This window comes from Oncorhynchus tshawytscha, linkage group LG31, assembly GCF_018296145.1.
Source record: "Oncorhynchus tshawytscha isolate Ot180627B linkage group LG31, Otsh_v2.0, whole genome shotgun sequence".
Lineage (NCBI taxonomy): Eukaryota > Metazoa > Chordata > Actinopteri > Salmoniformes > Salmonidae > Oncorhynchus > Oncorhynchus tshawytscha.
In genome coordinates this window covers 14,719,572-14,791,660 of record NC_056459.1, presented here as the reverse complement: position 1 = coordinate 14,791,660, position 72,089 = coordinate 14,719,572, and the positions used below count along the sequence as shown (strand labels likewise).

General features: G+C 42.7%; 4 protein-coding genes across 10 annotated transcripts in view; 2 read left to right on the top strand and 2 right to left on the bottom strand.

The window, feature by feature from the left end:
• Positions 1-6,832, top strand: part of LOC112229655 (probable GPI-anchored adhesin-like protein PGA18) — a 22,247-nt gene extending 15,415 nt beyond the window's left edge. The window contains exons 4-6 of one of the 2 annotated variants that reach the window (XM_042310465.1): positions 4,537-4,637; positions 4,828-5,486; positions 5,645-6,832. In XM_042310465.1, coding sequence (XP_042166399.1) covers positions 4,537-4,637; positions 4,828-5,457 — 731 coding nt within the window. In that variant the 3' untranslated portion in view covers positions 5,458-5,486; positions 5,645-6,832. Of the gene's footprint in view, positions 1-4,536; positions 4,638-4,822; positions 5,487-5,644 lie in introns of both variants that reach the window. The other variant, XM_042310466.1, reaches the window with a different exon arrangement.
• Positions 6,833-21,925: 15,093 nt separating this feature from the next.
• Positions 21,926-27,969, bottom strand: LOC112229658 (trophoblast glycoprotein). Its single transcript, XM_024395605.2, has 2 exons — positions 24,648-27,969; positions 21,926-23,996 (listed from the first exon to the last, which is right to left on the bottom strand). The coding sequence occupies exons 1-2, from the start codon at positions 24,908-24,910 to the stop codon at positions 23,117-23,119; spliced, it is 1,143 nt and encodes a 380-aa protein (XP_024251373.1). The 5' UTR covers positions 24,911-27,969; the 3' UTR covers positions 21,926-23,116.
• A 1,341-nt stretch (positions 27,970-29,310) lies between these two features.
• Positions 29,311-48,670, bottom strand: LOC112229657 (transmembrane protein 222). Of its 2 annotated transcripts, none has more exons than XM_042310116.1 (6): positions 48,458-48,670; positions 46,732-46,816; positions 36,985-37,016; positions 35,229-35,325; positions 34,922-35,052; positions 29,311-33,672 (listed from the first exon to the last, which is right to left on the bottom strand). In XM_042310116.1, the coding sequence occupies exons 1-6, from the start codon at positions 48,574-48,576 to the stop codon at positions 33,585-33,587; spliced, it is 552 nt and encodes a 183-aa protein (XP_042166050.1). In that variant the 5' UTR covers positions 48,577-48,670; the 3' UTR covers positions 29,311-33,584. The 2 variants fall into 2 exon arrangements, with proteins under 2 accessions (XP_042166050.1, XP_024251372.2); XM_024395604.2 differs by lacking the exon at positions 48,458-48,670 and adding an exon at positions 42,597-42,817.
• Positions 48,671-64,694: 16,024 nt separating this feature from the next.
• The window catches only part of LOC112229660 (membrane progestin receptor alpha-B), an 8,160-nt gene continuing 765 nt past the window's right edge, over positions 64,695-72,089 (top strand). The window contains exons 1-3 of one of the 5 annotated variants that reach the window (XM_024395608.2): positions 64,695-65,472; positions 69,857-70,107; positions 70,227-71,150. In XM_024395608.2, coding sequence (XP_024251376.1) covers positions 69,920-70,107; positions 70,227-71,145 — 1,107 coding nt within the window. In that variant the 5' untranslated portion in view covers positions 64,695-65,472; positions 69,857-69,919 and the 3' untranslated portion in view covers positions 71,146-71,150. Of the gene's footprint in view, positions 65,473-68,603; positions 68,671-69,268; positions 69,336-69,856; positions 70,108-70,226; positions 71,462-72,089 lie in introns of those variants that run through there. The other 4 variants (XM_024395609.2, XM_042310239.1, XM_042310241.1 and 1 more) reach the window with 4 other exon arrangements.

The following is a 72,089-nucleotide window of genomic DNA, read 5'->3' as shown; positions in this document are numbered from 1 at the left end:
GGAAACCTTATCAGACCATTACATGAGAAATAGTCCTTGATTTGTACAGATACAATTTTTTTCAAATAATTGACTGGACACAGGCAGGAAGCTTATATGATGACTATTAGGACCAGTGAATGCAGCTTTTTTTATCCTTAGGTAGTGTAATAACCTTGGACTCTTTCCAGACTTCTAGGGAACACCCCATATATCAAACACTTATTAAACATTTTAGAGACTAGGGTAGATATTTGGTTAGCTGTAACTCTAAGCAATTTGGCGTGAAGATTATCTGTACCAGGTGAATTGTCATCCGAAAGAGACAACAGCATCCTTTCTACTTCTTCCCTTTCTACTTGGTGAAATTTGAACATGCATTGCCTGATACAATCTTTTATAAGGGTATATGACATGGAGCCATCAGTTGGAATCATAGCATTCCTCAACTTGTCCACTTTGCCTGTAAATATTCATTAAAGTCATTTGCGATGTCGTGTGGTTTTGTAATAAACATACCCTCTGATTCAACAAAAGAGACAGACGTTTCAAATTCCTACCCATAATAGCGTTCAACGTTTCCCCCAGTTTTTTCCCATCACCCTTTACTTCATACATTTTGTGTTGATAGAATCACTTCTTTCCTTTGTTTAGCTTGGTAACCAGATTTCTTCATTTACAATCATTTTGCTTATCAAACAGAGTACCATATTTATCTGCTGCTTTTTAAAAATCATTCAATTTCTCAGCTCATCATCAATCCATGGGCACTGATTGACTTCACAGTGCATTTTCTTTTAAAGGGGCATGCTTATCAGCTATACTCATAAATCATTTAATAAACTAACCTAGTGACATTTCAGGATCATCCTTAATGCACCTTCTGTAGATTATTTTAGGGCCAGCCTTTGGTATTTTAGTTTTCCTAGAGTGCAACCAATTTATGATCACTACAACCTAGTACCACTGATACAGCTTTAGAACAATATTCTGCCATGTTGGTAAAAATGTGGTGGATACAAGTTGATGATGTGATACCGGACCTATTAGTGACGTTCTGGTTAGTAATGTCATAACTTGCGCCAGGTTACATACTGTTGAACATGTTATTACTCCAACTTCGTGAAAGCGACAAACTGACACGTTTTCATTTTCGTCACAAACAACTATATCGAAGGAGTCCCTTTGAGTTCACGGCCAGCACATGCGCAGTTCGGCGCGAGACGACCTTTACACCCGATGACATGTTTCTACACGTGAATTTAGCTAGACAAAGCCACCATGACATCACCTAAAAGTGTGAGGTTTGCGCTGCTGGTGCTGGCACATGCGCAGATCAAATACACCGCTGCAGTCGACGTGGCCTGAAAGCAATATTAGATTGTACGATTTGCTTCAATTCTGTAATCACAATGTAGTCAAATTCGTATAAAGATTTTAAATTGGTGTACATCGCACAATGTGACGTGATAATCATAACGGACGTAATCCTAGTGCTGACTGATTAGCCGAAATGTAGGTTATTTTTCGGTTAATTGACACATCTGTTCAATTGTTTTTTCTGTGAGCTCAATGTGCATACCAGATCAAGCCCGAACTGTGCGATGTAGTAGGGCGTTTCCAACAGGCCAATATTAAACACAGTTTAGCGCAAAAAAACGTAATTAACTACCATGATCATAATCCATTTTGCGCCTACTTGTCGGTTCTGTGTTTCTTTCAAGCCTGCTACATTAGGTTAGTGTAGGAAAGAGAATGGGAGGGAGAGCAGAGACAAGCATGCGTGATCGTGAGGGACAGACAGCAGTTGCTTTGCGAGGTATCTCCCTGAAAATACATGATCTATAGGCCTTATTTACTTTGAAGAACTACGAAAATGGTGATATTGTCAGACAGCATAGGCAGCAGCTCTACAGAGATGATGATTTGGTATTAAATAATAAAGTAATAAAATAAAGCAAATGTAACATACACAACAACTGAAATATTTTATAAAGTAATGTAATGTGAATAAATGATGGTTAATAAGTGATAAGCAGTCACTACCGTCAAGGGACTTTTATGAATTGTTTTATTCTGTGTTATTACAGCATTCAACCCACATAATGCATAGTGCATTTAATGTGGGCCAATTGTGCGCCGTCTCCCAATCACAGCCAGATACACAGATACATCCTATTGCACTGAGATTCAGTGCCTTATATATGTGTGTGTGTGTATATATATATATATAATTATCTATTATGTTAATTTATTTTTGAGTACAGACTAGCTAAAAAAGTGAAAAGAATTAAAGATAATTTTCTGGTAAAAAAAAAAAGTGAAGGTCCAAAATCATAAGTTTGCACACCCTATTTTAAATTGCTCCATGGAATAACTTTGCAGCTGTTTCTGATTAATAAACAATGCCATGCTGGTGGTTTGTAACATTCAAATCAAATCCAGAATTTCTGCTGGTGTGGGCATTTAAGTACTACAGCACGCACAGACTAAAAATGCAATTGCTGCCAGCTAGCAAATTTAGGCCCGCTTGCGCTTTGACTTGGGCTGTGTTTAGACAGGCAGCCCCAATCACATTTTCTTTTAATAAACTAATTGGTCTTTTGACCAATCTGATCAGCTCTGAGAAAGATCTGATGTGAAAAGATCCAATGTGATTGGTGGAAAGGCCGACTAGTGGTGGGAAAAAAATCTAAATTGGGCTGCTTGTTGAAACACATCCTTTCTGCCTTATGTAGTTGGTATATCAGGTGGGTGTATGTTTGGCTGTGTTTAGACACACAGTCCAATTCTGATTTTTTTCCCCACTAATTGGTCTTTTGACCATCAGATCAGCTCTGAAAAATAGTTCTGAAAAAGACCAACTAGCGTGGGAAAAAAATCTTAATTGGGTTGCCTGTATGAAAATGCAGTCGTCATCACTGTTTGCTTGATTGATCATGTTCAGCTGCATGTCATTGTGATGTCATAACGATAGCCCTCTTGTTTGGATGAATTTCTTAACTCTCTGATTGGGAAGATCTCAATTGCTTACTCTTCGAGTCCTCTCTCCTTGTCTCCTTCTCAAAACCCATTGGATGAGAATGCCAGAGGTCCCGCCCCTCTGATCTGCTTCTTCAATGGGTTTTGAGAAGGAGGTGAGGAGAGAGGACGCGAGGAGTAAGCAATTCTCCCCTTAACTTCTTCCTTCCTCCATCCTTGATTGATTTAAAATCTGTTCTCTCAACAAAGACATAAAGCTGAACGTGATCAATCAATGAGCCAGTGATTGAATGGCAATTGCAGGTTCAGGCAATAAATATACTCCCAGCTAGTATGGCAACTAAGCAAGGCAGTAAATCACAGTGGGCTTAAGTGGTCAACTTGGCAACTATAGTGGTGGCTTGTCTGTTGGTACTTAGATATGGCTTTTGGAATTAATTTGTGGTAAGAGTCTTTGAACAATGTGTTGTTGATCTACTACATGGGTCCTGCTTGACCTTTTGATGTTGTTAAATTTCACTTGTGTTGCACAGGCACTGAATTTCTTTTCTTTACAGGATCGTGTTGCTTTGCTCCATATTCTCAGAACATTTAAGATCTGCTTGTGCTCCACATGGTAAGGCATAAACAATACATTGTGTTTTGTTGAAGACCAGCCTTAAAATTGCGGCGACTCATAATTCCCTTAATCTGTTTAGATGCCCAGAGATTAAGAGGCTACATGTATTCTGGCTCTTCCCAAGTGGAAGATGAACAGAAACAACCAGGTGATGGCTATCCTCAGGATCCAATCAAACCAACTTTTAGTACTTCAGGATCTGTCCAGAGTGATGCTACTCCCAGAGAGACTGGCCCCAACACCCATAACCAGGAACTATCCCACAGAGGCTCTGCTTCAAACTCTATCCAGCCTGCCCCAAGAATGTTAGGCCTCTCTGGCTCTATAGGCAGTAGAACCTCTGTCAGCCACAACAAGCGTCACACCCGTGCCAGTATAACCTCAGGCCAAAGTGTCACCAACCCTAGTGCAGTGAAGATGGTTTCAAGTTGGGACGCAAAGGGAATCCAGCCCAAAACCTTTCCATTACAGCCTCATTCAAGCAACTCTGGATCTGTTCAGAATTTCCTGGGAAGCCATTTATTCAAAGCAACCCCCCAGAATTCTGTGGCACAAAGCGGAATCTACCAGTCCGTAAGGGAAATGGCTTCCACCCCTTACCTTCAAGCTCCCTCACGTGGTTCTTCAGGAACTTCATTTAGACCAGGTCCTCTGCATTTTGGGTCTACTGAAGGTGGGAGTGCAACAAATGCGTACAAGCCCAGCTTCTCTCAATATGTCAAGCCATACCAGAGTAGATATGCCTCCGCCAGTAGTGGTTCAACTTCTAGTCAATATGCCCAGAGTATAGATGTTGCCTCCAAAAGCAGCAGTATCCCTATACTTAGCCTGGGGTCTAGCTCCAGTCTCTTTACCCCGAGTTCTACGCTTAGTAAAAACTCCTATGGAACCTACAAGCCTGGCTCTACCCTTGGTGCAACACCACGCTAACCAGAGCATGTTTACCTCTAACCAGGGTGGCAGTGCTTCAATCTACAGCCAGAATGTCTTTGCCGCAAACCAGAAGCCAGGTAGCACTACACCTGCCGACAGCAAACACAGACAAGTCTCTGGTCAGGTGGGGGACTACCAGCCTAGTTATGTTGCCAGTAGTGGGCCAATTTCCATCCTTTCCAGTTCTAACCAGGGTGGCAGTGCTTCAATCTACAGCCAGAATGTCCTTGCCGCAAACCAGAAGCCAGGTAGCACTACACCTGCCGACAGCAAACACACCTGCCGACAGCAACCACAGACAAGTCTCTGGTCAGGTGGGGGACTACCAGCCTAGTTATGTTGCCAGTAGTGGGCCAATTTCCATCCTTTCCAGTTCTAACCAGGGTGGCAGTGCTTCAATCTACAGCCAGAATGTCTTTGCCGCCAACCAGAAGCTAGGTAGCACTACACCTGCCGACAGCAACCACAGACAAGTCTCTGGTCAGGTGGGGGACTACCAGCCTAGTTATGTTGTCAGTAGTGGGCCAATCTCCATCCTTTCCAGTTCTAACCAGGGTGGCAGTGCTTCAACCTATGTCCAGAAACCAAGCACCTCTAAACCTGCCCCCAGGCAAAGCTATCAGCGCAGCTATACTCCCAATGCTGTGAAGTCAATCCCTAGCTATACCGGAGGACCTACCCAGAGCAGGACCAGCAGTACCACCACACCTCAAAGCGTTGTTCTGGTCTACATCTACAACATCCCAGCACGCTACGGTGGCACTCATATCCGTCGGCTCAAAGACCGTATTCATAGTGGGCGCAGTGCCTCCACTAGCCACTCCAAAACCAGCTCAAGTGTTAACAAGCTACAGCAAAACCACACTCCACCTGCCAAACAGGAGGGTCCCAGCACTCCCTACGTCCAAGTCTCACACTCTACTAGATGGGAGGCCAGAACATGACTAAGTGAGAGCTGTAACCACCAGTTGAGGTGATTGGTGTTTATTTTTATGCTACTTAGCCTGTTAGGTTTACACGGGCAGCTTATTGATCTTTTGTTACTCTGCTCTTGAAAATTGGGGGTAGTAATCAGAATTGGGCAGCCTGTCTTCATGTTTGCTTGTTAATAATCTACTGTTTGTCTTCTAGGTGCTGAGACCATGAAGTGATGCCAGGCGCTGTACTTCAATGGTTTTAATAAATAACATTGAATCTTATCCAAGTTCAGTCTCACTGTATCCATTAAGTTGTTTTTACTGACATGTCTGCTTGGTCCAGCAGGACTTTTTGAATGCTGGCATTTGTTAAGATGTTGCATGACTGGACCTCTACAATGAGTCTGAAGCTGTGTTGGGCTTAACATTTGATGCTTCATTCACCCCCTGCAGCTGGGGAGACCCAGAGCACACTTCAGGTTCTAATGCAACTTGACTTAGTTTGTGTACATCACAACCATCAGTGGATTATATTTTTTTTCTCCAGAAATTCAATCATATTTATTTGATCCCTGATACGTTGTCTTTTTTGTTAATGACCATGACATTTCTGCTCTTGATGTCCCCTTATGAGCCCTACATTTTGCCTTAACCTACCATAAGCATGACAAATGTATTATGACTAGGAGTCTCAGATGGGCAACTCCTGGCCCTAATTATGAGATGACAGTAATAGAATGGCAGTGTTATTGAGGTATTTGCATGTGTTTTATAACCGAGTCTTGGTTTGTCGCACCTGGAATTTCACTTTGCAAACCTACCCTGAATGTCACTAACTTTTTTTTTTTTTGTTTTGTTCCTGCTTGACCAATTTGACTCAAGATAACTAGGTAGTATATTACATGTAATTACCCTTGCCACCAGAAATGTAGGACGCTTCTCTAACACATCTGTCTGAAGGGTGTCAATCTGTTAATGATCGGCTCATTAATGTCCGGTCCTGATTGAGCAAGAGGAGCTTGTTTGTCATCAGGCCTTGTATCCATGAGGTTGTCTGTCCCACTTTCACCCTCTTCTAATCAGACACATTGCTAAACAACCTAGGTTCAGATAGTATACAGTCAATCCAAGTCTTCCTCTTTGCTTGGTTGACTGTGCCTGTCTCAGTGGAACCAATAGAATAATCCCAAGAGTACAAACCCATATCTGGCAGTCCAGCCAGGCTCGAGCGCAAAGTATTTGGAAGAGATCAAACTATTTGATCACAGGTCTGACTAGCTGTGGAGTCAAGATTCAGAATGTTTGCTTACATTTGAGATGTTAGGTTATTGATGACCTGTTTGACATTTACAGTGAGGTGTATGACGAGCCAGGAGGGGAACAACGATTTACCCCCGTCTGTCACAGTTAAATGGAAAGAGAGCGACACCTCGTATGCATTGACCAGCCATGTGTGGTGGTTCAGATAAAAGCTATGCTATTTCCTGCCAGAGGAAGTAGCGGCGGAACAGAGAACTCTTTTAGGAGCTGTTTCGTTTCCTCTCTTTTTCCATCATGACTGGGAACATTCATAAAGAGAAAAAACATGTGGAAGAAAAAATAAAGGGAAATGTCTTCCTTCCACTGGCATCAGCAGAAACTATCTTTCTGACAGGACATTTAGATTGTAGATTTGCATGAAGAGAAAGGTTTCATAAATCATACTGAAAATGAGATCTATTAATCAAGAGGACGTAGGTCGCTGTTCTCTCTAATGAGATGATGACACTGTCAGGCCATTGAACAATCTGCTTCACCCATGATGTTTCATCATAATAGGCATACTGTACAACGTACATCTTGCGCTCTCTTTCCATCTATCTCTCGCTCTCTGGCTCTATGCCAAGTAGTAGAAGTGATAGTAGCATTAGTAGTGATAGTAGCAGTTGTAGAATTGGTAGCAGTAGTGGTGATAATAGTAGTAGTAGGGATTGTAATGATAGTAGCAGTAGTGGTAGTAGTAGTGATATTTGCGATAGGTAGGCTTCATTGAATTGTTCGAGGTTGACAGATGTACAGTATATGCCTACATCACTGACTGTCCCTGTCTGTTACGTGTTTTAATGTCAGTAGTAGAATTCAGAGAGAGGTGCGACCGTCAGCACAACACCAGGCAGGTTGTGTCTCCTCTCATCTCCTCTCTGGAAGAATTTACCCTTTGACCTTCAGAACGTACTTCTCCTCCCAGCCAATCAGGTGCTTCAGATCCCTGTCGGGCGCGCCAGGCCCCCTCTTGCTTCGGCATCTGGTCGTTGTGGTGAAGAAATGAAGGTAATAATAACCTGAGATATAACGAGCATAAGACTCCTCACCCTACAGGCGAGAGGTCAAGCTACCTATAGAGAGCCATGCCTACCGCTGTGACCACGCAGATCACAGATTCATCATCAGAAATGACAAGTGAAGCAGAGCCCTGTCCAAATCTGTCCCAGAGTTCTAGCATTACACAAGCATTTATTTTAGCCACTATAATATTAACTACAATAATAGCTGCCAACTCTACATCTAGATTTAGTTTTGACCACAATAACAATAATTTTACATATACATTTGTGTCATTTTATTTGTGCATTTAAAAGGTCCCAATTGACTCAGTAAACTCTAGGCATACTGGTAAATTGATACCTATAATCACTTCACAAGACAGATATGTGCTGTGTGAGGAAACGAGATGCCATCTCAAATCGAGAAAAGGAGATTAATAGATCTGAGGGCTTGTTTCCGGGACATTAAGCCTTGTCCTGGAGAATCTCCATTGACCAGGATTTTTAGTCTAGGGCTAGGCTTCATCTGTGTTCGGGAAAACCATCCCTAAAATTCTTATTCTTGTTCACTGAGAGATATCCCCAAGTGGGCCTTTAACGAGAGAGATCACAGTGGGCCTTCAATGAGAGAAATCACAGTGGGCCTTTAATGAGAGGGAAAGGGAACTGGTCCCTGATGTGTTGAGATGACTGCTGCTTCCAGATTAATTTATTGTTTTGGTCTTTGGCCCTTTGTCCTCACAGCTTAAATCAATACTAGATATCAGACCATTTATGTTATCATTTTTTATTTAACCTTTATTTAACTAGACAAGTCAGTTAAGAACAAATTCTTATTTACAATGATGGCCATTGATGCATGAATTAGATGAAGTCTAGGATAGTAAAACAGGAAGGAAAAAGGCTTTTTAAAATTTGATTTGGGGATACCTAGTCAGTTGTACAACTGAATGCATTCAACTGAAATATGTCTTCTGCATTCAACCCAACCCCTCTGAATCAGAGAGGTGCAGGGGGCTGCCTTAATCCAGGTTTTTTAAAGATTCAGGGTTACAATTCGGGTTAGAAGTTTGGGGTTAGGATTAAAGGTTAGGGAAAATGTTGAAGGGGAATCAATTGTTTGATCCCCACAAGTGTGTGTGTGTGTGTGTGTGTGTGTGTGTGTGTGTGTGTGTGTGTGTGAGGGAAAACTGAATGTCTAATTAATAACTGCCTAACCTCATCCCCTCTAAACAACCACAACCACAGCTACAACAGAACATAACTTTTTACAAGCCACATGGCCAGATAGACAGACAAAGGAACCATCATACACATACACACACATGCTTCCACACACACTTCTCAGATGAATGGCTGTGTGAAGACTTCAGAGGGAAGCCACATTAGTGTGGTTTCAGTATTTCCCTCTGCTTCACATGGCTGTTTTTGTTTTGACCAAATGCCTACGTCCTAACTCTCTGAGTGCTCAATCCCCTAGTCGACCAATCTGAAGTTAATGGAAGTCTTGTGATAAAAGAGGCATTGTTTTACGTTTAGATAGGTAGAGACCATTATGATGGAATGTACTACGCCATAAAACCCCAACAAGGCCAGTCTTAGGATAAAGCAGACCCCAACACTTCAGCACCAACCAGAGCCTGTGTGTGCGTCCATGCGCGCGCATGTGTGTATAAGGCTGTGTTTACACAGCCACCCTAAGAACCTAAATCAGATTTTCTTTCTATATCCAATCTTTTTTTCTGACTGTCCACACTCCATTTTGCATGTGAACAAAATATGATTAGAGTATTAACACTGAGAATATATAAATATTTGGATGAGCAATGTCGCAGCGGCACAGACTAAGATACAGTAGAATAGAAGATACAATATAATAGAATACAGTATATGCATATGAGATGAGTAATGCAAAATATGTAAACATTATTAAAGCAGCCAGTGATTTCAAGTCTATGTATATAGCGCAGCAACCTCTAAGTTGCAACTGCTGGTTATTTAACAGTCTGATGGCCTTGAGATAGAAGCTGTTCTTCAGTCTCTCGGTCCCAGCTTTGATGCACCTGTACTGACCTCACCTTCTGGATGGTAGCGGGGTGAACAGGCAGTGGCTCGGGTGGTTGTTGTCCTTGATGATCTTTTTGGCCTTCCTGTGACATCGGGTGCTGTAGGTGTCCTGGAGGGCAGGTAGTTTGCTCCCGGTGATGCGTTGTGCAGACCTCACTACCCTCTGGAGATTCCTGCGGTTGCGGGCGGTGCAGTTGCTGTACCAGGCGGTGATACAGCCTGACAGAATGCTCTCAATTGTGCATCTGTAAAAGTTTGTGAGGGTTTTAGGAGCCAAGACAAATTTATTCAGCCTCCTGAGGTTGAAGAGGCGCTGTTGAGCCTTCTTCACCACACTGTATGTGTGGGTGGACCATTTCAGTTTGTCAGTAATGTGTACGCTGAGGAACTTGAAGCTTTCCACCTTCTCCACAACGGCCTTGTCGATGTGGATAGGGGGGTGCTTGTACTACTCACTTATCCAAACCTTAGCTAGAATTGATTTGACCTGATTTAGAATGTCAGAAAGAGGTAGTTTCACTAAAGGTGATAGAGATGGGGTGGGTCAAGTTGAGCAGCTGCAGCAACACCTCACAAACTTCGAGCCTTCATCAGAACAAACAGAACAGCAGGAAGAGGCCCAGACTGGTGTGGAGTCACTTCGGCCAGTGAATGATGATACAGAGGCTGCTAATGAGATAGCACAACAAGAGCCACGAAAAGGTGAGAGGGTCCGCAGGTTAACTGAAAAGGGCAGAGAATTGCGCAACGAAAGGTGGAGACAGCTCGAACATCGTTTCAGGGTCAGAAGTGGAAGGCTCTGGTAAAGGAAGCAAAACTGTCACTGACAGGCTGTTGCTCTGAAGACCTACTAGAAGACCTCTTAAACAAGATTAGCCATACCTCTACAGAGCTAAACCTTTTCTATGTAAATTTGTGTCAAATCGACATTCCCGACAACGATATACGACGCAGAGTTGATACTTGTGAAGTAGTTACAATGTCTATTATCAAGACTGTAAGGTGTCATTTAAAAGGCAGGGAAGAAGGTCAAAGTAACCAGATAGAGTTGCACTGGAAGGACAGCAATTCCTTGTGCATGTCCGAACTCTCACATAAGTCAAGTCTCAACTATCAGCCCTCAAGTGCTTCCTCACAGTCTCATAGCAACTCAAAGGTCAACTCCAGACACTCAAGCGTGTCATCTGTCAAAAGACAAGAGGCTGCGGCGGAAGTTGCTGCTAACCAAGCAGCTTTAGAAGTAATGGTTAAGCAAGAACGCCAACTAGAAGAGCTTCAGAGACTCGAAGATGAAGATAAGAAGAGGACAGCGGAGCAAGAAGCTGAGGCTGTGAAACGCAGCTTAGAAGAAGCTAGGCTGCGAGTCAAGTTAGAGGTAGAAAATGCTGCCAGACGAAGGACGCTAGAAGATAAGCGTAGAGAGTTAGAGCGCCTAGAAGTGCTCAAGAAACTAAATGCTGCCAAGGCGCGAATGCAAGTGTATGAGCAAGATGAAAACTCAGAGGATGAGAAGAGAGAACTACTCTCTAACTGCAAATCTGTGAAAGAAGTCATGCACAGAAGTGGCTCATTTCACAGTCTCTCACCACAACATGCTGTGACAAACACACAGCGAGAAGATGGCACCAAGACCATGTTCAGGTTACTAGCGGAATCAATCAGTGAAAGCCGCCTCCCCATACCAGAACCAGTAACATTCAATGGAGAACCACTCTCGTTCACTGACTGGAAGGTCTCCTTTCAGACTCTGATAGACAGGAAGAACATATCAGCAACTGAGAAGATATATTACTTGAGAAAATATATTGGTGGGCCTGCCAAGAAAGCCATCGAAAGTTACTTTATGTTAGGAACAGAGTCAGCCTACTATGCTGCATGGACCATTCTTGAAGAAAGGTACGGAAACAAATTCCTCATCGCCAAGTCCTTCAGAGATAAGCTCAATGCATGGCCTAAGATAGGATCCAAGGACAGTCTTGAACTTAGAGACCTTGTAGACTTTCTTCGCAGCTGTGAGGCTGCTATGTCTCAGAATAAGGGCCTGGAGGTGCTTAATGACTGTAATGAAAACCAAAAGATCCTCGCTAAACTTCCAGATTGGCTAACTTCAAGATGGAATAGAAAGGTCATAGACATCTTAGAAGAAACTGAGATCTTTCCAAGCTTCAGTCAGTTTGTGAAGTTTCTCACAAGAGAAGCAAAGATCGCTTGCAATCCTGTGACATCCCTTCATGCTTTGAAACCAAGCGAAGATGGAAAACCTAAGACGCCAAGGATTCAAAGCCCCGGAGCAAGGGTATTAGCAACTAACTCTGATGAGAAAGATACTGTTACTAGTTGTGTCTTCTGTGAGAAGTCAGGTCACAGTCTCCACAAATGCTGGAAGTTCATGGATAAGCCCACCGCAGAGCGACAGAAGTTTGTTCAAGATAATAAATTGTGCTTTGGCTGTTTAAGGCCTGGGCATCGCTCAAAAGATTGTGATAACAGGAACACCTCCGACACGTGTCAGAGGAGGCATCCATCCTGCCTGCACGAAGATCGTACTAAAGAAAGGTTAAGGGATAGGAAGACCCCACAAGATAAGGGGACAAGAGCGTCAAGTGAGGCCATATCTAACAGAGTCGTAAGGGACATTAACAACACTCACACCTCCACAATCATTCCAGTATGGGTGTCAACCACAAGTGAGCCAGATCGTGAAGTTCTCGTGTATGCACTTCTTGACACCCAGAGCGACACCACCTTTATCCTTGAAGAGACAACAAAGGCTCTCAATACAAGGAAGGAGCCAGTCCAATTGAAACTCTCTACAATGGCTTCAAGGAATACCATTGTGCCCTGCCAGAAGCTGTCTGGTTTGCAGGTTAGAGGGCTTTACTTGGAGAAAAAAAATCCCTCTGCCAACGACCTACTCGAGAGAGTTTATTCCTGCAAACAGAGATCATATTCCTACTCCAGAGACTGCAAGAGCATGGTCTCATCTTGAACACATTGCAGAGGAGATTGCTCCTCAACAGAGCTGTGATGTCGGTCTCTTAATTGGCTACAACTGCTCCCAGGCTCTCCTTCCAAGAGAAATTGTGTCTGGTAAGGGAAATCAGCCTTTTGCTCAGAGAACAGATCTTGGCTGGAGCATAGTCGGCTATGGAAATCCATGTATCGACTATGGCGACCCTATTGGAGTGAGTCATCGGGTTATCGTTAGACAGGTGATGCCAAGCCTTCAATCTTCTTCCAACCTCACAAATCAAGTACACTATGTTTGTAGAACACGTGTAAGAGAGGTAATCACAACACTGGACATTATCAAGACGCTTGAATCTGACTTCAATGAGAGAGCTGCAGAAGAGGACCTCATATCTCAAGAGGATATCCGGTTCCTGAAGAAAATGAAAGAGGGCATCAGACGTAAGGACAATGGACATTATGAGATGCCGCTGCCGTTCAAGGAAGAAAGACCCAATCTGCCGAACAATAAAACATGTGCAGTTCACCGACTCAAGTGCCTGGAAAGGAGGCTAAGGAGAGACAAGCAGTACTACAAGGACTACACAGCATTCATGGAAGAGACTATAGCTTGTGGAGATGCTGAGAAGGTCTCTAAAGAGGAAATTAACAAGCATCCAGCATGGTACATCCCGCACCATGGGGTTTATCACCCACAAAAGCCTGGGAAGATACGAGTCGTCTTTGACTGCTCAGCTAAGTTTCGAGAGACGTCCTTGAATGATCATCTCCTTACCGGTCCAGAGTTGACAAACACATTGCTGGGCGTCCTTTGTCGTTTTCGTAAGGGTCCAGTTGCAATCATGTGTGATGTAGAGCGCATGTTCCACCAGTTTCATGTGAAAGCAGAAGACCAAGATTATCTACGGTTCCTTTGGTGGGAGAACGGAGATCTAGAGTCTCAACCCTCAGTGTATCGTATGAAGGTCCACTTGTTCGGCGCAGCTTCATCTCCTGGTTGCGCCAACTATGGTCTCAAACATCTTGCTGCCGAAGGACGAGGAAGCTTCAGCGAGAAGTCTATCCAGTTCATAGAAAGGAACTTTTATGTTGATGATGGGTTGACGAGCGTATCGTCTGAAGCTGAAGCGGCCCAGCTGGTGAAAGAAGCAAGAGAGCTTTGCAGCATCGGCAAACTTCGGTTGCAAAAGTTTATCTCTAACAGCAAGGAAGTTATAGCCACAATTCCCAAGGAAGAACGTGCCAAGGGTGCCAAAGACCTGGATATGGCTCTGGGTGAACCACACATGGAGAGAGCGCTTGGTGTACTGTGGTGTGTCGCATCAGACGAGTTCCAGTTTAGAGTAGTTGTCAAGGAACGCCACTCACAAGAAGAGGAGTGTTGTCTACAGTAGCCTCTGTATATGATCCGCTTGGGTTTGTGGCACCCTTTGTCCTGGCGGGGAAGCAGATCTTGCAGCGGATGTGTCGTGACAAAATCGACTGGGATGACCCCCTTCCAGATGACCTACGTTCCCAGTGGGAATTCTGGCTCCAAGGTCTACAAAACTTGTCTGAAGTAAGGATCCAACGAAGCTACTTGCCATCAAGTTTCAAGGAGGTGCAGAGTTATGAGCTCCATCACTTCTCCGACGCTAGTACCTCAGGTTATGGAGAGTGCTCATACCTCAGAACAATCAGCACCGCAGGAGAAGTTCATTGCTCCCTAGTTATGGGGAAGTCGAGAGTCGCCCCCTCCAAGGTTACGACCATACCACGACTGGAACTTTCAGCAGCGGTGGTAGCTGTTCGAACAAGTGACATGCTCAAAAAGGAGCTAGAGATACAAGGTCTACAGGAATACTTCTGGACAGACTCGAAGGTAGTTCTTGGCTACATCAACAATGAAGCCAGAAGATTCCACGTCTTTGTAGCTAACCGTATTCAACGCATTAAGCAAAGCACAGATCCCGAACAATGGAGATATGTGACCTCTGAAGAGAATCCTGCGGATCATGCTTCCAGAGGTCTCACATCAGAACAACTCATGGCTTCCAACTGGTTCACAGGTCCAGACTTTCTTTGGCATGAAGAACTTCCCAAAGGACAATACAAGGGGGAAGAGTTCTCAGACAATGATCCAGAGCTGAAATCCCTGGTCCATGATACCCAAGCAAAGGAAGAAAGATCATTCCTAGATCACCTTCATAAGTTCTCAGACTGGGCAAGAATGGTAAAAGCTATTGCCAGGCTCAAACGACGTGTCAAGGAAGCCATAGGCTTAAAATTGAGGTCCAGTGAAGCTACAAGCATAGAAGAAAGGAGAGAGGCAGAGCTCACCGTTATAAAGATGGTTCAAGAAGCAGCCTTCTCCCATGAGATACACAACCTTAGGCACCAGAAAGACATCAAGACCAAAGATAAAGCAAGCAAGTTGCATAAATTGAGTCCATTTCTGGATGAGCAAGGTATCCTCAGGGTGGGAGGTCGCTTGGCTCATGCAACTCTTCATTCCCATGTGAAGCATCCCGCAATCCTGCCAAGAGATAGCCACTTGTCAGTGCTGCTCGTCAAGCACTATCATGAAAGAGTACGACACCAAGGACGTGGAATGACGATCAATGAGCTGCAATCCAACGGTATATGGATCCTAGGATGCAGCAATGCAGTTTCCTCTCACATCTACAAATGTGTGAAATGCAGGAAATTCAGAAGATGTACAGAAGGGCAAAGGATGGCAGGTCTTCCGAAGGAACACATGGAGACCGCGCCTCCCTTCACATACTGCGGGATGGACTGCTTTGGACCTTTCTATGCCAAGGACGGAAGAAGAGAGTTAAAGCGTTATGGGCTCCTACTCACTTGTATGGGCTCCCGAGCAGTTCACATTGAAATGCTTGACGACTTAACCACCGACGCTTTTATCAATTCCCTGCGTTCATTCATTGCCATACGTGGTAATGTTCGTCAAATCAGATGTGATCAAGGCAGCAACTTCATTGGCGCAAGACGCGAGTTTGTGGACGCCCTGAAAGAAATGGATCAAACACGACTGAAGGAACTTGGATGCGAGTTTATCATGAACACCCCATCTTCAAGTCACATGGGTGGTGTTTGGGAAAGGCAAATCCGCACAATACGAAGTGTCTTAACATCCACTCTTGATCAGTCAGACGGAAGACTCGACACCGCTTCTCTGCGTACCTTTCTCTATGAAGTCATGGCGATTTTAAATAGTAGGCCCCTAACTACGGAATATCTGAATGATCCATTAGGTCCAGAACCTCTCACGCCAAATCACATCTTAACAATGAAGTCCACAGTTATCTTACCGCCACCTGGACAGTTCATCAAGGAAGATCTTTATCTCCGCAAGAGATGGCGCAGAGTACAATTCTTAGCCAATGAATTCTGGACAAGGTGGAAGAAAGAGTACCTCCTAAACCTCCAACACAGACAGAAATGGAGTAAAGACAGAAGAAACGCAAGGATTAATGACATTGTCATTTTGCAAGATGATACTGCACCACGCAACCAGTGGAAATTGGCAAAGGTTACAGAAGTGTACCCGGGACAGGATGGCCGGGTGAGAAGATTCAAGTTACTGATCAGCGACTCAACCCTAGATGAGAGAGGTAAACGCATCACCAAACCCACCTATCTGGAGAGGCCCATCCATAAGACAGTCACCCTCCTGGAAGCTGATCAAGAAACCTGCAGACCCCTTTCACAGAAATCACCGGTGATTGGTGGGAGTGTAACTGACAGTTAGACTTACAGGTTATGTCGTTGTCTTTTGTTTGAATTGTTTACGTATCCGCTGTGCGGGGAAAATGATAATACAATCGGAACTACGTAGCTAATACTGTTGTAACGGGGATCCTTATTGTAGCAAAACACTTTTGGAGGGAAGGCAATCCTGCGCTGCGTTAGCTAAGTTTTCATGTCATCGGGTGTAGTTCATAAAGGTTGAAGAGTGTATGTTAGGATGAAGTGTGAATTCATGCCAGGAATAATAAGTGTGAAGTTTGATTTCCTCCCTTCTGTAATAAGCAGCCAATGAGGTATTTTTTCCTTTATTCATGTGTTTAATCTGAACCCGTAATAACGCCGGTTAAACTGTTATGTATGTAAGCACTTCAGAGTTATACCAAGCTAATAAGTCACTCGTAAGATAAGGTTGTAAGAGTGTGCTTAACTGTATTTTCATTTACTTTATAGTTCTCACGGAAGGTGATAATTCTGACTAAAACTACAGAATAAAGCCGCCAGTTAAAATCAAGGAACGGTTGTGCTTGTGGTTACTGAAGGGAGCTACAGTGCTCCCTGTGGATAGGGGGGTGCTATTTCCCAAAGTCCAGAATCCTCTCCTTTGTTTTCTTGACATTGAGTGAGAGGTTATTTTCCTGGCACCACACTCCAAGGGCACTCGCCTCCTCCCTGTAGGCTGTCTCATCATTGTTGGTGATCAGGCCAACAATTGTAAGTTTTGAAGAAAAAATAAATCATTCTGAGCAAAAAAATCTGAATCTGATCTGAGCTTCCAGACAGAGGTCACATATGAAGGATCAGGTTTGTATCAGGATTCATATCGACATATGGAGGTGGAATAAATTTGAAGTCAAAAGATCCGATTCCATGTGTTTATTTAATCAGATATGCAAATATTTTGCAAACGATCTGAATGGTTCTAATGGTGTGAACACAGCCTTTGTGTGTGTCGATACAGCCGGCCCTTCTGAAGGTGATGAATGGGAGGCTGCCCTGCTTTAATGGGTGTATTGCTTCAGCTGTACCAACTTCTCTCCCACCTCTCCCTGCTCTTCCACCCTCTGGCAAACACTACTAGCTGCCATTGATCAATTGAGCACCAGAACAATAGATGGGCCAATCCCTCTGTGGTTCTGTAGCTGTCTATTGTCTCAGGACTGTTTTGACATGCTGGACAGGAGGCACTAGCCTGGTCCCACATCTGATTGTGTGTAGAGCCTACTGTCACTGCCCCAAGCTATAGAGATACAGATACGGCTGGGTCAATATGATAGGTCTATGGAGGGATGGTTAAATGAGCGAAGGGGAAGAGGAGAGCCTGCGCTTCAATTTCAATCAATTGATGGAACTATGGCCGTGGACAAACTGTGATAAATACGAGAGCCACCAAATGTAAAGTACGGGAATCTTACAGTAACATATTGTATGTTATTTGTGTGCTGATTCTAACTGATTGTGGTTCCAATGAGGTGTTGGTCATGTAAATGGGGGTTGGGATTGACTCCTGTCGATAATGAGTGTTGCTTTGAAACCAATTGTGCTCCACTTCAACATGGCATGGGTTCGTTCTGGACAGAGTCAGAGGCTAGAGGGGCTACAGATCTGTCACAGAAAGGAACCACCGTGGATCAGAGAGAGAGACAGAGAGAGGAAGAGAGATGCTTCGATCGAGTGGAAGCAGGGGTGAAGAGAGGGGTAGAGAATGAGAAAATGTGAGGGAGGGAGGGAGAAAGAAAGGGAGAGAGGAGGAAGAGAGACAGAGAGAGAGGGACAGAAAGAGAGAGCGAAAGACAAAGGAAGTTGCTCCTCCTTCTCTAGAGCTCCGTCTGTCTGTTTGCCATTACATAGCCAGCGGCCAAGTGGCTGCCACTTGGCCTTTGTCGTCATGCCACTGACTGTTGTGGTCTCTTTTTTTTTTACATGTTCAATTTCTCACAGATGTGGGATTCACTTTTAAGCCATATTCTCTATCATAGCGATTAAACCCAGTTAATGGCGCCAAGATGTTCCCCAACAGAAAGGACTCATATAAATGGCTAATTGCCTGAGAGGAACGTTTTCAAAAGTAACTTAGAAACATACAAATATTTTTTACCCTTATTTCTCTATTTAATAGCCAAACCGCAGAGCAGAGATTAGTGAAAATAATAAAATATCAAAGAATGAAAGTTGCCTCTTCAAAAGCTGCCCAGTGGTCTTGCAAAAGTTTTGTATCATTCAAGTCGTTAAAAAAACCCGGCTTGTTGCTTGAAGCGGAAAAGAAGAAATTAAAGCAAATTATAAACCAGGGATTTTCTCTGTCAAACAGGAACTTCCCATGTGGGAGAGAGAGACATGGAAGTATTTTGATTGCCATGTTCTAGAAGAGACAGTGCTATCATTGTGGCAATAATTTCTATGTGGGGGATGTAAACATGATTTCTCATCATCATACAACACAAAACAACAACAACAAAAAGCAACAGCTAATTGGTTTAATTGGTCTTGTGGTTTTAACTAGCTAGGCTGTATTCCTCTGATGTATAGAAAGCGATGGAGAGAGACCGGGCCAGTTTATGTTGAATCTATTTCTCTCTTTATCTCCCCATCTCTGTTTCTCTTCTGTCTGTTTGTCTGTCTGTCTCTGTCTCTCTCTCTGTCTGTCTCTCTCTGTCTGTCTCTCTCTAGCTCTCTGACAATCTCTCTGCTCTTCCTTCCCTGCCGTGACAACCTTGCAGCCCAGCCTATTGAAAACTGACACCATTGATTTTTCAAGACAACAGTTGTGGCCAAAGCCAGACATCATAAGTCCGTTAATCGAACCCAGTCACAGATCCACCCAATAATAACCTGAGGGGCAAGTAATGACCAACAGTCACCAATCTCTGTTTGTCTGTCTGCATCCCAAATTGCACCCTATGCTCTTTATAGTGCACTACTACATTCATTCTCATGCTTTGCTCTTGTCATGACACATTGCATCAAGGCAAATGGAAATAGGCCTTACTTCTCATGGATTTCCTTCCCAGTGGCAGTTATTAGGAATGATGACACTTTACTGATAATGGCTGCTGTATCCGACTGCCAGACATAGGCTGTACCTGAAATGGCACCCTATTCCCTATACAGTGCATTACTGTCCATCGTCAAATGTAGTGCACTATATAGGGAATGGGCATTGAAATCAAATCAAATTCTATTTGTCATATGCACCGAATACTTACAAGCCCTTAACCAACAATGCAGTTTTAAGAAAATACCAAAAAAAGTAAGAGATAAGAATAACAAATAATTAAAGAGCAGCAGTAAATAACAATAGCGGGGCTTTATACAGGGGTACCGGTACATGTATTGGCACCGGTGTCGAGGTAATTGAGGTAATATGTACATGTAGGTAGAGTTATTAATGTAACTATGCATAGATATGCATAGAAGCCTCTTGGACCTAGACTTGGCGCTCCGGTACCGCTTGCCGTTGTGGTAGCAGAGAGAAGTCTATGACTAGGGTGGCTGGAGTAGTATACTAAATGGTACAGGGTGCCATTTCAGACGCACCCTAGTCATGATTGTGGGAGAAGCTAGCTGCTGTCACATCACAAAGCACCTTAGCATGGGAGGACAATGCACAGCTCACAGAACATGCCCTTAGCTAGAGGCTGTCTTTGTGTTGTTGTTGTAGTAGCCTCAATTGCTTTCTCTTCTCAGTGTAAATGGCCACATAGATTGGGTTCTGCAACTTGGGAAATGTATATTTGATACACAATTCACGTGTTTGACCTGAAGACTTGCCCAATTTCACAGTACCATCCATGAACATAAATGAATAGACAGACTTTTTTTTAAATACTGTACTTTTCAATAATACTTTATTTAGTCATTTTTAGCATGCAGCACAATTGGCTGACTAAGTGTGTAACCAATGCTGTATTATTACTACCAGAGAGATTTGAATAACAATTTCAATATGATAAAGGATAGGCACAACCCCCCCCCATCTCTCTCTCTAGCTCCCTCCCCCTCTCTCACAAGTTATTTTCTCTCTCTCTCAGCACTCCCTGCAATTAGCAGTGGAACTTTGCTCGTCATTAGGTCTTTCTCTGTGACACGTCCTACATCACCACGGCCACAGAGGGCGTGAGTCAGCTTTTGTGCAGGAGGATAATGAGGAACAACACTGTGATGAGAGCCAGCAGAGTCAGAAAGAAATGTCAAACTCTGTTCAATTCAACCACAGCAGAGTAGAGCACCTTCTTGTTTTAGGAAGTTTTTGTGTCTGTTTGAACTGGTACCCTATTCCCTACATAGTGCGCTATCTTTGACCAGGGCTATGGCAAAACCAGGCGGACACTTATAGGCTTTTATCTGAAGTATATATAAAAAAAGGAAAACCTCATTCAAATATGCCTAGAGAACTTCAAGTTTGGTGAAAAGGGTTCGACACAATGTGCAGGCTTTCTGATTCAACTAAAAAACATGCAAACAAAAGGAAAACATCAAATGGAGTTAGAAATCCATAAGAAATGTGTTCTTTGTTGTTTAATTCTCCCTCTAGTTTCCCCACACCAGACTGAGCATTAACCTGGGACCGATTATCATGACAGAAACATCGCAGATCATGACAAAGAGCACATCTCAAAGAGACCCAGACCCCCTTCATGTGTACGCCCAACCTATTTCAGTCAACTATCACTTCACAAATTAGTCAAAAACACTGTTTAAAGTAGAGGAATTAAATATAATTGAAGTGTAAAACAAATAGTATATTTCTGTTGTAGGAAGACAACAACAGTTCCTCCACTGCACTGGTTAATAAGAGCAGAACAGGCTTTGGCCTCTCAATGAAACTACTGCTGCCTGCTCTGCTGCTGGCATTCCAGAATCATCTGTATCTTATCACTGAAAAATGTCCCTTAAACAGAAAAAGCTGCAGCTCCAGCCAGGCTTTCCTTCCTTTAAAGAGAATGGCTTGTTGTCTTCAAGGAGGAGGGATTGCTTTTGGCTCAGCCACATGCACCCCAGTTACAGCCTGAAAGCCCCAGTTACAGCCCTATAGCCCCAGCCTCAGCCCTATAGCCCCAGTTACAGCCCTATAGCCCCAGCCTCAGTTACAGCCCTATAGCCCCAGTTACAGCCCTATAGCCCCAGCCTCAGCCCTATAGCTCCAGCCTCATTCTGGTTCTCATCATCTTGACAATAAAACTAGAGAACTTAAAACAAAGCACATTTTCATGAAGGAGTGTTTTGAGATTTCCGTTGCTGGATGACTTTGGCTGTGCAGTGTGAACTGAATGAACAGTCCTTTTTCTTCTCATCTCATATTTAATAACTCACATATCTATTAGGTGAAATACCAGTGTGTTATCACAGCATTAAGATTTGTGACCTGTTGCCACAAGAAAAGGGCAACCAGTGTAGAGCAAACACCATTGTAAATGCAACCCATATTCTGATTATTTATTTTTTCCCTTAACTATTTACACATCGTTACAATACTGTACATAGCAATAATATGACATTTGAAATGTCTCTATTCCTTTGAAACATTTGTGAGTAATGTTTACTGTTCATTTCTGATTTGTTTATTTTCACTTTTGTTTATTATGTATTTCACTTGCTTTGGCAATGTAAACGTATGTTTCCCATGCCAATACAGCCCTTTGAATTGAGAGAGAGAAAGAGTTGCTTTTAGGAGAGATTCGAGGAGAGATTCTCCTCCCTTTGGAATGCTATGGAGACTAATCTGCTGGGATTCCATTCAGGCACCCTGGGGCAGAGGGACAGAAGACCAAAGAAATGCTCCTCAGTCCTGGGGTGAGCTGGCCCTCAGACAATCTCTCATTGAACTCTGCGTCCCAATGGCACCCTATTCCCTTTATAAGTCCACTACTTTTGCCCAGGGCAAATACAGGGAATATGGTGCAATATCAGACATGGCCATTGTGCATAAGCTTCAGAGGGGTTGGTGTCACACAACTTGCAACTCATGAGCTGATTAATTATGCTGTATGTGAGCTTGGTAGCGATAGTATATACATTTACAAGACCTCTCAAAGAACAATACTTAAGTAAAGTCATAGCAAGTGAAATGTATAAGAACAGTCTTCAGTTTCATTACTTCAGCTTCATGAATGAAGTATATTCATCCATATCTGTTCTCAGTTAAGAGAATCATAACATACATAAATTATATTGTCCAAATGTAGTTTCACTCCTTCACATGACACTTCATTCTAGGACAGACAGAGAAGCCCCACTTTTAAGAGGGGGAAATCTATGTAGAAGAACAGTCAGTCAGTCCCCCATCCATACAACAGTTCTCTTTCACAGTCAATGCCCATTTGTTAGCCATGGGTAATCCCCAGTCTCAGACGATGTGTAGACTGAAAGTGAGGACTGGTTGTGTAGGACTACAGATCAGACAGTGCATGCTTTAATCATGGACAAGGCTACTAGGAACAATAATAATACTCAGTCATATACTTACTGTATGTTTATATTTACATACAATTCACATGTACAGTTTTTAAATGATCTTATCTACTTATAAATGCAATAGAAAAAACGTTTTTGATTATGAAAAAAGGATCATGGAAGCCCCTGGGAGTGTCCTCCTATCATCAAATGTCTGCTGTGGTGGAGACCTGTGAGAGCCTGGGGTCGGCATCGTGCTCGTAGCGGTAGTGGTATCCCTCCAACACCTCCGTGCATGCTTCCCGCATGTCATTGATCCTCTTCTTGATGCCCTGCCGGTTGAGGTAGAGGACCAAGAGGAAGACGAGTCCCACGAAGCCCAGGACGATCCCAAGGAACATGTAGGAAGTCTGGAGGGCCAGGTCCGCCCCCTCACCCACCCTGTGGCATCCCAGCGCCACCCCGTCCCCGCCCACCCCAGCCTGTCCAGCCGCCAACCTCAGCAGAGAGGTGTTTCTCATGTCTGAGGGGAAGGCACACACCAGGCCCTCTGCGTCTCCCACATGTCCCTGGGAGGTGTTGAGCCAGGCAGCGAAGGGCTCCATGCCACAGATACAGGTCCAGGGGTTCTCCCCTAGAAGGAGTCTCACCCCGGGGGGCAGAGAGGCCAGCTCAGCCAGGCCCTCCTCCTGGACAGTTCGCAGAGCGTTAAGGGTCAGATCCAGCTGCTCCAGAGAGTCCAGCCCAGAGAAGGTGCCATTGTAGAGGGCCACCAGGGAGTTGTTGGCCAGGATGAGCCTCCGCAGGCCCCCCAGGTAGGAGAAGGTGTGAGAGGGCAGGTAGATTAGCCTGTTCCCTGACAGGTCCAGGGTCCGGAGCTCAACCAGGGTGGACCAGCGAAGAGACATAGCCAGGTTCATGAGAGAGGAGTGGTTGTAGAGAGCTCGGCTGAGGTTGAGCTCCCTGAGAGTGTGGCCCGGAACAGTGAAGGCCTCTGGGTTGATGACAGCCAGCTGGTTGGAGCTCAGGTCCAGAGAGCGGAGGGAACGCAGCCCAGAGAAAGTCTGAGACTCTACCTCTGTTATCCTGCAGTGAGGGAGGGATACAGAGGAAGCAGAGGATGCATAGTCACTCATAGTCTATAATAACAGTGGCGCAGTGGTCTAAGTCACTGCATCTCAGTGCTTGAGACGTCACTACAGACACCCTGGTTTGAATCCAGGCTGTATCACAACCGGCCGTGATTGGGAGTCCCATAGAGGAGCGCACAATTGGCCCAGTGTCGTCCGGGTTTGGCCGGTGTAGGCCGTCGTTGTAAATAAGAATTAAAGTTAAATAAAAGGTTAAATAAAATTAAAAAGGCACTGCATCTCAGTGCTAGAGGCGTCACCTCAGACCCTGGTTCGATTCCAGGCTGTATCACAACCGGAGTAGGTCGTCCTTGTAAATAAGAATTTGTTCTTAACTGACTTGCCTAGTTAAATAAATAAAATAAAAAACCATAGTAAGCACAGGGTTTATTCAAGTTTACCCAACATAACAGGATGCCATTCATCAAAGGCTTCATGTTAAGATGCATTCAAAAGTGTGCGAAAATAGACAGACAAGCTCTATGACATTTTTGCTATAATAATACATTGCCACTTCAAATCATGAGGCATATATAAACTTGGGCAAATAAAAGTAGGCCAAACTAGAAAACAGTCTTTTTTTCCCGCTAGACAATGTTTCTCTTACCTATTGTTACTCAGTGACAGCGTTGTTATATTGTCCAGCCCTTTGAACGATTCCGGTCCAATTCTGCTGATCTGGTTTCCAGTTATGAACAGATTCCTCGTGTACCCTGGTATCCCAGGCGGGACACTCCGCAAGTCTTTGGAAACACACTTCACCGTGTGAGCAGCTTCCGAGCATTCGCAACGAAGAGGGCACCCGGATGCGCGCGCAGAAATAGAACAGAACAGCGCACAGAAAACCATCCGTAGAACCAAATCCAGCATTTTTTTTAAACAGGCTACGCGATACCAGAACAGTGATAAATATAGTTTCTATACATTGAAAACAAAAAAGTATTCTATACAGAGCGAATTACATTGACCGAAAATGACTTGCCATTTCAGAAGAATAACAAACTCAACCTTCTTGCCTACTTCTAAGCGCGACAAAAAAAATATGCATATGCGTTGCATATGCTGTAGACTACAGCGCATTGACTGTGCACATTAGCTATATATACATATATATCCTACTGCCGATGAGAGTGAAACGTGGATAGAGAGAGTCCTATCGTACACTGGTCAGATTGTCCTCGCCATCTCCTTGACCCGTTCTATTCTGTATTACAAGTCCTGGCTGGATGTTCAACTTCTTAGCATTTCTGAAGCCCACGTGTGACAGAGTCAGGGTCTGATTTCCATGACAAAAGGGGATCTCTCTTTCGGGGCTGTTTGATCCCAGCAGATGCACACCGAGCGTCGCTCCTCTCAAACAATGAAATTAAAGCACCATCGCATCGTAGGCTACAATCTGCGGGGAGGGGCTTTTCAGCTTCCCTCTCACCCCGTCCGGAGACTTTCTGTCCTCCCACTTTAATTAACAGCATGCAGGCCAGGTCTACACCGGGCGGGTGAGAAATGCAACTATTGAATTTGACAAAAACCTTAACAAGTGTAGAAGTTGGTAGTGTCTTCTTAGATTTTAAACATGGATCAATGTTTGCAACCTATGCCTTCAAATGATTAGTTTGTTAGGTTATATCTCATACGACCCTATTAATAGGCGATTACCGAATAATTATGAAATAAATTACTTATCTTCAAGCTATTCGATAGACAGGTAGTCTAGGCTAAAGATTCTACCAATATGTATTAATAACCAGAAGCGCAAAATGCCCAGAATTATAGGCTTAAGCACCAAGATGATTAAGAACTGGCACATTCCCAGATCCTTGTGGAATGACACTTCATTATAACAATTGGGGCACTGAATAAGCACTCATGGGGTCCACATCAGCAAGATGTAAAATGTAAAGTCCCTAATTAATTGTATATTTTGAGCCATCAAGTGTAATACATCTGAATACGCGCCAAAGTCATTGACAATGTTATAACAATGAATAACACAGGCTATGCGTAGATCTTTTTCATGTTCCACAAGAGAAAAGTTAATGTATCTAAATCAATAAAGACGGTAGCACCTTCGAGCATTTGCAGATCAAAAGCTGCGCTACAGAAAATGCGGATACAATGGTGAGAGGTAGACGCGCCTTCCTCTCTCACTCTAGGTGATATTAGATCAACAATGCTTTTTAGAGGGAGGGGAAGCGGAGCCTCTGATGTCTGCCCATCCCGTCATCCCCCAATGCTCTCTACAGAAAAAGAGGGAAAGAGCATAGATAGGATGTTTGCAGGATGATGACAAATGGCAATTGAATCCGAGGTTGTCCTTTTGATAGCCAAGTGTCAACTCTGAAAGACGCTACGAGTGGTTGGATCAGAGGTGAAATTCACTTGAAATTGAGCGTTGATTTTTTTCAATTCGCCTTTTCTCCATGACACAAACTATAATGTTGAGTGCATGTAGTAATTAATAAGTCTGTGCTGTATGAGTAGGCGTAAATCATGTGATATGATCTAGAAATAGTAGCCTAATGTATACACCATTTCTTCACAAATTGTCTACAATAAATAAACGTCTTTATTGGTATCATAGTTACATGTCATTTAAATACATTCGTAATTCACTTGCAGATTCTTTCATGGGAAAACAGAACTCCTAATCTTACGCAGCATAGTGACATTTCAAGGGATTTAAAGAACAAAAGAAGTTTATTGGTGTTAGGATTTGTATGACTTTATATGATTATTGGCCCTCAGTCATAATAGCATCCCAACTGTCTTTTGTTAGCACTGAATGTGTGAAACCACAGGTGTCCACATTCCACAACCCAGCACCTAGTTACAACTGGAGGAAAGAACATTAATATCGATTCAACTACACTCTAAAGAGTAATACTGATTCTAGAACAGATTCTTGAACAGAACAGAATTTGAGAACAAACCGGTGAACCTTGGTACAAGTTTAAATAGGAGTGGTTCCATTGCACAAAAAAAATATACTTTCTTCTGTTTTCTATTAGAGGAAAGGAGCAAAGGCTTCAGAATGGAATCAAGGCCACAATTTACATCCAATCTGGCCTCTAAATTCTCATTCTCAAATTGCCCACCTATCAGAACTAAATCAATTCCACTTAAAGATTCACTCTGGGCCTCCAGAGTGGCACAATGGTCTAAGGCACTGCATCACAGTGCTAGCTGTGCCACTAGAGATTCTGGGTTCGGGTCCAGGCTCTGTCACAGCCGACCGCAACCGGGAGACCCATGGGGAGGCGCACGATTGGCTTAGTGTCGCCTGGGTTAGGGGAGGGTTTGGCCGGCAGTGATATCCTTGTCCCATCGTGCACTAGCGACTCCTGTGGCAGGCTGGGTGCAGTACATACTGACACAGTTGCCAGGTTTACAGTGTTTCCTCCGACACATTCGTGCGGCCGGCTTCCGAGTTAAGTGGGCATTGTGTCAAGAAGCAGCACGGCATGGTTGGGTTTCAGAGGACGCACGGTTCTCGACCTTCACCTCTCCCAAGTCTGTACGGGAGTTGCAGCGATGAGACAAGACTACCTACTAATTGGGGAGAAAATGGGGTAAAAATAAATAATTTGAAAATAAAGGCGCACACTAGGATCTAAGCAGAACAAATAGGTAACATATAGTTAAATTGGATTTGTAACATGTCATCCATTTCATATCATATGTTACATTTGTTGTTGTTGCAGGACATAACATACATTACCAAAAGTATGTGGACACCTGCTTGTCGAACATTTCATTCCAAAATCATGGGAATTAATATGGAGTTGGTCCCCGCTTTGGGAGCATTAGTGAGGATTAGTGAGGTCGGGCACTGATGTTGGGCGATTAGGCCTGGCTCGCAGTCGGCGTTCCAATTCATCCCAAAGATGTTTGATGGGGTTGAGGTCAGAGCTCTGTGCACGCCAGACAAGTTCTTCCACACCGGTCTCAACAAACCATCTCTGTATGGACCTCGCTTTGTGCAGAGGGGGCATTGTTATGCTGGAATAGGAAAGGGCCTTCCCCAAACTGTTGCCACAAAGTTGGAAGCACAGAATCGTCTAGAAAGTCATTGTATGTTGTATCGATAAGATTTCCCTTCACTGGAACTAAGGGGCCTATCTCGAACCAGTTACAGGTAATTTAAAGAGCCCCAGACCATTATTCCTCCTCCAAACTTTACAGCGGGCACTATGCATTCTGGCAGGTAGCATTCTCCTGGCATTCGCCAAACCCAGATTCGTCTGTCGGACTGCCAGATGGTGAAGCGTGAGTCATCACTCCAGAGAATGCGTTTCCACTGCTCCAGAGTTCAATGGCGGCAAGCTTTTCACCACTCCAGCCGAAGATTGGCATTGCGCATGGTGATCTTAGGCTTGTGTGTGGCTGCTCGGCTATGTGAACACAATTCTTGAAGCGCCCGGCGAACAGTTCTTGTGCATGGCAGACGTTGCTTCCAGAGGAAGTTTGGAACTCGGTAGTGAGTGTTGCAACTAAGGACAGACGATTTTTACACGCTACGCACTTCAGCACCCGGCGGTCACGTTCTGTGAGCTTGTGTGGCCTACCACTTTATGGCTGAGCCATTTTCACTTCACAATGACAGAATTTACAGTTTACTGGGGCAGCTCTAGCAGGGCTTGATTTTGACGAACTGACTCTTTGGCAAGGTGGCATTCTATGACTATGCCAAGTTGAAAGTCACTGAGCTCTTTTTACATTTTTCTTATCGCTGCAACTACCCAACAGGCTCGGGAGAGGCGATGGTTGAGTCATGCGTCCTCTGAAACATGACTCGCCAAGCCACGCTTGTTAACACCCGCTCGCTTAACCCGGAAGCCAGCTGCACCAATGTATCGGAGGAAACACCATTCAACTGATGACCGAGTCAGCCTGCAGGCACCCGGCCCGCCACAAGGAGTCCCTAGGGATCGAACCCCAGGCTTTAGTTGTCGCCGCAACACTGCGATGCAGTGCCTTAGATGGCTGCGCTACTCGGGAGGCCGTCACTGAGCTCTTCAGTCAGGCCATTCTACTGCCAATGTTTGTCTATGGAGATTGTATTGCTGTGTGCTCAATTTTATACACCTGTCAGCAGTGGGTGTGGCTGAAATAGCCAAATCCACTAATTTGAAGAGGTGTGCACATACTTTTGTATACAGTGCATGCTTTGTCATTATGGGGTATTGTGTGTAGATTGATGAGGGGAGAAAATCAATTTTAGAATAAGGCTGTAACGTAACAAAATGTAGAAAAAAAGAAAGCGGTCCGAATACTTTCAGAATGCACTCTTTATAGTGTATCACACAAAATGGATGACATAGTACACAATTTGATGACGGTACACAAAAAAACAGGGACCACTTCTGGTACTTAAGCACTGTTTTCAAGCCCCAGTCGGTTTGTTAACACTGAGCAGAGCTATTCTCCTGCATCTCAGGTGATGCTCATCACTCAACGACAATATCAGTCACCAATGACGTCAGAAAGGAGGTGCAATCCTTCTGCTGTTAGTTAATCTACTTTTCTATTACATGGCACCTCCTACACTCTTTGAAAAAAAGAGCTACTGTAGAACCTAAAAGGGTTCTTCGGCTGTCCCCACTGGAGAACTTTATTATTATTATTTGTAGAACAATTTACACACACAAAACATCATCATACAAACATCAATTACATCACACCTGCCCAGAACCACTAGCACAAACACCCATCTCCAGCGCCCACATCCCTTTATGCCACATGGCCTCAAACGGCACCATTTTGTTTCTCTGTAGCCCACGCACTTTCAACATTTAGATAAAGCATTTGAACTTTCCATTGCGTAAATTACAGAGTATTGGTCGATTTCCAGTCGAAGTATAATTTTTAAAAAGATGATTGGTGAGAAAAGTATGGTCCAACACATTGGGTATTTCACTGCACCCTCATACAGTATGCCATGTCTTAAAATATACAGAGAGACAGATTAAAAGTACATTAACACTAATACTTCTGACAGCCAACTTTAACTCCGCCTATAACTTTGACTTTATAACATTCCCAGAAGGCATGGATTATTGAGTCATTATTAGTTTTACACTTCAGACATTACTCTTGCCATTGTGCTGTAGAATTTGTGAATGTTGTCTCTTGTATAATAAATTCTATGCATACGTTCATTTTAGTTAACTGTAACTCCACCTTGTGCCAATATCAGTTATTTTTAAGTCTTGGTTCTGATCATTTATATTTTTTCCTAAGAGATTGTCAGTTGGATAGGTAAACTATACAATACCTTGCAGAGAGCATATCATATGAACATCCTTATCGGACTAAAATAAGATTCCCTCAAGAGTTCTCCTATGGACATAAGGTCACTCTTTGAAGAACCATTTTTGGTTCCAGGTCAAATCCTTTTGGTTCCATGTAAAAACCCCTTTGGGTTCCATGTAGAACCCTTTCCACAGAGGGTTCTACACCGAACCAAAAAGGGTTCTCCTATGGGGACAGCTGAAGCATCCTTTTGGAACCTGTTTGTCTAAGAGTGTATACAATTAATATCAAGACTGGGAAACTTGGGTCAACTATAGATCATTTAAAAAAGGTCCATTATAGTCTAGTCTATTATGTACTATATACCTTTATCCATTTACATCATTTTAGATAACAATTTGGGTAATAAGTAAGTGTATATAAAAGGAAGTTATATGCAGCCATCTAATATCATATGCAGTTATCGTCAATTCCCCAAAAAGCCACAGGATTCAAGAAAATAGTTGTGTCCACAAAGACAGAACACGCAGCCAGGACATGCACAACCGGCCGTCATGCATGTACACACCCACACGCTTCTTTTGACACACACTCATTCATGCATTCAGGCACAAAATTGCTTCATTGCAGAACAGTGATGAGTTTGGATATTGTATCATATGGTATTGCATGTAGAAAATGAAGGGAATTAAGGAGGATAGCTCATTCACAATATAAATTAAAACAGAACATTAAAAACAGGTGTGATTTATCATCAAGTATCCTAAGACAAAAGCACTTGGTCTAATATTTACACATGAACATGAAAGGAAAAAGAAAGATGAAAGACGCCATAAGCACACCAAAGGAATGTCAATACCCTGGAAACAATTGGCATCTCGCATAAAATCACCAACAGCTACAGAAGTAGTGTAAAACTGCCTTGACTGTGAAAGTAATGGAAAGCAAAAGGATCTTTAAAGACTTCCTATACAAATCTAAACATGGTTTTCTGTTTGTTTTTCTACATACAATTTGGGGTTATTGCAGTAGTAGATCGACATATCACATTTACTGGAATTTCAAATAATAAAGTCCAACTAGAGAGAAAGCAGGAGGAATGTGAAAAGGGCTGCATAGAGATGCATTGGCATTTCACTATGTCCTAATCTCATCTGAGACAGGAGTGAAACTTTCTCTGGCACAGGAGGAGACCACAGGATATTAAGCCAAAGACTTGTATGCTTCTAACACTAACGTGCCAACCCAAACCAAAACGAACCAAACTGTTCTGGCACAGCCATTTTTAGTCAGCACGGTTACACGTTATGCTGGATGCGTAACCAGGCCAGCTCAGTACATCGGTTCAGTCCAGCTCGGTAGTGTGACAAGGGTGTGTAAACCTGGAGGAGCCAGCAGGCTACCTGCTGCTTCTGGCAGCTCCACAGATAAAGAGAAAAGGCTCAAGGCTCAGCGCTTTCACTCAAACAATGAGGGGATTTGAACCTGCCACCGCAGAAGAAAGCCATGTCATTGGATTTTGTGAGCCAACCATCATCTAGGACAGGGTTTCCCAAACGCGGTGCAGAGGCCCCCCATGGGTGTACGCTTTGGTTTTTGCCCTAGCACTAAACAGCTGATTCAAATAATCAACGCTTGATGATTCTGTTGGTTATTTGAATCATCTGTTTAGTGCTAGGGCAAAAACCAAAACGTGCATCCAGGGGAGGCCCCGGGACCAAGTTTGGGAACCCCTGATCTAGGATTAGCCAGTGTTTGAAAGTAGGCTACTACATACAAAATCAATATAGATGGTACGGTCTAAAAATGAAGTTTGATATAAATTGAGCCATTCATGCACATACATGTTATCCAGGAAGACCCATGTTTTTCCAGGCACCAACTATATTAATTACTTTTAATTTGTCAACTCAGGCCGAGCCAGGTTTCAGAGGTGCTTCTTTCTTCTGGGGCACATTGGGGTTAAAGTTTGCGCGTGGAACAGATCAGAAAGCGGTGATCCCTCTCCTGTAGGGACCGGGAAGCTCTACATTTGGCACGCTCACATTCTAGAACACAAATGAACTCTGCAGCATTCCAGAACATCATGCATTTCATTCCTATCGGCAGTCCAGAGTTATGAGTCCAGGGTTCCACAGAAGTTACCATGGCAACTGTAGGAAGTATCCAAATAATCCAACACACTTAATGAGATTATCTGAAATCTATAATCCCATTTCAAAAAGAGCCATCATTAAAACAGGTCTAAACATAATTGTCAATCGAGTTCTAAGAAAAATAGAAATATTTTAATAAAATGCAGATACAAGCAGTTAAATTAGACTCATAGATATTATACAACATATGAAGCATCACTTGTTTATAGCAGAATTTTGAGAATAATTATCCTGGATACACTCCAATGTAGTAGATTCAATTAATTGTAACACATCACTCTTGGTGAATCACAGGCTATTAAAAGTTGCAGAAATAGGAACTGTATCAATCCAAGTATAAAATGTCAACACAATAACACATTCCTTTAAAGGCATTAAAAAGGGAAATGTCATGTTTTCTGTTCCAATCATCAAGATGGAGTATGGGAAGCACAGTCATCATCAGTCCCATGTCATTAGATGGATGGTGGGTGTTTGTTTCAGCATGGCAGAGAGAGAAAGAGATGGATACTGCTGTCGCTGTGGAAGACAAGACTACTACCCCTGAAAGAAACAACAACCCCTGCCCCCTTCACCATTACCATCGCTCCTCTAGTCTACAGAACCTGCAACATCATCCATTACCTAGAAATTATGAGGGTCTATACACCCCATAGTAGGACTTAATTGAAAATCAAAACATTTGAAAACTGCATTAAATGGCATGGGGTTGGGATGTGTGTGGAGGGGGATTAAAACATTTATAAGTAAGCTACCGTCCATCAAGAACAATTAACCTCAATGCCAAAATAAACAAAAAACTAAATTGCCATCCGCCACCATTGAAAGCTAGGTTGCCTGGTCCTAGAAACAAGCAGGCTTTGTGTTAAGTCGAGAGGAGGATGTTATTGCCCTTCTCTCATTGGTTTGTTTGTTGCTGGGATGTCACAGTTCCATGTCTTTTTTCCCCGCTCGGTCCTCACAAGCAGAGTAGGTGTAGAGTGACACCTCCCACCTCAACTTCCAACCTGCAGGGGGTCCCCCCTCCCCGTGTGTGCTCTCACCTCACTCAACCCCCATCTCCCTCATCCCCCTCCTGCAAGGAGTCCCTCCCCCTTCCCACCCTGTAAACTGTGTCCTCCCACCTGGTTGGCTGGTCACCGCAGGTTAATGGTTAGAGCCACAGTCAGGATAATACCCAGCAACATGAGGAAGGGAAGCCAGGTCTTCAAGAACCCTGCACAGCTGGAAATAGGGAGAGAAAGACAGAGAGGGGAGGGCAAAGAGAGTGGGCGATACAGATGAGGAGCAGAGCAAGAGGGAGGGAAAGAGCGAGAGAGACATTGGCTTTCGGGAACAACAAGACGTAAGTCATCATATCTGAGGTCTGAGGAGTGACCGAGTCAAAATCTGATTCTTCACATAATTTTCCCCGTTGTCGTGACAGCATATGTTTGAGATCGCATGCACGTAATCAATTACGCCGAGGCTCAGGCAGTCGCCACGGCAACCGCTAAACTCCAGCCAGGCCAGGAGCTTAGTGCATAGTAGCATGCATACCACTCAGATTGCATGAATACATGGTATGGGTTCACATTCTAGAACACAAATGAACAAATGAGCATTCTAGAACATCATGCATTTCATTCCCATCTGCAGTCCAGAGTTATGAGTCCAGGGTTCCACAGAGGTTACCATGGCAACTGCAGGAAGTATCCAAATAATCCAACACACTTAATGAGATTATCTGAAATCTATAATCCCGTTTCAAAAAGAGCCATCATTAAAACAGGTCTAAACATAATTGTCAATCGAGTTCAAAGAAAAATACACATTTTAATAAAGCTGCAGATAAAAGCCGTTAAATTAGACTCATAGATATTATACAAGATATGAAGCATCACTTGTTTATCGCATAGTATTGAGAATTTTTATCCTGGATACACTCCAATGTAGTAAATAGATTCAATTAATTGCAACAACAAATCCCTCTTGGAGAATCACAGGTTATTAAAAGTTGCAGAAATAGGAACTGTATCTAGGTAGTGTGCTAGTGGGAAGACTAGTGGCCACTACCACTCTCACAGGAGGGGGCATGGGAACGAGCTGTCACATTCCTTCAACCACAACATACTGCTCGTCCATCAGACTCAAGCCTAATATCTCCACAAAATCATCAGGAGGCCCTCTGTCCTTCTGTCTCTCAGGATTCCCTGTATTCAGAGGAAATTCAGTGACATCATAACCATCAGCTCATGGGACCCAGAGATTACACATCCCCAATATCTAGCCCTACCTCGCATGGCTTTGTGGAGCATAAGTAAGATACAGTTTTGGCTCTAAAAAAGTTCCGTCACACTGTGGAAAATCTGAACAATGCAAATGCAGGAGATTCTTTTGACTTGAACCATTTCTGCAGCAGTATGTCAGTACCTGACGTGTTTGCTGTAGCAGAGGGAGAGCAGACAAAGACAGAAAGTCAGTATGTCAGTACCTGACGTGTTTTCCGTGGACTAGGGAGAGCAGACAGAGGTTGATCATGTTCCACGAGGTCTTGTTCTCATAGCGCATCAGGTTCAGAGCCATGGCCACATGGGAGTGACAGTTGTCACAGCAGAGGTTGTGCTGGGGAGAGAGAAGTATAATCAACGTTAGTATGGTGCGGTACCCCTGGAACAGTTTAGGGGTTAAGTGCTTTGCTTAAAGGCACGAGATAGCATCTACGATACCTAGAACACCACCTGAATTTGGATTCAAACCGACAACCTTCCAGTTGCAACCTTACACCCACAATTCCTTACCATTCTGTTTTTGTACTCTTCTGAGGCATCATGCACTGCTGTGTCCCAGGCGTTGGAGCCACTAGCATACACCTTGGCTACGTCCAGCATCCAGTACCTTCAAATACATAGATCTTCTATCAGAAACTAAAGCTACTGGTCCTAGATCTGTTTGTGCTAGAGTTGGGTATACAGCACAAATAGATCTGGGTCCAAGTTAACTGCTCTGCACCAATATTCTCTCTCAGAATTGTAATTAAACAATCAACAAGTGCTTTAATTCAAGATACGGTGGGGTCCGAAATTATTGACGCCCTTGATAAAGATTAGCAATAATGACTGTATAAAATAACTAATTCAAATACTGAGCTACACTCAGTGTACAAAACATAAGGAACACCAGCTCTTTCCATGACACAGAGTGACCAGATGAATCCAGGTAAAAGCTACGATCCCTTTTTGAGGTCTCTTGCTAAATCCACTTCAATCAGTGTCGATGAAGGGGAGGAGACAGGTTAAAGATAGATTTTTAAGCCTTGAGACATGGATTGTGTATGTGTAACATTCAGAGGGTGAATGGGCCAAGACAAAATATTGAAGTGCCTTTAAACAGGGTATGGTATTAGGTGCCAGAAATGCAAAACTCCTGAGTTTTTCCAGGCGCAACAGTTTACTGTGTGTATCAAGAAAAGTCCACCACCCAAATTAAATGCAGCAAACTCTACAAAATTGTGGGAAGCATTGGAGTCAACATGGGCCAGCATCCCTGTGGAACGCTTTTGACACCTTGTAGAGTCCATGTCCCAACGAATTGAGGCTGTTCTGAGGGCAAAAGGGGGGAGTGTAACTCATTATTAGGAAGGTGTTCCTATTGTTTTGGACGCTCTGTATATTGTATGCAACAACCACAAAAAAATTGGGAAATTATATTTTATATTAATACATTTGCTCTGAGAAATCAATATTGTTTAACAAGTAACAAAAACACAAAAAAGGAGGGGTCTAAATTATTGACACCCCTAAAGATTCATGTAAATAAAGAAGTCGAAGGTTTAGTATTCGGTCCCATATTCCTTGCATGCAATGACTACATCAAGCGTGGGACTACAAACTTGTTGGATGCATTTGCAGTTTGTTTTGGTTGTTTGTTTCAGATTTTGTGCCAAATAGAAATGAATGGTGAATAATGTATTGTGTCATTTTGGAGTCACTTTTATTGTAAAATAAGAATATCGCTAAACACTTCAACATTAAATATGGATGCTACCATGATTACGGATAATCCTGAAAGAAACACGAGCAATGATTAGTGAGAAAGTTTGAGGTTCAAACATCAAACCCCCAAGACATGCTAACCTCTCACCATTACAATAACAGGGAAGTTTAGCATGTCTTAGTGATATGATCTTTTACCATCTGTAACTTTCTCACTGATCAGAATTCACAATTAATTCAGGATTATTCTAATTGCATTAGTATAACATAGAAGCATTTCGCTACACTCGCATTAACATCTGCTAACCATGTGTATGTGACAAATAAAATTTGATTTGATTATCACTTTTTTTTGCATACTATATAGCCCAGAATTAGATTTATTTTATACAGTCATTATTGCTCATCTTTATCAAGGGTGTCAATAATTTGGGACCCCGCTGTATGTTGAGAAAAGATGCTGAGGTTTTCATATCCCTCTACTGATTTGACCATGAAGAGGAGAAACATTTCAGTCATCAAGATAAGAATAACACCTCCCACAAACATTCCATTCACTTACTTTGTTGGTCTCCCAAAGGCCATGTTGTCTTCCTGCAATAAAACAAAAAGAAAACAAAATGCAATATAAATGGTCATGTGTTCATTATATCAAGCCTATTGAATGATGCAAAAACTAAATGTTAAATCATCCTAAAGTGCAGTTTTTGGGGTATATGAATTTTCATAAATCAGCAGATAAACAACAAACCATATAAGGTGTTGAAGTGATACAGGAAGCAGATAAAGACCACCCAGGAGGTAATAGCATTGGTGTGTGTGTGCTACAGCATACCCCACTTGTTGTCCCCTGGGGCAGTTTCACTTACTGTCCTAATTTATTTATTTAACCATGAAACAACCTTGAGTGTTAAAAACAGAATCTCTTTATTTATAAACCTATTTTATTACGACTCTGCCAACCAGGCTGGCCGGGTGTGGAATACGAAACATGGACAGGGGACAGAGGTGCATCAGATCATGGAATTCCCAATGAGGCCACAAAGACAAAGTCAACGTCTAGCTACAACAGGGAACACCCCCCTATCCACATCCACAACAGTAGTGGAGAGGGTAGTAAGTTTTAAGTTCCTCGGCGTACACATCACAGACAAACTGGATTGGTCCACCCACACAGACAGCATCGTGAAGGCGGCGCAGCAGCGCCTCTTCAACCTCAGGAGGCTGAGGAGATTCGGCTTGTCACCAAAAGCACTCACAAACTTCTACAGATGCACAGTCGAGAGCATCCTGTCGAGCTGTATCACCGCCTGGTACGGCAACTGCTCCGCCCTCAACCGTAAGACTCTCCAGAGGGTAGTGAGGTCTGCACAACGCATCACCGGGGGCAAACTACCTGCCCTCCAGGACACCTGCACCACCCGATGTCACAGGAGGGCCATAGAGATCATCGAGGACAACAACCACCCGAGCCACTGCCTGTTCACCCCGCTATCAACCAGAATGCGAGGTCAGTACAGGTGCATCAAAGCTGGGACCGAGAGACTGAAAAACAGCTTCTATCTCAAGGCCATCAGACTGTTAAACAGCCACCACTAACATTGAGTGGCTGCTGCCAACACACTGACTCAACTCCAGCCACTTTAATAATGGGAATTGATGGGAAATGTAAAATATATCACTAGCCACTTTAAACAATGCTACCTAATATAATGTTTACATACCCTACATTATTCATCTCATATGTATACGTATATACTGTACTCTATATCATCTACTGCATCCTTATGTAATACATGTATCACTAGCCACTTTAACTATGCCACTTTGTTTACATACTCATCTCATATGTATATACTGCACTCAATACCATCTACTGTATCTTGCCTATGCCGCTCTGTACCATCACTCATTCATATATCTTTATGTACATATTCTTTATCCCCTTACACTTGTGTCTATAAGGTAGTAGTTTTGGAATTGTTAGTTAGATTACTTGTTGGTTATTACTGCATTGTCGGAACTAGAAGCACAAGCGTTTCGCTACACTCGCACTAACATCTGCTAACCATGTGTATGTGACAAATAAAATTGGATTTGATTTGAAACTAGTGAACAGATACAAAGCTTATAACTGGGATCTTGCAAACGCCACAAAGACAAAGTCAACGTCTAGCTACAACAGGGATAGGCAACTTTGACGGGGTTGGGGGCCACACAAAATCCAAACTCATCAGTGGAGGGTAGAATGGAGTGAAAGGACTCAAACATGATTTTCATGTGTTTGATACCATTCACTCCATTCCAGCCATCCTACCCTCAGCAGCCTCCGCTGGAACTCATTATGAGGGACCGCAGTGGCTCGAGGGTCTGCATACCAACATCCATACCCACACATGCAGTCAGAGCCGGCCCTAGCCTTTTGGGGGACATAAGTGAATCAATGGGGCCACCCGGTCGGTAATTCGAGCCTGATTACTACAAGTTTAGATAGCTGGCTAGAAGAAGAAAAAAGGTTTATCTGACATGAGCGAATGGAGTGACTGTCAGTGGCTAACATAGCAAGAGAAAAACTATAATATTCCACTATTCTAACAACAGTAAGTTGTGACCCCGATTGAGTTCCCCCTGAAAAAAATGGAAATTGATCAGCGGACCTACAAAGGGGGGCCGCGACCCCAGTTGCCCATCCCTGAGCTAGAACAAACATTATACTCATGGTGGAGAAAGTTGTGGAGGAGGGGTGGTCTAGTTCTTCACCCTGTACACACCAGGGTAATCCTATTGGTATAGAAACTTTTTTTCAATTTAGCAATCACAAATAATGGATTACCTTTTTGGGGCTAACAAGTGTACATGTAGGGGAGCATCAGGGAGTTAACGGACCCAATTGAACTCTATTGATCCCTGAGGGGACTTCTATGTCCCTGACAAGTTCTCCCAGCAAGGACAATGTAATAGTGAGCAAACACACATCTCCTCTTGAAACCTAGTCCCCAGTCGAGTCCTTTTACTCAGTACTTTGTTGAAGCACCTTTGGCAGCGATTACAGCCTCAAGTCTTCTTGGGTATGACGCTACAAGCGTGGCACACCAGCATTTGGCACCAGAGTGCCAAGTCTAGGACAAAAAGTCATCTCAACAGTTTTTACCCCAAAGCCATAAGACTCCTGAACAGGTAATCAAATGGCTACCAAATTTGCGTACCCCCCCCCACCACCTCTTTTTACACTGCTGCTACTCTCTGTTTATCATATATGCATAGTCACTTTAACTATACATTCAAGTTCATACTACTTCAATTGGGCCGACCAACCAGTGCCCCCGCACATTGGCTAACCGGGCTATCTGCATTGTGTCCCACCCACTACCCGCCAACCCCTTTTACGCTACTGCTACTCTCTGTTCATCATATATGCATAGTCACTTTAACCATATCTACATGTACATACTTCCTCAATCAGCCTGACTAACCGGTGTCTGTATGAAGCCTCGCTACTTTTATAGCCTATTTCTTTACTTACCCATTGTTCACCTAATACCTTTTTTGCACTATTGGTTAGATCCTGTAAGTAAGCATTTCACTGTAAGGTCTACACCTGTTGTATTCAGCGCACGTCACAAATAAACTTTGATTTGGGGAGTTTCTCCTATTACTTTCCGCAGATCCTCTAAAGCTCTGTCAGGTTGGATGGGGAGTGTCGCTGCACAGCTATTTTCACATCTCCAGAGATGTTTGATCGCGTTCAAATCTGGGCTCTGGCTGGGCCACTCAACAACATTCAGAGACTTGTCCCGAAGCCACTCCTGCGTTGTCTTGGCTGTGTGCTTAGAGTTATTGTCCTGTTGGAAAGGGATCCTTTGCCCCAGTCTGAGGTCCCGAGCAGGTTTTCATCAAGGATCTCTCTGTACTTTGCTCCATTCATCTTTCCTTTGATCCTGACTAGTCTTCCAGACCCTGCCACTGACAAACATCCCTACAGCATGATGCTGCCACCACAAGTATTTCACTAAACACAAGCATTTCACTACACTCACAAGAACATCTGCTAACCACGTGTATGTGACCAATACTATACAATATGACCATGCTTCACCGTCGGGATGGTGCCAGAAGTTACACCTGGCATTCAGGCCAGAGTTCAATCTTGGTTTCATCAGACCAGAGAATCTTGGGCCAGTTTTATTGCTTCTTTAAATCAGCACAACACTTTTCATCTGTGCTAACAAATGCAAAAGGGTTTTCTAATGATCAATTAGCCTTTCAAAATGATAAACTTGGATTAGCTAACACAACGTGCCATTGGAACACAGGAGTGAGTGATGGTTGCTGATAATGGGCCTCTGTGGGTCTATGTAGATATTCCATTAAAAAGCTGCTGTTTCCAGCTACAATAGTCATTTACAACATGATCAATGTCTACACTGTATTTCTGATCAGTGTGATGTTATTTTAAAATGGACAAAAAAAGTTGCCTTTCTTTCAAAACAAGGACATTTCTAAGTGACCCCAAACTTATGACCGGTAGTGTACATATATTATACACACATGCATACAGTTGAAGTTTACATAAACTAGTTTTAATGACTCCAACCTAAGTGTTTCAACCACTTCACAAACTAACTGTTAACAAACTATAGTTTTGGCAAGTCGGTTAGGACATCTACTTTGTGCATGACAAGTAATTTTTCCCACAATTGTTTACAGACGGATTATTTCACGGTATCACAATTCCAGTGGGTGATAGGTTTACATACACAAAGTTGACTGTGTCTTTAAACAGCTTGGAAAATTCTAGAAAATGATGGCATGGCTTTAAAGCTTCTGATAGGCTAATTTGAGTGATGTATTTCAAAGCCTACCTTCAAACTCAGTGCCTCTTTGCTTGACATCATGGGAAAATCAAAAGAAATCAGCCAAGACCGCAAGTATAAACACCATGGGACCCCGCAGCCATCATAGCGCTCAGGAGATGAACATACTTTGGTGCGAAAAGTGCAAATCAATCCCAGAACAACAGCAAAGTGAAGATGCTGGAGGAAACAGGTACAAAAGTATCTATATCCACAGTAAAATCGCCACAAAAAAAGCCAGACTACGGTTTGCAACTGCACATGGAGACAAAGATCGTACTGCCCTCTGGTCTGATGAAACATAAATAGAGCTGTTTGGCCATAATGACCATCATTATGTTTGGAGGAAAAGGGGGATGCTTGCAAGCTGAAGAACACCATCCCAACCATGCACATGGGTGGCAGCATCACGTGGGTGGCAGCATCATGTTGTGTAGGTGCTTTGCTGCAGGAGGGACTGGTGTACTTCACAAAATAGATGGCATCATGAGACAGGAGAATTATGTGGATATATTGAAGCAACATCTCAAGACATCAAAGCTTGGTCGCAGGAGTGCCATTGGAATTGGGTCTTTCAAATGGACAATGACCCCAAGCATACTTCCAAAGTTGTGGCAAAATGGCTTAAGGACAACAAAGTCAAGGTATTGGAGTGGCCATCACAATTGCCTGACCTCAATCCTATAGAACATTTCTGGACAGAACTGAAAAGGCGAGTGCGAGCAAGAAGGCCTACAAACCGGACTCAGTTACACCAGCTCTGTCAGGAGGAATGGGCCATAATTCACCCAACTTATTGTGGGACCCGAGTTAAACAATTTAAAGGCAATACTACCATACTACCAAATACTAATTGACTGTATGTAAACTTCTGACCCGCTGGGAATGGGATGAAAGAAATAAAAGCTGAAATAAATCACTCTACTATTATTCTGACATTTCACATTCTTAAAATAAAAGTGATGATCCTAACTGACCTAAGACAGGGAATTTTCCAAGGATTAAATGTCAGGAATTGTGGAAAAACTGAGTTTAAATGCATTTGGCTAAAGTGTATGTAAACTTCCAACTTCAATTGTACACACACTCAGTCAAAAGTTTGAGAACACCTACTCATTCACGGGTTTTTCTTGATTTTTACTATTTTCTACATTGTATAATAATAGTGAAGACATCAAAACTATGACAACACATGGAATCAAGTTGTAACCCAAAAAAGTGTTAAACAAATCAAAATATTTTATATTTGAGATTCTTCAAATAACCACCCTTTGTGTTGATGACAGCTTTGCACACTTGGCATTCTCTCAACCAGCTTCACCTGAAATGCTTTTCCAACAGTCTTGAAGGAGTTCCCACATATGCTGAGCACTTGCTCGCTGCTTTTCCTTCTCGCTGCTGTCTGACTCTTCCAAAACCATCTCAATTTGGTTGAGGTTGGAGGATTGTGGAGGCCATGTAATCTGATGCAGCACTCCATCACTCTCCTTCGTGGTCAAATAGCCCTTATACAGCCTGGAGGTGTGTTGGGTCATTGTCCTGCTGAAAAACAAATGATAGTCCCACTAAACACAAACCAGACGGGATGGCGTATCGCTGCAGACTGCTGTGGTAGCCTTGCTGGTTAAGTGTGCCTTGAAATCTAAATAAATCACAGACAGTGTCACCAACAAAGCACCATAACACCCACTCTTCCATGCTTTACAGTAGGAAATACAAATGCGGAGATCATCCGTTCACCCACATTGCGTCTCACAAAGACACAGCGATTGGAACCAAAAATCTCCAATTTGAACTCCAGACCAAAGGACATAGTTCCACCAGTCTAATGTTCGTTGCTCGTGTTTCTTGGCCCAAGGTAGTCTCTTCTTATTGGTGTCTTTTAGGAGTGGTTTATTTGCAACGATTCGACCATGAAGGTCTGATTTATTCCATGTGTAACTCTGTGTTTGTGTCGCACTGCTTTGCTTTACCTTGGCCAGGTCGCAGTTGTAAATCAGAGCTTGTTCTCTAGCCTACCTGGTAAAATAAAGGTGGAAATTAAAAAAAATAAAAAATAAAATCAGTCTCCTTTGAACAGTTGTGATTTGTCTGTTACTTGAACTCTGTGACGCATTTATTTGGGCTGCAATTTCTGAGGCTGGTAGCTATAATGAATTTTTTCCTCTGCAGCAGAGGTAACTTTGGGTCTTCCATTCCTGTGGTGGTCCTAATGCGAGCCAGTTTCATCATAGCGCTTTATGGTTTTTTCGACCGCACTTGAAGAAACTTTCAAAGTTCTTAATTTTCCATATTGTTTGACCTTTATGTCTAAAAGTAATGATGGAAGGCCGCTTCTCTTTGCTTATTTGAGCTGTTCTTGCTATAATATGGACTTGGTCTTTTATCAAATAGGGCTATCTTCTGTATACCACCCCTACCTCGTCACAACACAACTGATTGGCTCAAACGCATTAAGGAAAGGAATTCCACAAATTAGCTTTTAACTTCTTCGAGCTAGGGGGCAGTATACTGAATTTCTGCCTGACTGACGTGCCTGAAGTCAACTGCCTGTTACTCAGGCCCAGAGGCTAGGATATGAATATAATTGGTAGAATTAGATAGAAAACACCTTGACGTTTCTAGAACTGTTAAAATAATGTCGGAGTATAACAGAACTGATATGGCAGGCGAAAACCCGAGGAAAATCCATCCGTAATTTTTTTTTTTGGGGGGGGGGCAGTCACAGGCCATTCCAATGGAAATCTATGGGTCTATATATCAAAATTCCTCCCAGATTGCAGTTCCTATGGCTTCCACTAGATGTCAGTCTTTATACAGGGTTTCAGGCTTGTTTTTTGAAAAACAAACAAGTAGTTGTAGTTTGTCCAAGGTGTTGTCATCAGGAAAGGTAGGCTTTTGGCGTGCGTGAACGAGGGCGCGCTCTTCGTTATTTTCCTTTCCTATTGAACACCGTTCTTTCCACCTGAAATATGATCATTTATTTACATATTAAGGTACCTAAGGATTGAATAGAAACATTGTTTCACTTGTTTGGATGAAGTTTACAGGTAGCTTTTTGAATTCCTTTGTATGCATGTTGAAGGAGTGGATTACTGAAATCAATGGCGCCAACTAAACTGACTTTTTTGGATATAAAGGACTTCATCTAACAAAAAAAACATTAATTGTGTAGCTGGGACCCTTGGGACTGCAAACAGAGGAAGATCTTCAAAAGGTAAATTATTTATTTTATTGCTATTTGTGATTTTTGTGAAGCCGGTGCTGGTTGAAAAAGTAGTTTGATGTGGGGCGCTGTCCTCAGATAATCGCATGGTATGCTTTCGCCGTAAAGCCTTTTTGAAATCTGACAACACAGTTGGATTAACAAGAAGTTAAGCTTTTAAATGATGTAAGACACTTGTAATATTAAACATTCATGGATATACGATAGTCATTTGAATTTGGTGCTCTCCAATTTCACAGGAAGTTGTCTTTATTATCCCGCTAGCGGGCCACCTAGCCCATAGAGATTTTAACAAGGCACACCTGTTAATTGAAATGCATTCCAGGTGACTACCTCATGAAGTAGGTTGAGAGAATGCCAATGTATTTGAAAAATCTTTCCAGCGCTCTCCCTTTTGATAACCACTCAGCGTAAAAGGGAAAAATGTAAAAAATTTGAGGTTCCGGTACTCGGCTCCAGTGAGCTCCTGCCCAGATCAAGCACTGCTTCTTATCCCTTGCACAAATATCCTACAGCTGTGTCTGTCCCAAGCTCACTGACACAGGAAACTGAGGCCCAGAATATTTTATACAATGTTGCAAGTTTGCTAGTGGAAGCTTCAGACTGACCCAAGTTAACAAAAGGTTGCAAGTTCATTGCAGACAGGCCATATGTAGCCAATGTGATTTATAGGATATTTATTTTTAGCCTGATATTTTCTACCTGCAGGATACAACGTTGTTATTTGTTGGCTTTATGTATGCTATTTTTCAAATAGTTGGCAATAGCAATAGAAGTTAATTTTTAGTTTAAGATTTGGATAGAATTTTGATTAAGCACATGACAATGACAGATATTATAAATTAAATTAAACAGTTTCACAAATATGCATATGAAAACCATAACTGGCAAGCAGATCATTAGAAATGGTAAGAAATTGGCATTCCACATTAGAAATGTTGCCGACTCCTCGTGTAGCCCATTACCGGCAACTTCAGGAGAGTAATGGCAGAATCTGCGAAAGCCAGCAAGAGCAGGAGGAAAAAAGTTGGGTCAGGTTAAGGTTTTTTCTTCGGGTTATCTAGATCTCTGGTGCCCTCTTGAGGCATTTGTCTTATTTCATCAAACCTTAAGCATTAGACAAGCTCAATGCATATAAACTCAGCAAAAAAAGAAACTTCCTTTTTCAGGACCCTGTCTTTCAAAGATAATTCATAAAAATCCAAATACCTCTTCCACCAAGAACTGGCAAATCTGGTGCAGTCCATGAGGAGATGCACTGCAGTACTTAATGCAGATGGTGGCCACACCAGACACTGACTGTTACTTTTGATTTTGACCCCCCCCTTTGTTCAGGGACACATTATTCCATTTCTGTTAGTCACATGTTTGTGGAACTTGTTTAGTTTATGTCTCAGTTGTTGAATCTTGTTATGTTCATACAAATATTTATGAACTGCTGAGTTTAGTTGATTTGATTAAAAACACATATTGTGTGTCTATATAATGGAAAAATACATGTTTTTTTAAATTGAAAGTTTGGTCGAGAGAAAAGACGACTTTCGGTTGATCAAGATTTTTTTTTGTCAGGGACAGCCCTAAACAGGAAGCACCTGAGCTCAATTTCAAGTCGCATAGCAAAAGGTCTGAATACTCACGTAAATAAGGTATCTGTTTTGATTTTGAATACATTTGCAAACATTTCTAAAAACCTGTTTTGCTTTATCTTTATGGGGTATTGTGTGTAGATTGATAAGGAAAAACATTTATTTAATCAATTTTAGAATAAGGCTGTAATGTAACAAAATGCAGAAAAAGTCAAGGGGTCCGAATATTTTCTGAATGCACTGTATATAAAAATCTATAGTTCACTCCCTCTACAGGCAGCCGAGAGATATTTCAATGTGGTTTGAAGCCAGCTCCAATGTATACTTGCCGCCGGTCCCAAATCTGTTTGCCAACTCTTGTGACGTCTGGGAAAACAAGTATTAAAGACAAAACTCAACATTCTGGAACAGTGGCGGCCGTTTCCCACGGACCAAGATTCATCTTCAGGAGTAGGCTTAATCTGGTTCTGGGAAATGGGCCCTAAATCTATGTCAGTGTGTGTAGTGTGTCTGGGCCTGTTAGGATTTCAACCAAATTATGTGTCAATTTCCTTCAGCCGCTTGAGAGGAAGAACAGAAAGAAAATAAGAGAGGAGGAAAGAAAGAACCGAAGAAGAGAGGAGAGGAAGAACAGAAGTACTCACAGAGACAAAGTAGGGCCCAGCAAAGTCACGGATGATACCTGAAGAGGTGCAGATTCCCATGTGTCCAATGAATGGTAGCAGCCATCTGAAAACGAAGAATATGATTTGAATAGACATTAAAATATAAAATAGCCTGCCTCACACTGTCACAATAAAAATAAAACAAATAATTGTAAAGTTCTTCAGGATTTACACAATGTATTCACTGTGGATGACTTTCAATGCAAAGGTTCTCTCCAGTTCCAAGGTGGAATAAAGCCTAACTGATCAAATTAACAAATTTGACAGTACACTGCCCTCGAACCCTCACGCCTTGATCAGACAAACAGCAGCATTGCATTTTTGTACACCAGAAGTACATTCATTTCCAAAGAAATGCTGCGTTTGCCTTGCAGTATTGCGTTGCAGAGGCAGTGCATTCTGTGTGGTGCATACGTTGGATTTACCCAACATATGCATCAAAGTGTGTGAGTAGACTTGACAGAAATAGTAGCAAAAGGTGAATGTTGAACTTTTGTTGCACACATATCCACAAAAATTGTTTAAAATGTATTATGCAGCATTGATGCAATGACGCTGTCGGTCTGATTGAGGCATAACTGCATCGAGTTACAGCGATTAATTCCCAAATGGCACCATATTTCTTTATAGTGCAGTACATAGGGTACAGGGTGCCTTTTGGACACAGAACATAATTTATTCTATAGAAGTGCTCATAAATCTGGCAGCCGCTTAGAGCATATTCATATGATTGGTTTATACCAATGATACCCTTATATTATGCATTCAAGAGATGTCATTTTGCAACAGTGAAATGGTGCAGGAGAGAGGGGCACAGCACAGAGGAGGCATCCTAGAAAATGCCTGATCCAATATTAATCTCACAGGATTCCTGGAGAGAGTGCAGTGCAGTCATGCCGACCTAAATACTAAGCAGTGAGATATTATGTGGGGCGGGTGGGTTGTTGGCCAAAAAGCAGGTTGTGAGGACTGTATGGTACCCTATTCTCTTTAGTGTATTAACTTTGACCAGTCAAAATTAGTGCATTATAAAGGGAATAGGGTTCCATTAAGTACACATTCAGTTTCAGTCTCCTCGTTGATCGAAAACACCACACCAAAATCATAGCTGACAGGTAGACTAAAGAACTGGTGATTTCATGAAACACATTTGTTTTGAAACAGCCAAACCCTAGCAATTAGCCGATTTTGTTTTGGTAGGCTGATAAAAACTTATAATGTGCAAAATGCCAATGCTATAGCAGCCTACAACCTGTGTGTGAAGATGACGTAACTTTGAACTACTATAGCAGCTCGTGGCTTTGATAAAATGTAGCGCGTTGCCTCGCTGAAACGGATAGATTGTATTAAACCACTTTGATACAAAACCAAGTTTTGTATTAATCATATTGTAGCCAAGTAGCTAACGTTAATATAACATATTTAGCCTGTGTGCCTTTCTATATCAGCAAAGGCTAACTAGCCACGGGGCTATGCTGTCAACTGTCCGTCGAAAAAGGAAAGTCAGCGTTTTAAATTATACAATTTTTTATCTGAACCTGTCGGCATTTCTAACCGACTGGGCTTGAGAACAGTTAATAAACTGACTGATAGCAAATGACTAGCCAGCTCGCTAACGTTAGCTACCGAGCTGTCACGAATAACTCGCCCCATTATGATCACGCGCAAAATAAAGTAAACATGCATGTTTCATCCGGGAACTCACGATAGCACGGGGATAGGTGTCCACACAATACAGTAGGGATAACGGCTCGTATCGGGGTCTATTCTCTCAAAGGCTATGTGGTAATTCTTCATGGTGTCGATTTCGACAACACCCGCCATCACCAACTGTGAAAAATGAACTTCATCACAGATTCTCCATTATATTGACCAGATACTCTAGTGGCCGCACTACCAATGAAAATAAATGTATTTACAAATGGAAGACAGTCGGGAAGAGGCATGATCAGGTGGGACCATTCTAGCCAATGAGAGAGCAGATACGAGAGTGAACAACAGGCACTAGTTACAATACCACAGCACAACATGAACATTGTCTAAAACGTAAAAAATCCTGAAAATGCATATTTTGGGTTTTAATTTAAAGGTAGGCATAAAACTAGCAGTGTGGTTAGAGTTAGTTTTAAAATCCAATTTTAAGAAGAGAAATTGTAGAAAGACTGGGTTTATGACTTTACCGATGTGCTTGAACTAGTGATGCCTAGGCACACCGATATAAAGTGTTTTTTCTCAAAGTTGCTATGATGTTACGTGTCCTACTTATATCAGTACACTCATAAAAACCTAATCATTACGAAACTTCTATTCGATCAAATAAGCCACACGTAGCAAATAAACAACTATATTTGTTTGCTAACAAAATTCGACACACATTGACGTCCATACAAAAATGAATTGCTCGGTGAGCGAAAGAAAACGAAAACCCGCCACCTGCTGGAGAAGACAGATTTTAGGTCCAGTTATCCCTCTCGCTTCGCCTCTTAGTCTCTGACTTCATTCGCCCCACTTCCTGGCAAATGACAACCACCAGCGTCTCCCTTTTGACAGCAGGCGCGAACTTCTAGGGTGTCCGCACTCTACAAGCAGCAGTATCAGTGATCAGAATTAGCTACAGTCTTCCCCTAAATCGTTGAGCTTCTGCAAGATATATAAAATAAACAAAATAAAATTATTTCCAGGCTATGTGAACAACATGTGAAGACAGATTAAAACCACATTGTAGAAAAATCCTACCACCTGTCCTGTTTCAAATGTCATATCTCTATGAACATTCAACAGTGTAATACTCTCAATCGCAAACAATATAATTACAGACATACAGAAAAAGTGAAGAGTCACTTCACTTATAAGAAGCCAATAGGCCTGTATAGAGGGGAAAGGGAACAACATAAGCACTTCACAATCAGACAGCCAGGACTGTGAATGCTGAGTTCTCAGTCTCTAAACCCATATTTCTATTTGCAATTATATTGAACAAAAATATAATTTTACTGAGATTTTACTGAGTTAACAGTTCATATAAGGAAATCAATCAACAAATTCATTAGGCCCTAATCTATGGATTTCACATGACTGGGAATACTAATATGCATCTGTTGGTCAAAAAAAGGTAGGGGGTGGATCAGAAAACCAGTCAGTATCTAGTGTGACCACCTCATGCAGTGTGACATCTCCTTCGCATAGAGTTAGTCAAGTTGTTGAATGTGGCCTTGTCATGGTATCTCTGTGCATTCCAATTGCCATCGAAAAAATGCAATTGTGTTCAATGTCCGTAGCTTAACCCCACTGCCACCATGGGGCACTCTGTTCACAACGTTGACATCAGCAAAGCACTCGCCCAAATGTCACCATACACACCATACACGACCCGTAGCACTCACGTCTGTAGCCATGAAATTCTTTGAAAGGCTGGTCATGGCTCACATCACCACCATTATCCCAGAAACCCTAGACCCACTCCAATTTGCATACCACACCAACAGACCCACAGATGATGCAATCTCTATTACACTCCACACTGCCCTTTCCCACCTGGACAAAAGGAACACCGATGTAAGAATGCTATTCATTGACTACAGCTCAGTGTTCAACACCATTGTGCCCTCAAAGCTCATCACTAAGCTAAGGACCCTGGGACTAAACACCTCCCTCTCCAACTGGATCCTGGACTTCCTGACGGGACGCCCCCAGGTGGTAAGGGTAGGTAACAACACATCCACCACACTGATCCTCAACACGGGTGCCCCTCAGGGGGGCGTGCTCAGTCCCCTCCTGTATTCCCTGTTCACTCATGACTGCACGGCCAGGCACGACTCCAACACCATCATTAAGTTTGCTGATTACATAACAGTGGCAGGCCTGATCACAGACAACGATGAGATAGCCTATAAGGAGGAGGTCAGAGACCTGTCCGTGTGGTGCAAGGACAACAACCTCTCCCTCAGCGTGATCAAGACAAAGGAGATGATTGTGGACTTACAGGAAAAGGGGGACCGAGCACGCCCCCATTCTTATTAACCGGGCTGTAGTGGAGCAGGTTGAGAGCTTCAAGTTCCTTGGTGTCCACATCACCAACAAACTAACATGGTCCAAGCACACCAAGACAGTCATGAAGAGGACACAACAAAACCTATTCCCCCAAAGGATACTGAAAAGATTTGGCATGGGTCCTCAGATCCTCAAAAGGTTTTACAGCTGCACCATCGAGAGCATCCTGACGGGTTTCATCACTGCCTGGTACGGCAACTGCTCGGCCTCCGACCGCAAGGCACTACAGAGGGTAGTGTGTACGACCCAGTATATCACCGGGGCCAAGTTTCCTGCCATCCAGGACCTCTATAACAAGCGGTGTCAGAGGAAGGCTCTAAAAATGGTCAAAGACTTTAGCCAACCTAGTCATAGACTGTTCTCTCTGCTACCACACGGCAAGCGGTTCCGAAGCGCCAAGTCTAGGTCCAAGAGGCTTCTAAACAGCTTCTACCCCCCAAGCCTTCAGACTCCTGAACAGCTAATCAAATGGCTACCTAGACTATTTGCATTGTTAGGGTTTGGCCGGGGTAGGCCATTATTGTAAATAATAATTTGTTCTTAACTGACTTGCCTAGATAAATTTAAACAACATTTGAGAGAAATAAGATTTTGGTGCGTATGGAACATTTCTAGGATCTTTTAGTTCAGCTCATGAAACATGGGACCAACACTTTACATGTTACGTATATATTTTTGTTCCGTATAGATGCACTGACTAACATTCCCCCTAAAGTTCTGCTAAATCGTGGATTACAGGTGGTTTATGGGACTTTAAATCCATCAATATTTGCTTTATATTCCATAAATAGACAGTTTTGGCTTATGTTCAAGCCAGCACAGAGAGGAGAAGTACTCAGAGGTGGAGTGGGAGTGCAGGTTGCAGGCAGAAGCAGAGGAAGACACAGCTATTAAAGAAGTTATATATCTATGGCGATGCAATACTGAAACTGGAAGCAGAGAGGAACCCATGGGATGTGGCTGGGTTCAGTGTACTCCATGCAGCATCCTATTAAACATGACAGGTGATATATTGTGCGAAGGGCAAAAACAAACTACTCAGCAAAAGCAGGCAGACGTTGATAAATGAAGGAAGGAGGAAGGAACAGCGGGCTGGTCGTAGTGGAACCAAGGGAATTCTCCAGCGAAATGCCACCTCAATATCCAGCTAACACTGGCCCACAACCATCCTTTCCAATTAGGCCACAGGATGTGGAGAATAGCACTTGCTGGAACTTCATGGCAGCTTGAGGTTCCTTTTCAAGTCAAAAGGTTTGAAATACTAAATGTCAATATGTGAACTTCTAATCCTCCCAACACTCATATTTGTGATTACCTTTTATTTTTTATTTCACCATTATTTTGACAGGAAGTCAATGCTGAAACCAAGGTCCATTTTCCAGATGAGCCCTGTTTAGCTGGTTGGGGAAACATGAAAGGTTTGGTGATGGTCTATTACAGGTTTTTTTAATCACTTTGGTACTATTTTCACAAGTATTTGGTACAATTTCACAACTCTTAGTACAAAACTCAAAACAGATCATCAAAAAGGCTGTTTTTCAAAACGTTAAACACATTTTCAATTGACTAAGTACAACAAATAAGATTACAATGTAACTTTTTTCCCCAAACCTAATCCGTGTTTCATCTAGAAATACCTTCCATATGAAGTAATTGTCTTTCACAATGCAAGGCTCACAATAGTTTTCATATGATTCTCTTCTCATTTGTTTAAATACATTTGACCATCAGTTAATCCAACGGTGTTTAATTCACTTAACCGTTTGGTAAACCTATAGATTTTAAACTGGTTTGTCTACTATATATGGAATTTGAACTGCATAAATAAAATGTGTGTTTGCAATGTATAAACATCTAAAGTACATGTAGGACACATGATAACCATACATAATGACTACTTGTTACTGCTAATTGATTTCACAAAGTGGTCACCACAATTGGTCACCATATAAAAGGGTGTGTGTGAACACTTGCAATTTATTTCAACATGGAGCAGGATAGACAGCAAGGGAGAGGAAGAAATGAATGAGCTTGTGGACAAGAGGCCCATCAGAGAGGTGGGCATCAGAGAGGTGGGCATCAGAGAGGTGGGCATCAGAGAGGTGGGCATCAGAGAGGTGGGCATCAGAGAGGTGGGCATCAGAGAGGTGGGCATCAGAGAGGTGGGCATCAGAGAGGTGGGCATCAGAGAGGTGGGCATCAGAGAGGTGGGCATCAGAGAGGTGGGCATCAGAGAGAGGGAGGTAGACGGCAGGGAACTGTTGTGTCTAATGAAGTCCGGGCCACTGTCGTTGCCCATGTGGTAAACAGAGGCCTTACCATGGCTGAGGCTGCCAGATTAGTTCACCCCAATCTGAAAAGATCAACTGTCAATTCGATCATGAGAACATTTCGCCAAGAAAACTGGTAAGTCTGCAGGATATGGGCCTCCCAAGTTGCGCAGTGGTCTAAGGCACTGCATCACGACCAGAAGACTCATAAGGCGGCAAACAATTGGCATGGCATCGTCCGGGTTAGGGGAGGGTTTGGCCGGCCTAGATTTCCTTGTCCCATCATGTTTTTGCGACTCCTTGTGGTGGACCGGGCACCTGTAAGCTGACTTTAGTCGCCTCCGGCCTCCCGGGTGGCGCAGTTGTTAAGGGCGCTGTACTGCAGTTGCAGTTGTAATAGTGTGTTATATGTGGAAATGTGTTCGTATTATAAATTGTATTTTAATGTTTAAGGACTCTTGGAATATTAGTCCAAACGGGGACTAAAAGAGATCCAAATCAAATCAAATCAGGCCCTAATCTATGGATTTCGCATGACTGGGAATACAGATATGCATCTGTTGGTCACAGATACCTTTAAAAAAAAAGTAGAGGCGTGGATCAGAAAACCAGTCAGTACCTAGTGTGACCACCATTTGCCTCATGCAGCGTGACACATCTCCTTTGCATAGAGTTGATCAGGTTGTTGATTGTGGCCTCGTCATGGTAGCTCTATGCATTCAAATTGCCAACGATAAAATGCAATCGTGTTTGTTGTACGTAGCTTATGCCTGCCCAGTGGCGGATTTAGGTATGGGCGACATGGGCAGCCCGCACAAACAAATTCAAAATGGTGACATTTGCGCGATCGGTTTTCTATCGCTCATTTGCACGTCACGTCGATGATATCATGTCACCGTGTGGGACTGTGGGTCAGTTAACCTTGTCTGAGTGGGCGCCCTGATTCTAGTTTGTGAGCTAGGCAGGCTACTGCCTGGGAAGGTCTCCCAGTCAGAAGTACGAGATGGGGAGGGGGCGGGGGTAGGTTGACCTCAGGTCTCCCCACTGGAAGCCCGAGGTATGGGGAGTGGGGGAATCTATCAAATAGCGCACCTCTAACTTTGTACAGTACTAATGCAATTAGTAAAATCAGTCACACTACGAAATGTTACCAAATAAACCACAATTCATTCATAATACTGTGAATATATAGTTTCACAGACATACTGTTGCATGTTTTTCTGGTTTGTGTGAAATTGTTCAGAATAATATAAAACCAGTCTGCACAGCACCAAGGTGAATTGGTTTAGTCTTGATTCTTGGTTGACAGTGTTGGTGGATGGGTAATGTATTGATGCTCGAGTGCCAAATCAACACATGTTTCTATTTGTCTTTGTTACTTCTTTTTGATATGAGTCTTACTTTAGTATATATTTTTATATGGTTTAAATGTTAGGATTATTTATTCGGTGTTGTTCCAAATGTCTGAATAAAAATTACAGTTAGTTCAGAATGGTGCTTTTTTGGTGGGAGGGGGGGCTGAAGTTGGGGTCACCCAGGGAGCCATACAAGCTAGATCCATCACTGTAGCCTGCCTACACCATAATCCCACCGCCACCATTGGGCACTCTGTTCACAAGGTTGACACCAGCAAACCACTCAGTCACACAAGGCCATACACACTGTCTGCCATCTGCCCAGTGCAGTTGAAACTGGGATACATCCATGAAGAACACACTTCTCCAGCGTGCCAGTGGCCATTGAAGGTGAGCATTTACCTACTGAAGTCGATTACGACGCCGAACTGCAGTCAGGTCAAGACCCTGGTGAGGACGACGAGCACACAGATTAGCTTCCCTAAAATGGTTCCTGACTGTTTGTGCAGAAATTCTTTGGTTGTGCAAACCCACAGCTTCATCACCTATCTTGGTGGCTGGTCTCAGACAATCATGCAGGTGAAGAAGCTGTATGTGGAGGTCCTAGGTTGGCGTGGTTACAAGTGGTCTGCAGTTGGGAGGCTGGTTGGACGTAGGGCTGAATTCTCTAAAACGACATTGGAGGTGGCTTATGCTAGGGAAATGAACATTGAATTCTCTGGCAACAGCTCTAGTGGACATTCCTGCAGTCAGCATGCCAATTGGCTGCTGACTAAACTGCACATTTTAGAGTTGCCTTTTATTGTCCCCAGCACAACGTGCACCTGTGTAATGATCATGCTGTTTAATCAGCTTCTTGATATGCCACACCAGTGGATAGATTACCTTGGCAAAGGTGAAATGCTCAAAACAACATTTGAGAGAAATAAGCTTTTTGTGCATATGGAACATTTCTGGGATCTTTGATTTCAGCTCATGAAACATGGGACCAACACTTAACATGTTATATTTTTGTTCAGTGCATTTATTTCCAAACGTTTTTCCTTTTTGATTTTGTTACGGATACAAGTGTTACGGATACAAGTGTTACGGATACAAGTGTTACGGATACAAGTGTTACGGATACAAGTGTTACGGATACAAGTATCCTGTGTGTGTGTGTGTATCCTGTGTGTGTGTTTCTTTTCTCTCCTTCTCCCCTCACAGGTGAACATCATCACTCCCCAATCAGTCAACAATCAATCATCAATCAGAAGACACACCTCCTCCTGTTTCCTACCCTATCACAGTTCATTTCCCATGGTTTAAAAACCCCATCATTTGTTTGCTCTGGAGCTCAATCTCTCTATAAATGCCATGTCTGTAGGTCTCTGTGGTTCACGCTCGCTTTGTGTCTTAACCTCTCTTTTGTTTGACCACCTCCATAGCACTTTGTCATCACCTGTGAGTATTGGTTATGGTGTTTGTTTGTTGCTGGTGGGAAAAGGGGGAAACCAAGACAAGTCGCCCATGGGCATACACTACCTGTAGGTGAACTTTGTTAACACTAGTTAGAACTGTGCGGACCACCCACTGTATTTTTGGTTGGTTAGTTAGCTGTTGTTAAAGTAGGCTAGTCTAGCTTAGGGGTGTTTTTGTATATTTATTGTTTCTTTCCTTGGGTCCAGCTCAGCCCCTTTTCCTGCTCCCCCCCCATTACCGTGTGTTTATAAATAAACCTGGAGTTTGACGGTAGATTTCTGTTGTCGTGGTTATTTCGTTTACACTTTTACTTTGTCACAATAATAATTTGCATGAGTTATGTTATGGGTCTCATTACCATCCCCCTAGACTGTCGGGCCAAAAGGGATTCGTAACAGATTTAAATTCAAATCACTTCCTGAATTGACTGCCTTCAATTTGAATTGACCCCAACACTGATTTCTAAGTCTTAGTTATTCAGTAGTAAAATAGTTTGGAAAGGAATACTACCCACTAGGTTTTTTTCAGATGGTGTTTTTCCTGCCGTCAGTCTCAATTGAGCATCCTCTAACCTCTCCTCCTCATCTTCCTATTCACACTAAACCTCTCCTCCTCATCTTCCTATTCACACTAAACCTCTCCTCCTCATCTTCCTATTCACACTAAACCTCTCCTCCTCATCTTCCTATTCACACTAAACCTCTCCTCCTCATCTTCCTATTCACACTAAACCCTCTCCTCCTCATCTTCCTATTCACACTAAACCTATTCACACTAAACCTCTCCTCCTCATCTTCCTATTCACACTAAACCTCTCCTCCTCATCTTCCTATTCCTAAACCTCTCCTCCTCATCTTCCTAAACCCTCTCCTCCTCATCTTCCTATTCACACTAAACCCTCCTCATCTTCCCTCTAAATCTCCTCATCTTCCTATTCACACTAAACCTCCCTCCTCATCTTCCTATTCATCTTCCTCATCTTCCTATTCACACTAAACCCTCTCCTCCTCATCTTCCTATTCACACTAAAACCCTCCTCATCTTCCTATTCACTCTCCTCATCTTCCTATTTCTCCTCCTCATCTTCCTATTCACACTAAACCTCTCCTCCTCATCTTCCTATTCACACTAAACCTCTCCTCCTCATCTTCCTATTCACACTAAACCTCTCCTCCTCATCTTCCTATTCACACTAAACCTCTCCTCCTCATCTTCCTATTCACACTAAACCCTCTCCTCATCTTCCTATTCACACTAAACCTCTCTCCTCATCTTCCTATTCACACTAAACCTCTCCTCCTCATCTTCCTATTCACACTAAACCTCTCCTCCTCATCTTCCTATTCACACTAAACCTCTCTCCTCATCTTCCTATTCACACTAAATCTTCCTCATCTTCCTATTCACACTAAACCTCTCCTCCTCATCTTCCTATTCACACTAAACCTCTCCTCCTCATCTTCCTATTCACACTAAACCCTCTCCTCCTCATCTTCCTATTCACACTAAACCTCTCCTCCTCATCTTCCTATTCACACTAAACCCTCTCCTCCTCATCTTCCTATTCACACTAAACCTCTCCTCCTCATCTTCCTATTCACTAAACCTCTCCTCCTCATCTTCCTATTCACACTAAACCTCTCCTCCTCATCTTCCTCATTCACACTAAACCCTCCTCCTCATCTTCCTATTCACACTAAACCTCTCCTCCTCATCTTCCTATTCACACTAAACCTCTCCTCCTCATCTTCCTATTCTAAACCTCTCCTCCTCACTAAACCCTCTCCTCCTCATCTTCCTATTCACACTAAACCCTCTCCTCCTCATCTTCCTATTCACACACTAAAAACCTAAACCTCTCCTCCTCATCTTCCTATTCTAAACCTCTCCTCCTCATCTTCCTAAACCCTCTCCTCCTCATCTTCCTATTCACACTAAACCCTCTCATCTTCCTATTCCTCATCTCATCTTCCTATTCACACTAAACCCTCTCTTCCTCCTCCTCATCTTCCTATTCACACTAAACCTCTCCTCCTCATCTTCCTATTCACACTAAACCTCTCCTCCTCATCTTCCTATTCACACTAAACCCTCCTCATCTTCCTATTCATCTTCCTCATCTTCCTATTCACACTAAACCTCTCCTCCTCAAACCCTCTCCTCCTCATCTTCCTATTCACATTCACTAAACATCTTCCAGTTATTTTCTTCCTGGAAGTCACTTCCTATTTGACACTATTCTAAACCTCTTTCATCTTCCAAGGTTACAGTAAACCTCTCCTCCTCATCTTGATTGCTCCTCATCTTCCTATTCTAAATCCTCCTCATCTTCCTATTCACAGTAAACCTCTCCTCCTCATCTTCCTATTCACACTAAACCCTCTCCTCCTCATCTTCCTATTCACACTAAACACTCCAGTTATTTTCTTCCTGGAAGTCACTTTAGTTTGACACTTCAAGGTTTGCCAAGGTTACACTCAAGCGATGATTGCTGTATTATCTATTGCACTATGTATGTCTCCCACACTTTAAACCAACCTCCTCATATCACTGGTTCTCCCCTATACTGTTTGTCAATGATTTATCCTGTACTGGTATTTTGGCCCCTATATGTCAATGTATCCTATTTGTCCTATTATGCTCATTACATGTTGCATTTATATTTTTGTTCAGTATAATTTCTTACATTTGATTACAGACAGTACACCTATGTTGCAATTATATCTGAAATATATATATATTTTTTTACATGAATGATTGTAGAGGATGTCATTGATCACACCTTTAACATACAGTGAGGGGGATCCCTGGATGATTTTTTTATTTAAAATTTTACCCCCTTTTTTATTCCCAATTTTGTGGTATCCAATTATTAGTAATTACTATCTTGTCTCATCGCTACAACTCCCGTAAGGGCTCGAGAGACGAAGGTCGAAAGCCATGCGTCCTCCGAAACACAACACAACCCAACCAAGCAGCACTGCTTCTTAACACAGTGCGCATCCAACCTGGAAGCCAGCCGCACCAATGTGTCGGAGGAAACACTGTGCACCTGGCGACCTTGGTTAGTGTGCACTGCGCCCAGCCCGCCACAGGAGTTGCTGGTGCACGATGAGACAAGGATATCCCTACCGGCCAAACCCTCCCTAACCCGGACGGCGCTAGGCCAATTGTGCATCGCCCCACGGACCTCCCGGCGCGAACCCAGAGTCTCTGGTGGCACAGCTAGCGCTGCAATGCAGTGCCCTAGACCACTGCGCCACCCGGGAGGCCCTATCCCTTGCTGATTTTGCACGTTTGCCCACTGACAAAGAAATTCTGTCTATAATTTGAATGGTAGGTTTATTTGAACAGTGAGAGACAGAATAACAACAACAAAATCCAGAAATGCATGTCAAAAATGTTATAAATTGATTTGCATTTTAATGAGGGATTTTTTTTGACCCCTCCTGGTAGCAAAACCCTTTTTGGCAATCACAGAGGTCAGACGTTTCTTGTAGTTGGCCACCAGGTTTGCACACATCTCAGGGGGGATTTTGTCCCAGTCCTCTTTGCAGCGCTTCTCCAAGTCATTAAGGTTTCGAGGCTGACGTTTGGCAACTCAAACCTTCAGCTCCCTCCACAGATTGTCTATGTGATTAAGGTCTGGAGACTGTCTAGGCCATTCCAGGTCCATAATGTTTCCACCTCCATTTTTGATGGTGGGGATGGTGTTCTTGGGGTCATAGGCAGCATTCCTCCTCCAAAAACAGCGAGTTGAGTTGATGCCAAAGAGCTCCATTTTGGTCTCATCTGACCACAACACTTTCACCCAGTTGTCCTCTGAATCATTCAGATGTTCATTGGCAAACTTCAGACGGACCTGTATATGTGCTTTCTTGAGCAGGGGGACCTTGCGGGCGCTGCAGGATTTCAGTCCTTCACGGCATAGTGTGTTACCAATTGTTTTCTTGGTGACTATGGTCCCAGCTGCCTTGAGATCATTGACAAGATCCTCCCGTGTAGTTCTGGGCTGATTCCTCACCATTTTCATGATCATTGCAACTCTACGAGGTGAGATCTAGCATGGAGCCCCAGGCCGAGGGAGATTGACCGTTCTTTTGTGTTTCTTCCATTTGCGAATAATTGCACCAACTGTTGTCACCTTCTCACCAAGCTGCTTGGCGATGGTCTTGTAGCCCATTCCAGCGTTGTGTAGGTCTACAATCTTGTCCCTGACATCCTTGGAGAGCTCTTTGGTCTTGGTTATGGTGGAGAGTTTGGAATCTGATTGATTGCTTCTGTGGACAGGTGTCTTTTTATAGGAGCACTACCTTTTAAGAGTGTGCTCCTAATCTCAGCTCGTTACCTGAATAAAAGACACCTGGGAGCCAGAAATCTTTCAGAGGGGGTCAAATACTTATTTCCCTCATTAAAATGCAAATCCATTTATAACATTTTTGACATACGTTTCTCTGGATTTTTTTATTATTCTGTCTCACTGTTCAAATGAACCTACCATTAAAATTATAGACTTATTTATTTGTCAGTGGGCAAACGTACAAAATCAGCAGGGGATCAAATACTTTTTTCTCTCACTGTATTGAATAGATAGATTCTCTGTCAATTTTGTTGGGTAGAGTGTATAGCCTAAAGTGAATACTGTAATTTACAGTACTGTAGCATATACTTTCAGCACTCCTAAAGGCAATTTGAAACACGTGTCTTGCATTGTTTGCTTTTGGATTAACTGGTAGTTTCAATTAATACATTGAAAACATATCATTTTGTTATGTTTTGGTGATTAAACTAATGTTCATTACATTTCACAATAAAAAACATTTTTAATCAATGGTTGTGTTGTGAGAGATGTTTGCAATCCAAATGCAAAATGACAGGTTTTGAATGAAAGACTGGCTGCGTTACAAGTGTGACCAGTTTCGAGTTTTGTACTAAGAATTGTGATAATGTACCACATACTTCTGAAAAGAGTACCAAAGCAATACGAAGAGAAAGAGAAATGAAAAGAAGGCTGAGGGATGTGTTTTAAGCTAATAGCTAACATTCTGCAATATGTGAACCTGCAACCAAATCTCATTCAACATCCATAAATAAACCTGCTCATCAATGGATTTGCTGTCTTTGTCTTAATTGAGATATTGATTATGTTTGAGCTTTTAACCTTTATGACAGTGATTGAGGTTTTTGGGAATCGGTGTATCAGTGTACTGTAGGTATCAGACACCCAACCCCTGTTATCCAACCTCTAGTTTTGTCCACCAGCCGGCACTTGTTGACAATCAACCTGGAGACGAGGTTACCTGGCTGACACCTATAGGCTTCACAATGAAACCACCACTCATATATATCACAACGTGAAATAGGCAGTACAAAGCAAACCTTAGAGACCACAGTATCCTAATGGTTTGGTCCATGAAAATGTTTATTTCCTTTAGCGATCTGTTAGTGTTTATGCTGCAATTTAAAGGGGTCATATTGTTTAGGTAATGGCAGATGTTTTGTGATGATGCTGTCAATACAGACCGGCTCATTGGTTTTCAACAACAATGAGGAATATTGATTAGGTCCCAAAAGTTGTTTATAAATGTGTTTGCATGGATGGTCATTTCAGGAAGATTAATGTATAGAGCAATATATTGCAAGGGGACACAGCAAGATTGCCTTGGAAGTGTATGTTATGGTATAGAAGTAGATGCACAATGGATGGCCATTACCCTCATTCTAACTCAAACATATTAGCTGACGTTATTTGATTACCATCAGAAATAAATTGTTGACATGATTTTCAAATATAAGAAATAAGAGGCCAATATATGAAAAATAAAAAATAAAAAATAAATAAAATAAAAATATATAAAAAAGGGACCTAATCAAATGGATTGGATAGATCTGATCTATTCCACAAGCTGCTCTATTTCACAACTCACGAGAGCAAAGCACAACCCTACAGAAGATGCTGGAGATATTTATAAAAGTTGAGTACATTCTAAACATCTGGATCGTACATGTATATAAAATTAGAGTCAAAGCTCCATTTTTATCTCACAACCAGGAGAATGAAAAGATACATGTGAGCTCTGCTCGCTCTACATTTCTGCATGTAACCTTCACTGAGTATACAAAACATTAAGAACACCTGCTTTTTCCATGACAAACTGACCAAGTGAAAGCTATAATCCCTTATTGAAGTCACTTGTTAAATCCCCTTCAATGTAGATGAAGGGGAGGTGAAAGGTTAAAGGAGGATATTCAAGCCTTGAGACAGTTTGTGTATGTGTACCATTCATAGCGTGACAAAAGATGTAAGTGTCGTTGAACAGGGTGTGGTAGTAGGTGCCAGGTTTGTGTCAAGAACAGCAACACTGCTGGGTTTTTCACGCTCAACAGTTTCCTGTGTGCAACAAGAATTAAATCAAATCAATGGTCCAAATCAATGGGGGGGGGATGTTCGGGGTGTTCGTAATGTTGTGTACTCAGCGTACATCAATGGGAAAGGAAACAGTGCCACACAGTGGATATATTTTAAATGATTTCAAATAGTTTGGCAAAAAATAGCTTTTCTGAGGAAGGGTTTTCCACACCCAGATTAAGCCAAGTCCTGGACAACAAAAAAAATCTCAATGGAAAATCTGAATCTGTGAACCCAGCAATCCAGCCCTAAAAGTTATGTAACCTTAGAGTCCGTACGGCAGCCTAGCTTTTGTGTCTGACCAGATGATTCTTTAGGTGTTTCAGATATTTTAACATAATTCTTAAATACAAGGCAGAAAACAACTGAAAAATACCCAAGCAATTATCTGAACAAGAAAAGCTTGAATGCTGGCTAATGGCGACAGTAACCTACACTTATTTGTTTTCTAGGTTGCTTACAGCTGACCATTAACAAATACCTTGAAAGCAGAGGATCAGTAATGGAGGATAATTCAAGTAAACTCAGTTTACCTTGTCCATAGACTGCTTACAGGGTAAGAAAACCAATGTGTCATTTTGTCATTTGCATTTACTATCCCTTTAACTGTATTTTGCATTTGGGGTCAACCCACCTGTTGTGCTAGATAAGTGTTTTGGGTATACCTACCTACTTACCCACAGAATTTAGGCTTTACACACATGTTTTTACCACTTCGGTGTATTCTCTATACCATGAAGCAAAATACACTACATGACCAAAAGTATGTGGACACCTGCTCATCGAACATCTCATTCCAAAATCACAGGCATTAACATGGAGTTGGTCCCCCCTTTGCTGCTATAACACTCTTCTGGGAAGGCTTTCCACTAGATGTTGGAACATTGCTGCGGGGACTTGCTTCCATTCAGCCACAAGAGCATTAGTGAGGTCAGGAACTGATGTTGGTCAATTAGGCCTGGCTCGCAGTCGGCATTCCAATTCATCCCAAAGGTGTTTGATGGGGTTGAGGTCAGGTCTCTGTGCAGGCCAGTCAAGTTCTTCCACACCGATCTCAACAAACAATTTCTGTACGGACCTCGCTTTGTGCATGATGGCATTGTCATGCTGAAACAGGAAAGGGCCTTCCCCAAACTGTTGCCACAATGTTGGAAGCACAGAATCATCTAGACTGTCACTGTATGCTGTAGGGTTAGGAAGCGTGATTCATCACTCCAGAGAATGCGTTTCCACTGCTCCAGAGTCGAACGGCGGCGAGCTTTACACCACTCCAGCCGACACATGGCATTGTGCATTGGTGATCTTAGGCTTGTGTGTGGCTGCTCGGCCATGGAAACCCATTTCATCAATCTCCCCATGAACAGTTATTGTGCTGATGTTGCTTCCAGATGCAGTTTGGAACTCGGTAGTGAGTGTTGCGTGCTTCAGCACTCGCCCGTCCATTTCTGTGAGCTTGTGTGACCTACCACTTTGCAGCTGAGCCGTTCCTCCTCATACACGTTTCCACTTCACAATAACAGCACTTACAGTTGACCAGGGCAGCTCTTAGCAGGGCAGAAATTTGACAAACTGACTTGTTGAAAAGGCGTCATCCTATGACGGTGCCATGTTGAAAGTCACTGAGCTCTTCAGTAAGGCCATTCTACTGCCAATATGGGTCTTTGGAGATTGCATTGTTGTGTGCTCGATTTTATACACGTTAGCAACGGGCGTGGCTAAAATAGCCAAATCCACTAATTTGAATGGGTTCTACATACTTTTGTATATATAGTGTAGTACACCCAGAGAACCCTAGGGTAAAGGTAACACTCAACCAAATTCTAAGAACGAGCTTGGAGCTGCCAAGAACACCCCCTTTATATTTTGTTATAGTTCAAAAATAGCTAAAGTGGGTCTTTCAGCACCAGAGGGAAATGTCCCCCCCACATCTTTTGGGGAACAACCGCATGAGTAGGGCACTGCCAATGAGGTACTGCCCAAATTGGTAATGTCAACATATTACATAATTGTCTGCACCATTTGAAGGGAGCTTCCAAGCTACAAAGTAGACCTTTGTTGATTATCTGAAGCAGTTCATTCTTAGTTTGTTTTGTACATTGTATATGCTCTGGCAAACATCCGTGGTATGGTTTCCAATCAGGTTTAATATGCAGGCAATACTGAGTTACCGAACTGCAGACACAAATAGGATAGGGCAGTTTTTAAAAACCTGATTGTGTAGCCCACTTCAAATGCTTTTGCTGATAATACAGAATATTACATATTTGAAATGAAAGGCACCAAGACCCATAGACATATAACCCCTCAAACATTTGAATAATGCTGTCAGTGCTATGCCATTGACATTGCTTCTCCTTGTTTGAAACAGGTTAAACACACAGGCAGGAAAGTTTTCGTTCCATGATACCACGTTCTGGACACATCCATGCGAAAGAATGTCCCTGATGAGCCCATGTTCTGGAGTTTTTGTTGTTGTATTTGCGGCGTTTTATACCATTGGGACTTAAATGACATTTTACATTTAGACTCCACGTAGAAGCTATACAGCAGGCTAAAATCTAGGCCACTTCGTTTTTGATGTATTTCAACTGGACTTCTCATTTTTTCTTTTTCCGGCTTAAGAGGGTGTGGTTTTTCAGAAAGTAATTTCGTCAGTATTTTGTGCCTCGGTATTCTTCTCTCGAAACCAACAGGTTATAGGCTACTACTGTGTTAACCTATTGAAACAATTTCACCAGCATGTGAAACAGAGAGCAATCTAAACTTGACTAGAAACAGTTACATGGTGACTCTTCTGAAAGGCATGACGGACAGTTCGCAGTCAATCAGACGTCCAACCCAAAGTTTCCCGTAGCCAAGATAAATACCATATTTCTTCTCTGTCCTCTGCTGGTAACCACCGCCTACTTACTTGCCATTGGACAACTCTTGTTCATATTGGACACACATCTGTTGCATTCCAGTATATGAGTGGATGACAAGGCTGACACCGGTCGGGGAGGCGTGACGTCCGATGACTGTCGGAGGGGCACAGGGACTGAGACAGTCGGACGATCATCACATCTTGAAGGTGAAAGAACCTGCCGACTGTCCTGCGTCTCCAGGAGCCGTCTGGTGTAGTCTAATAAAGTAGGTCTACAGCAGCAGCCTTGAAGAGGAAGAACCACATGCATTGGTATTTCCTCCCTCTTGTCTTGCGCAATATTTTCTAACTTTTTACTTCTCAGGTTAAACAATGTACGCAAGAAAGAGCACAACTTATTTTAGTGTAGCCTATACCAAATGAAACTGAATGTATGTCAACGTTCCCTCAATTTTTGCTGGCACTGAGCAAATTTCATGTCAGCTGAGCGCAAACCTGAACGTTGTGAAAATTCTGTGCAGCTTCCAGCACGCGTTTACTGTGAACACTGGGCGTACCTGCTTCAAGTTACTGTTTTAACAGTGGCCAAGTAGTCTTCTGCGGTTATTTGATCACGATGTAGTGGCCTACTGTCAAAAACAATGGAGAAAATGCATCCCATAACATTTTAACATGGAAATAGCTGTTCTATCATTCAGCCTACAGTAGCAGCCAATGTGTGGTGTTCAATGTAGGCCTACATTCCATGATACTTATGAAAAAAACATGCAGGGCTTGACATTAACCGGTTTATCCACTTGTCCTTCAGACAAGGAGGTGACTGAAAATGTTGTGGTGTTTGATGCAAGAAACCACTTTACAAAATAAAATGCATTATAATTCCCACACCATTATTAGATAGAATCAGACAAATTATGCTACCCTCTACCTATTGGCTACTTAGCTTATTAAAGCCTGTCTCAAAATACAACACTGCCCCTTTAAGACCCTGACAAACTCTTTGCCTGACTCGCTTTTCAAAGATGTCTAGAAATGTACACATTCTGTGCTCTTATAAGAAGTAGTCACTCCCCTATTGCTGACTACACATTTTCTATAACTGGGCTAATAACTCAATAACTAGCACAGGATATGAACAAAATGTGGCTACATGCAGCTCTTGCTTTGATCTCAAAACAAGTGCATCTACTCATGGCCACAGCTCAGCTGTAAACATAGTCCAGTTCAAAGTAAATGGCACATATCCATATAGCAATGGTGAATTTGCATATAGGCCTACTGCAGCTCTGATTGGCTATGCCGCACCTGTCTGTGTAGAGTATGGGCTGAGTTGTGCACAATAGAATCCTACTCCTATGCCTACAACAAAATATCTTGCTTGGTTCGTTTTGTTTCGGTATGTTGCATTGAAATGGCTAATATTGCTTTGATTCGATCACTATTACCACAGTAAAGGGAAACATTTATAGTGTTATTTAACAGGGAAAACTATAGAAAGGTCAGTGAAATTCTTCTCTCCATGGGCAGATATTCTGCGCTTCGTGCGGCAGTCCCTGGGAGCTGCACTGCAGTTTAGAGGGAACATTGGTCAACATTTTAAGTTTTAGTATTTGATGGGGTGAAATGTGTTTTTCTGATTTGTGGAAGAGAGCAGTCAGAAAGTATATTTCTCACTGATTGTTCTGCCTGCCTCTCCTTTTGTCACCTACTAAAACATGGGAGATGCTGAAGGGAGAAATGTATACTGTAGGTCTTGTGAGGTCTTGAGTTAGTTATTATTGGGTGTCAACCAGTTGCTGTCAGTGACATTTAAGATGAGGGCAGATAAGCGTTCTTTTTTTGAGCATTGCCTTATTTCTATTACAGCATATTGGATGACTTTCATTAATATTCCATTCACCCAGCTCAATGTAATATCAATATGTTTAGGCTACTACATGATATTAGAATTTTCCCTATACCCATCACGAGGTTTCTACAACCTAGCCTATGAATGAAAGTTTACAACAAACAAATTTGAGTAATCAAGGTGACAGACAGTGATTACATTCAATAACACCTTGCACACTCTTGCCTGCATCTAGCTGATGTAGGGAGTAATCATTAGTCCAACAGTTGCAAACAAGAATTTCTATTGTACAATTCTTGAATTAGTTAACTTTTTACCCCATTTTCTCTCCAATTTCGTGATATCCAATTGGAAGTTACAGTCTTGTCCCATTTCTGCAATTCCTGACTCGGCAGAGGCGAAGGTCGAGTGTAGTGATGCCTCCAGCACTGCGATGCAGAGCCTTAGACCGCTGCACCACTCGGGAGGAAAATTTCTGTAATTTTATCCCCATTTTGTTCCGCTTTCTTCCGTTTTAATAAACGTTGTTCAACAGAATCGGCGGAATGAACATATCCCTGATCACACACAAACGCAGTTCACTATCATAGCAGCTGCATACAAACAGCATGAGCAATTGTTTGTTGCATTATTCCTTCTCTCATCTTCATGCTCTCCTCCTCTCACTTTGTCCCTTTGCTTGTGGACTTCAGTGCACAACACGTCAGCTGTCTGTAAACAGGTGAAAAAACCTTTTCAAGCCAAACGATTTCATAACTGCTACACACAGCCTAAGTCATTGTCACCATATTAGCTAATCAACCTATCTACTAGAACTAATGCATTAGTAAACCTGCTACAATCATGCAGTAGAGTGTACAGTCAAGCAATCAGTTTTGCAGTTACACCGGCTGGCCCCGGTGGGAATAAATTAATAAAACCAAAAGCTTACCTTTACTTGGAAGAGTTGGTTTTGGATCGCCATAGCCAGCTAGCTAACATAGCATCTCTCTCTGTTTGAGCTGGGTGTTTGAATAGGCTAAACGAGCTGCTGCATTTGCTAGCTAAGTGAAAGTGAAAAAAATACATCTCTCTCTCTTGCTTCTCCTTAATTTTTTTTATTTAAAAAAATATTAAAAACTGTTCCAATATTGTCTTTCTCTCTCTGAGTCAACTACTCACCACATTGTATGCACTGCACTGCAGTGCTAGTTAGCTAGCTGTAGCTTATGCTTTCAGTAATAGATTCATTCACTGATCCTTTAATTGGGTGAACAACATGCCAGTTCATGCTGCAAGAGCTTTGATAAGTTGGAGGACATCCTCTGGAAGTTGTCATAACTACTTTGTAAGTCTATGGAAGGGGGTGAGAACCATGAGCCTCCTAGGTTTTGTATTGAAGTCAATGTATCTAGAGGAGGACAGACGCTATCTGTCCTCCGGCTACACCATGGTGCTACCCTACAGAGTGCTGCTGAGGCTATTGTAGGCCTTCATTGCAAAACTGTGTTTTTAATAAATGATTTGGTGACGTGAATATATTTAGTATAGTTTAATCTAAATATGATAACTTTTTTAATGTTTCACTTTTTATTTATATGAAATTCACTGAGGAGGAGGGTCCTTCCTCTGAGGAGCCTCCACGGGTGTCAACAATATTTTTCATCTACGGGTGCCACAGTGTAAGTCCCTCAGTCTCATAAACCATAGGCAAATACTTGACAGGGTTGAAAATAGGAAATATGTGTTGATTAAATTATATTACTTGACTGCATATGCCTTGTTATCATGTCATCCTTTTTTAAGGATCCCGTTTTTGAAAGTGTTGCAACTAAGTTCATAAGCAACTCTGTTTTATCAGATATGGGCATGTGGCCAATATCTACTAAAAAAAGTTTAAGTTACTGTGTAAACATGTCTGATAGTGCTTTGTGGTTGGATGACATACATATGCTGTATGCTTCTGAAAATACATTCTTTCACCAGTTCAGGAAATTAAAACTTGATTTCTTGATTAAAAACAGATTTGCGTGTTTAATTGGTACGCTCCCAATGACATTTTACGTTCTAGTCATTTAGCAGACGGTCTTATTCAGAATGATTTACTGGAGCAATTAAAGTTCAGTTTATACATCGCACTGCTCAGGAAGATCTCTGCCCTCTGTTCATCTTCAAGGTTGAAGAGTTCATGTTGTTCTTCCTACTGTTCCTCTCCCTCCAATGTTAACTGCATATTAGTTGCAGATTAAGGCTAACTACTGTTAATAAATTGTCAGGTCTGCTGCAGGAATCGAAACATGTCTGGTGTATTCTGGCCTCCTGTCCCAGGCCATGGTGTCTTAGCCAGGTAGGGCCAGCATAAAGGGTGTCCTCTGTTTGCCTGGTTAAACCAAACTGAACATGAACTCACCAGGCTAGTCCTCTCTACTGAGGTGGCAGCATTTTATAAAGGAACTGTTAAAGAAGAGACCTTCACTTGGACTAGACTCATTTTAAAGTAATTGAACTGCTGAAGCAAGTAATGTGATGTGTTCATTTAAAAATATATATATAATAATTTATTGCCATTTCCTTCAACATTCAAAGTTTTTCTAGCCTGCGCTGATTGCCAATTGCACACACCCCAAATGCTTATTGTCTTGCTGATTTTTTTCATTTCGTGTTGGCATACTGACACAGGTGCACATAATTGAACCTAATTGAACTTTTTTAACCTGTGTGTCAGTTATGTTTGCCAATAGTTTTACTTGCGCTGCAGTTTTCAAATAAATTGTCATTTTGAACATCTTTTTGTTCTTAGTTATTGCTTTTTAAGCCTTTTAAGTGTCAGCATGTCTTTCTAATGGTGTTACCCTCCTTCTCTTTCAGTTGCCAGTCTCCTGAAGCTGCCCAGTCAGCAACAACAACAGTCCCCCCGTCAAACTATCCCTCATGGCAACGATCGCTATGGAGCGGATTGGGCGTCTGTTCATCAACCTCCAGCAGGTAAGGGCGTTGCCCCAGATGCTGACAGAGGCCACCCCCTCCATGCCAGGCACGCTACGGGACACTGAAGTTCCCGGATTCTTCAGAGAGCGCTACATCCACGCCGGCTACCGACCGCTCCACCAGGGCTGGAGGTACTGTAACATGTACTACATTACCCATAATGCTACGTACATCATATCTGGTTTTATCATAGTAAAGACGTCTCTTAAAGAAGCGAACATAATGTTGTCCCGTCTCCTGATCAATACAGGTACTACTTCCTGTCGCTGTTCCAGCGTCACAACGAGACCATCAACGTGTGGACCCACCTGCTAGGGTCTCTTCTGGTTCTGGTCAAGTTCCTACAGCTAGCTGAGACGGTGGACTTCATCGATGACGCCCACGCCTGGCCCCTCCTCATTCTCCTGCTGTCCTCCCTGGTCTACATGGCCTGCAGCACTGTAGCCCACCTCCTGGCCGCCAAATCGGAGTTCTACCACTACTGCTTCTTCTTCCTGGATTATGTAGGAGTGGCTCAGTATCAGTACGGCAGCGCCGTGGCTCACTTCTACTATGCTGTGGAACCAAACTACCACCAGTGGGTCTCCCCAGTCTTCATGCCCACTGCCACCTTCCTCTGCTGCCTGTCCTGCCTGGGCTGCTGCTATGGGAAGTATCGCAACTACAGCCTGCGGGTCTGGGTCCGGAAGGTGGGCCAGGTGATTCCCTCGGCTATGGCCTATGCCTGGGATACTAGTCCGGTGTTCCACCGCCTCCTCCAGTCCCTCTGGACCACGTCGCACAGTGATGACATCGCTGCCCCCGCCAGTGGCATAGTCGGCGACCCGGCTATATCCTTCCATGGGAGCCAGGTAGCCTTCTTCCTGTCCAGTGCGTTCTTCTTCACCAACCCACTCCCAGAGCGTCTGTTCCCAGGCCACTGTGACTTCCTGGGGCAGGGCCACCAGCTGTTCCACGTCTTCCTGGTTATCTGTACTCTCTGTCAGATCCAGGCCTCTCACCTGGACTACCTGGGCCGACGGCCACTCTACACACAGCTACACGGAGAGGGAGCATCCACTGTCTATCTGGTGCAGTATGGAGCCACGCTGGTGGCCTGTGTCTGCATAGCAGTCTTCATTGCAAGGAAAGCAAAACGGTTGCTTAACTGCAGAGACAAGTCCAAGTGAACTGGGTAGGTCACTGTGTAGGAGACTTACAATCACTTCCCTGTGGGCAAAACTGGTTGAAATGAGTTGACGTTATTACAGCCAAAAACTTTTGCCCAGTTTTGCCCGCTGGGTTGGTACCGAAGTGTTCAATGTGGCCTTGTTCGACTCGACACAAACTGCCTTCCTTAGCCTGCTCGAGTTTGCTTCTATAATATAATGTTTCTCTACAGCACCTGTGACCTTGACGATGACAGAAGTATTGTCTAATCATGTCTCAATGCTTTTGTTACATTTGTGCTAGTTTTGTTCCATTATGTTTTTTTTTTTTTTTTTTTACAACAACGTATGTCTAACTACTGCCAAGAAACATTGTGATATGAGTCCTTGTCAGCACTCAAACAATGAAATGAATTGATCTTAAAGGGATAGTTTATTCACTTTCAAAGTAGGATTATGTTGGAAAAGGAAGCATACTGTGTAGTGGGTGTGGTTCTGAATATCAACAATACTGCTAACTATGCTTTTTATAGGAGTTTCACATTTTAATGCCAGGCCGATCAATTTATCCACGTCTAGAGCACTTTTATAGGCAGACAAATTGACTTACCCACATTGCACTTTTTCACCTATGAGAGTATAAACTGAGTATTTCTCATGTGGGGTCGCAAATCAAGGCTGTACTGGACCAATTGCTGAGAAAGTGTATTAATGAATCCGTCAATGTAAACCTTATGTAAGATTAGACATGCACGTACAGTGGCAAGAAAAGTAGGTGAACCCTTTGGAATTACATGGATTTCAATTTGATCTTCTAAGTCACAACAATAGACAAACACCGTCTGCTTAAACTAACACACAAATTATTGTATTTTTCTTGTCTATATTGAACACATAATTTAAACATTGAGTGTAGGTTGGAAAAAGTACGTTAATCCCTAGGCTAATGACTTCTCCAAAAGCTA

Bases quoted from the DNA above. Each gene is read 5' to 3' on its own strand.
- LOC112229658 (XM_024395605.2), bottom strand. From the start codon at position 24,910: ATGCTGGATTTGGTTCTACGGATGGTTTTCTGTGCGCTGTTCTGTTCT. The intron at 23,997-24,647 runs GTAAGAGAAACA...CCCTCACTGCAG, and splicing joins CTGTCACTGAGTAACAATAG to GATAACAGAGGTAGAGTCTC.
- LOC112229657 (XM_042310116.1), bottom strand. From the start codon at position 48,576: ATGGCGGGTGTTGTCGAAATCGACACCATGAAGAATTACCACATAGCC. The intron at 37,017-46,731 runs GTGAGTACTTCT...GTTTTATTGCAG, and splicing joins CTGGGCCCTACTTTGTCTCT to GAAGACAACATGGCCTTTGG. The intron at 35,326-36,984 runs GTAAGTGAATGG...ATGTATTTGAAG, and splicing joins GCCTTTGGGAGACCAACAAA to GTACTGGATGCTGGACGTAG.